This window comes from Pseudophryne corroboree, chromosome 8, assembly GCF_028390025.1.
Source record: "Pseudophryne corroboree isolate aPseCor3 chromosome 8, aPseCor3.hap2, whole genome shotgun sequence".
NCBI classification, from domain to species: domain Eukaryota; kingdom Metazoa; phylum Chordata; class Amphibia; order Anura; family Myobatrachidae; genus Pseudophryne; species Pseudophryne corroboree.
The window spans coordinates 386,213,698-386,265,300 of NC_086451.1; the positions used below are offsets into that span (position 1 = coordinate 386,213,698).

At 45.8% G+C, this 51,603-nt stretch overlaps 1 protein-coding gene across 1 annotated transcript; it reads right to left on the reverse strand.

Annotated features, from left to right (window-relative positions):
- Positions 1–208: 208 nt before the first annotated feature.
- Positions 209–50,244, reverse strand: CCNP (cyclin P). Its single transcript, XM_063935696.1, has 9 exons — positions 49,832–50,244; positions 39,387–39,509; positions 34,673–34,754; positions 33,384–33,490; positions 33,209–33,307; positions 19,646–19,801; positions 3,050–3,208; positions 1,114–1,286; positions 209–1,031 (listed from the first exon to the last, which is right to left on the reverse strand). The coding sequence occupies exons 2-9, from the start codon at positions 39,507–39,509 to the stop codon at positions 845–847; spliced, it is 1,086 nt and encodes a 361-aa protein (XP_063791766.1). The 5' UTR covers positions 49,832–50,244; the 3' UTR covers positions 209–844.
- Positions 50,245–51,603: the final 1,359 nt, after the last annotated feature.

Here is a 51,603-nt window from a genome sequence, read left to right on the forward strand (position 1 = left end):
CATGTTCTAATACACGTTTAGGCTTCTATGACAAAACAATCTCATGTTAAACACAAGCAAAAAAGAAAAAGAAAAGAAAAAAGCTTAAATTAATAATAAAATAGACAAGTAGTGTGCCTATAGGCTTCTAAAATGTAAATCAGATTCTGCCCATACTGTAAGCGCCCTGAATACTGATAGTATGGTAAAATGAGGAAATAAAATGAGATACATAAAATATTCACTTTATTAACCATGTTCTGTTTCCTTTTTTGACAATGTTTGGAAAAGCAAATTTCCTATTTTTTTTATACATACATTAATTAATAATGACAAGCATACAGAGTATAAAAATGCAGGCATACACAAGCATGTGACAGAATACATAGCCATCAATACACATATAAAAAAAACGATTGCTTTCACAAACTGGAAATCTATTTAAACTCTAGAAACAAAGGGGCAGAGCTTGGAGAGAGATAAAGTACCACTCAATCAGCTCCTGTTATTTTTAAACCATACGGCAGTTAGGAGAGGATTGTCTGGTACTTTATCTCTCTCCCCGAGCATTGCTAAATCTCCCCCTAACCTTTAAAAATAAATAAAAATAACAAAATTATATTTATATTACACATATATATGCCAAAACAGGAAATGCTCCAAATTATCATATTGAGAACAGTTAACGCATTAAAATATATATTTTTTGTTGTTGTTGGATTAATGTAGCTTTATTAGTTGCACATACAGTCATATTCATCGCCGCAGCGACCGGACTGTAGACGTTGTGATATTCATGACAGAGGTTACACAAATGACCACCTTTTTAATCAAACCAGTAATGAACTGTCTGACGTGGACAGAATTAGCCGGTATTAGGGCATAAGAAGCCCAAGCAGCGGGCAAGGTGCTTGGAGTTGGCCATGGCAGTGCCTGTGCTTACCCCAAGCTGCTGAGGGCGTGAATACTTTTGCCAGGTGGATTTGGAATCTGTGTTGGCGCGGAGGGCAGCTTTAGCCATAAGATATTGAGGGCTGGTTAGTTCCGTATCACTGAAATGAGAGGTGAACACAATACTAAATAAAGAGAAAAGATTGGAAGCAGTGACCTGGCAGGCAGTGATGTTACCCATACCTGTATGTATAAAGTGCCCCATGCCACATCTGATCAGGGCTCAGGGATCCAGACTCCAGGGAAACCTTCTGTGCCAACGTCAGTGCACCAGCAGCCAAGAGCGCTGGCTCAATCATTGCCCCATCAGCCTCAAGCAGAGTCAGCTCCATGAAGTACATGGCAAGATACTGAACCTGGAGATCCAAAGAGGAGAAAGGTGATATCATTTACCCTATATAGAAGTATACATTACTGCGGGGTATGATTACACGGGGTATAATTAGGGTTAGAGATATACATCCCTAATTATCCATCTACGTTGCAATATTGAATAATACTATCTATGAAGAATGTCATAACTCTGCCTTTCTGGTCTACTTACAGGGTATGAATAGGAGGCCATAGCATCTCTTAAAAGCTGTGACATGGGCTTCATTTCCTTCCTCTCTTTATATAAGGTTTTTTAGCTCATTTAGGTGTATTTTATTCCTCTCTATGTAACTTTATAGGTAATGATAGAGAAATCCTCAATGATTTTACATAATCTAGAACACTGGTTCTCAAACTCGGTCCTCAGGACCCCACACGGTGCATGTTTTGCAGGTCTCCTCACAGAATCACAAGTGACATAAATAGCTCCACCTGTGGACCTTTTAAAATGTGTCCGTGAGTAATTAATACACCTGTGCACTTGCTGGGTTACCTGCAAAACATGCACTGTGTGGGGTCCTGAGGAACGAGTTTGAGAACCACTGGTCTAGAATAATGTTATTCCGTAAGACAACGATCCACGCTGCCTTGAAGATTTTGGTTCAGTTATTGATGAGTGCAAAAAGGACTCACTTCACCAGTGAGTGTGGGACCAGGACAAAGCGATAGGGTGGGACCAACGGGAGGGAATGATAAGTTACCATTAAGCTCTGTGCTTCTCCTAGGGGTGTGAGTATACAGCAGAGGTTGTGGTTTACCTTATCCATCATCATTAGCTTTGGGGATGCCCAAAACAAATGTATGTATGAGCACAATGGCAGGAGGTTGGGTAGCTGATACAGTATGTCAGAGTGTGTAGATAAAGGTTGAAGTCCCATGTTCGTACATCTCTTACCCCAGAACAGTACAAAACGGTTGAGATCTTTAGAGAGTTAGCACACAGTGATGGATCGGAATATGTCCAGACTGGACCAGCTCAGAGCAGTCTTTAGGGTAAGTTTGTCGAGTTAATAAACCAACGGTCATGACAGTTATTAGGTAAAGCACTTGCTGATCAATGAACTAGAGACACAGAAGGAGGAATGTCTGTAACATGTATTGATCCAAGACTGGACAAACGAGAGTGTTTTCATGTGTCCGAAGACCAAGGTAATGGAAATATCAATGTTATAAATGTGAATAAGATGGCGCTACCGTGTCTATGGACTGAAGGAGAAAGACCCAAATGCATTTGGGTCTTTTTCCACTGACACGGTTGCGCCATCTTCACACCCTCTATACTTTACCATTTGCATTTTCTGGACCAAACTGGGATAGGTCCAACAGTAAATTGAAGAGGCAGCAACCAGAGCTAGTTAAGCACCCCAATATCTCCTAAACTCTTCCACACAATGTTATAAATGTAGATGCCAATATTTTATGAATAATTCAAAAAGTAGGTGGATTGAGGGGTCTGGGAGTGGAAATATTGCACTTCTTGCATACAGAGGAAGGGAAGGAAGGAAAGGCAAGAAACAGTGAAGGACATAGATACAAAACATTGTCAACAATTGTGTTTCCTCCTACAGTTACTGCTGGTTTGGAAATCGGAATCCTGCCAGCTAGTTAATATAAAGTCTACAAAATACACACACATTATATATATATATATATATATATATATATATATATATATATATACATACATACATACATACATACACACACACACACACACACACACTCACACACACATATGCACACAAACCTTTTCAAGACACTTCCCAGTGACAGAGAGTAGGCGCAGAAAGTGCAGGGGTTGGGTGTATTGCAGCTCAAATCTCAAGCCGCTGAGGACCTTCTTCTCCATTTTCATAAGCTCCTTTTTGCTGAAGGAGTCTTCCATCATGAAGCAAAGCTCTGCTGGCTGTGGGAGACACACAAACGGTCATCTGGACATCAGCGCTTTCAGATGACTTCTGCTCAATTGCTGAAATTGAGCCCCTACTAGTGGTAATAATAGCCAGGCGCTATCACCCTGGGAACGTTGGCAGCACCACATTAGCTGGAGGACATTAACAGACCCACAGAATCTATGCAAAACAAAGATCAATAGAAAAGTGCACAAGCAGTTTGCATATTGGGGGTAATTCTGAGTTGATCGCAGCAGGAATTTTGTTAGCAGTTGGGCAAAACCATATGCACTGCAGGGGAGGCAGATATAACATGTGCAGAGAGAGTTAGATTTGGGTGGGTTATTTTGGTTCTGTGCAGGGTAAATACTGGCTGCTTTATTTTTACACTGCAATTTAGATTTCAGATTGAACACACCCCACCCAAATCTATCTCTCTCTGCAAATGTTATATCTGCCTCCCCCCTGCAGTGCACATGGTTTTGCCCAACTGCTAACAAAGTTCCTGCTGCGATCAACTCAGAATTACCCCCACTGTTCCCTGAGCACTTCGTAGTGGTTCTGTAGCAGATCCGGCCTGACACAGGACTAGTGCCCTAGGGGCCTATGTACTAAGCTTTGGAGAGAGATAAAGTACCAGCCAATCAGCTCACGTTAGTTTTCAAACACAGCCTGTGACATGGCAGTTAGGAGCTGATTGGCTGCTACTTGATCTCTCTCCAGGGCTTAGCAGAGAGGACCCTTAGGGTCTGTTTGTTGACAGGGCCACTTTCCAAAATGGTTTGGCCTTGACCTGCCAGTAAGCCCCTGTCCTTTTCCACACCAAGGAAGTACAGGTTGAGTATCCCATATCCAAATATCCGAAATACGGAATATTCCGAAATACGGACTTTTTGGAGTGAGAGTGAGATAGTGAAACTTTTGTTTTTTGATGGCTCAATGTACACAAACTTTGTTTAATACACACAGTTATTAAAAATATTGTATTAAATGACCTTCAGACTGTGTATATAAGGTGTATATGAAACATAAATGAATTGTGTGAATGTAGACACACTTTGTTTAATGCACAAAGTTATAAAAAATATTGGCTAAAATGACCTTCAGGCTGTGTGTATAAGGTCTATATGAACCATAAATGCATTCTGTGCTTAGATTTAGGTCCCATCACCATGATATCTCATTATGGTATGCAATTATTCCAAAATACGGAAAAATCCCATATCCAAAATACCTCTGGTCCCAAGCATTTTGGATAAGGGATACTCAACCTGTATAATCTACTGCATTATATGTAGGACTCTCCTGTGAGTGCCATGCTTGCAAAGGATATTTAGCAATCTATGAAGATAAATGCCCCCATTATTTGCTTACACATAATACCCAGTTCCTGGAGTATAAGGGTGGCAGCAGCATCCACAAAGCTTATCAGCACTTGTGTGCCAGGATCGGGCATGGGCAGTGTGGAGATTCTCCAGCACTCATATCACTAGACTAGGGAGCTTACACATGATGGCATAGTGGATAAAGATGATGAAAACATTAAAAATCACAGCAGCCTTCTTACAACTGTGATAGTAACTTCATTCAAATTACTTCATATCAAATTATACAACCAAAACTGCAAGGAAAACTACTATTACAGCTATAGGGGGTAATTTAGACCTGATCGCAGCAGCAAATTTGTTAGCAGTTGGGCAAAACCATGTGCACTGCAGGGGGGCAGATATAACATGTGCAGAGAGAGTGCAGAGTCTGGGTGGGTTATATTGTTTCTGTGCAGGGTAAATACTGGCTGCTTTATTTTTACACTGTAATTTAGATTTCAGTTTGAACACACCCCACCCAAATCTAACTCTATCTGCCCCCTGCAGTGCACAAGGGGGGGGTCATTCTGACCCGATCGCACGCTGCAGTTTATCACAGCGGTGCGATAGGGTCAGAATTGCGTATGCCAGATGGCCGAAGGCAGTCGCTGGGCATAACGACGGCATTTGGCTGCCGTTTCGTGGGCGCGGTACGGCAAACGTAGGCATGGCCGGACCGTGTGGGGGTGGGCCACAGCAGCTGCGTGACGTCACACGCAGCCGCTGCGGGCCGGGGAGTGACAAGTAGCTCCCGGCCAGCACGCTAAAGCTGTGCTGGCCGTGAGCTACTCCTAAAGTGCAAAAGCATTGCAGCTGTGTGATGCTTTTGCACTTCTGCAGGGAAGGGGGGGGGGGGGCGGCACTGACATGCGGGGCGGGATAGTACTGTGCTGGGCGTCCCCCCGCATGTCTATGGTCATGCTCGTAGCCCTGCAAAATTTTGCAGGGCTACGATCAACTCGGAATCACCCCCATGGTTTTGCCCAACTGCTAACAAATTTGTTGCTGTGATCAACTCTGAATAAGGCCCATAGTTCACATCACGTATTCGTATTAGAACATCACAGATGTTTTGAATGAACAGTATATTTCAGTATATTTTGGCTCCCTCTAGTGGTCACAAATAGGCATCTGCTTATTTTTATTTTTTTTAACACCTTTCCACTGTAGTAACTATGGGATATTACTGTAGTTAGCTGATATTATTTAAGATTAGAAAATATAATTGATACCATCAAATGTATGATAATGATTATTAATTTGGCAATGTAGGCTCCTACCAAAGGCCAGCATATACCAAGGGGCAAAGATTAACCTATTTTTTTGGTGGATGAATGAGTGTGTAATCTAGTTATTTTTTTATTTATTTTACTTTTCAATAATTTTTATTTTTTTGAAACTTTTTTTTCCGCAACTGACACTGGTTACATGTGAACACTGTGGGGTATGGCTTGCAGAGTCAGTGCAGCACCACTGTGTGACAGAATAATTACACTAAGTGAACTGGATACAGCACAGCCACTTGTGGATGGACACAAGGACAGGTAGTGGATGTACAAAGCCAGGGGCATTTCTAGAGAAGGGTGTTTTGTTTGTATGTTTGTAAATCCAGTCATCAGGACACAGAGACATGTGAGTTCACTGCTGTGCTGTTTATTCCATCACCAAATCCAGAAACACTGCACACTGGACCACCCACTTCCCAGCATCCCCCTGGTCCTAGGGACCATCACTGAAGATTCAGGCTTACACATGTTAGTAAGGGAGTGTCTACAAATATTAAGCATTCTAATACACTAACATCACATCCTCTTTTCTTTAAAGATAAGCCCTATACGCTTCAATGCAACAATTAACAACGTCATATTAAGAACATCATCTAACACATTTCAATGAGTCTCTCAGGTCTGCGTATTTCCCTTTTGGGTCTTTCATACACAGTCTGTGTTTCATCGACCATGTTGGTCCTTTCGTGGTTGGTTCACCATTATGAGGATCATCATACATGTCAGATGAAGGGTATTCTTCAGTCATGTTGTCTTCATTATGGTTAGGTTGAGATCTTAAATCCACCCGATTTCTTCTTACTTCCGTTCCACGCTCTGTACGTATAGTACAAGATCTTGGTGCTACTTGTGCTTGCACAATACCTTTCTGCACCCAAATACCTTTCTCGTGATCTCTAAGAAGGACTTGGTCACCCGATTTTAGATCAGATAAGCTTTTTGCTCGCCTGTCATGGAACAGTTTCTGTTTCGCCTGTTGACGTTCCTTACTCAGTCTGATCAACGCTGAGTTGTGTGTATTAAGCAGTTCATCATGTATCGGGAGATTTGCTCTAATCCTCCTTCCCATCAGCATTTGTGCAGGAGACAGTCCATTCTGTAAAGGTGTACTGCGGTAGATTAAAAGACTTTTGTAGAAATCTTCTTCACCTTCCGGAGCTTTTTTCATGAGACTCTTTACAGTTTTTACTGAACTTTCCACCAACCCATTTGAGCGTGGATAGTGGGGACTTGACATAGTATGGACAAATTCCCACTCATCAGCAAATTGTCTAAATTCAGCACTGGAAAACGGAGGACCATTGTCAGTGAACACTTCCATAGGAACACCATGCCTTGCAAAGATTGACTTCATGCAATTGATTACAGCTATACTGGTAGTTGTATGTAGTGTCTTCACCTCAGGGTAGTTAGAGTAATAATCAGTCACGACAATGTACGTTTTCCCATTACAATCAAACAAATCTGCGCCACCTTTCTGGTACGGTCTCTCTGGCACTGCGTGAGGACTCAGTGGCTAGACTTGTTGTTTCGGTCTATATGCAAGACATAATTCACATGTAGTTGTAGTCTGTGTTATGTCTTGGTTCATTCTTGGCCAATACATAACTTCACGCGCTCTCCGCTTACATTTTTCATCAAAGTGGCCTTCATGTATCTTGCACAGCATAGTTTTTCTTAGTCGTGCAGGTATGACAAACCTATTGCCTTTGTAAATAATACCATCGACAACTGTAAGGTCACTGCGGTACATCCAATAATCATGGATAGACAGCGGGCACGCATGTTTTTCTGCTGGCCAACCTTTCAGAATGATATCTTTCAACACTTTCATTGTGTCATCTGTCTCAGTTTCTTTCCTAATCTGTTCTTGTCTTGCAAGAGACACTGATAGAGAAGCTATGATCAAATTAACATAGGCTTCTATCTCTTCATCCATCAGACTTTTGGAAACTTCACTTTTGTCCACAGCACAAGAAAGTGCATCAGCAATGTACATGTATTTGCCGGGACAGTACAGCAAGTGTACATCATATTTCTGTAGTCTGATAAGCATTCGTTGAATTCTCATGGGACAGTCATGTAATGATTTAGTCATGATAGCTACCAATGGCTTGTGGTCAGTTTCCACTGTAAATGTTTGACCATACACAAACTGATGAAATCGCTCACATGCATATGTGATCGCTAGAAGTTCTTCTTCTATCTGAGCATACCTTGTTTCAGCACGTGTCAGTGCTCTTGTTGCATAGATTACTGGTTGCCATGTATCCTCATGTTCTTGTAACAGCACTGAGCCTAGGCCAAATTGCGAAGCATCTGCTGAAATTCTTATTCTTTTCGCAGGATCAAAGAATTTTAGCACTGGTTGCTCTGTAATGATCTGTTTCAAGTTTTGCCAACTTTCTTCTTGTTCATGTGACCACATCCACTTGTTATCTTTGTCCAACAACCATCTAAGAGAGGCTGTTCGTTCAGAGAGTTGAGAAATAAACTTTCCTAAGTAAGTAATCATTCCTAGGAATCTTCTGACGTCGTCTTTGTTAGGACGTTCCATGTTCACTATGGCTGATATTTTCCTTGGGTCTGGTTTTACACCTTGATCCGAGACCACGTCGCCCATAAAGGTAAGTGTATTCACGCCAAATTCACATTTGTCCTTGTTTAGCTTTAGATTCACTTTCTTGACAAATTCCATTACTTGTCTCAATCTAGAATCATGTTCTTCCTTTGTAGATCCCCAGACAATAATGTCATCCATCATTGTTTCAACACCTGGAATATGTTCAAAAATCATGTGTATCTTTTTGTGATATACTTCTGGAGCAAACAATATTCCATATGGTAGTCGAAGAAATCTGTATCGACCTTCTGGTGTATTAAATGTACAAAGCTTTGAGCTGGCCTCATCTTGCTTCATTTGCCAGAATCCTGAAGATGCGTCCAATTTACTGAACCATTTTGCTCCAGCAAATTGCGACATGATTTCATCTCTGGTTGGTAGTTTGAAATGTTCTCGTTTAATAGCTTTGTTTAAATCTCTGGGGTCTAGACATATTCTGATTTGTCCATTTTTCTTTTCAACAATTACTAAGGAGCTTACCCATTCAAGTAGGCTTATCAACTTTCTGTATTACACCCAAGGCTTCCATGCGATTTAACTCTTGTTTCAGTTTTTCAATCAGCACAAAAGGCACTTTTCTACAGCGGTGTATTACTGAAGAAACTTGCGTGTCTATATTTATTTTATGCTCTCCAGGCAAACAACCTAGACCTTCAAACAAGTCTCTGTATTCTGTAAACATCGATTTGCAGTCATCTTCTACTTGTGATGTCACCATAAAAACTTTCTTTAGCAAGCTTAGTTTCTCACAGGAACTTAATCCTAGAATCTGTTGCACATTTTTATCCACAATCAGTAGCGATGTTTTAAACTGTTGTCCCTTATATTTCAGTGTCACTAAGCATGTACCTTTCACAGGAATTTCCTCCCCAGTGTACCCTGTAACTTTCACTTTGGCTGGATGAATTTTAGGTTTTACTCTGAAAGTCTTTTTTTTTTTTAAACATTAAATTTTTATTGAAGAGTTTACACACAGAAATGGGGAACAGAAAAAAAGAGGTAAGGGAAACACAGGGGAAGTCCAGAATGGTTACCATATGCAAAATATAAACAGCGCACAGTCGGATGAATATACAATTGGCTACATTAGGCGTTCAGATACATGAGAAGGAGAAAGCACTGAGAAAAGACATGGAAGAAGAAAAAAAGAACAATAAGGACTAAAATATATTAAACTTAGAAAATACCTGATAGCACAACATTCTTGTAAAGGTCAATCTAAGTGGGGTAAAGCACAGACATCAATTGGAGAGCTTTAAACGGTTAGCCTACCTTCTCTCTACTCCTATAGTCGGACCATCCCAACCATTTCAGGTGGATAGAGTTAGCCGAGGAAGAGTATTTAGCCTCCGCTGTTTCGAAAATGAAATGTTTGTGAATCTTATTTTGAATAAACGCTAAGGTAGGAATATTCTCAGACTTCCACAATTGTGCTATAGCAGCTTTAGTGGCTATCAAGATATGTCCCAAGACGTAGCGATCACATGCGGAGAGGCGATCAATGTATAAATGGAATAGCGCTAGAGCTGGGTCCATGGGGATGTTGAGCCCTAACACTATGCTAGCCATATTTAAAACTTCTCTCCAAAGTGGTTGTATATGAGGGCATGCCCAGAAGATATGAAAGATATCCCCCGTAGAGCCGCATTTCCCCCAACATGATTTAGATTGTGAAGGCCAGATCCTGTGTTGTTTTGCAGGGGTAAAGTAGGCCCTCTGTATAAGCTTGTAGAACATTTTTCGGAGTGGTTAACACATTTGGAGACTTTAAAACAAGATCTAAATATACTGTCCCAATCTGCATCAATAAAGGACCTATTCAAATCTCTTTCCCATAAAGTCTGAGCTTTTAATTTTGTCTGTGGGCCATTAGTCAATTGAAATTGGTACCACCACGTAATCCCATATTTATGCGAGGACGACTCCAATCGGCTTATAATATAAGCCGGAAGAGAAGGTTTGTGGAGATGTGAGGGAGTAAATGAGTGTAACCAACTTCTCACCTGCAGGTATTTGAAAAAATCTTGAGTCCGAATCCCAAATCTCTCTTGCAATTGAGAGAAGGACATCAAGACGTCGCCTACAAATAAATCGCCCACAGTGGAAAGCCCCTTCCGAATCCACTCCTCTAGGGAGACATTAGGAATCGATGACATAAGAGCAGATAACGACAGGCAGGGGGCAGGTAAATTAATCTCTTCAGAAGAGAGCACTAGTTTATGCCATGAATCTAGGGTCGTTTTAATAGACTTGCAGGATCCGGCCCTACTCCGAGCAGCAGACAGTGGTAACCAAAACAGATCAGGGAGAGAAACAGCGTCTAAGCATGAAGCTTCCAGGATAACCCAAGGTTTCGGACTCGAGGTGTCGAACCAGTCTCTAGACTGACTCATCAGACATGCAGCATGGTATTTTTCTATATCTGGGAAAGCTACCCCACCAGACAGTTTGGGCAGAATGAGAGGTTTTTTTGCAATTTTTGGTCTAGAGCCTCCCCACACATCTGATCAGGACCTGATTAAATTTATTATAGAAGAGTTTGGGAAGGGGCCTTGGTATGGCGCGAAACAGGTACATTAATTTTGGCAACAGGACCATTTTGGCAGCAGCAATCCTACCCAACCAAGACACTTCCTGTAGCATCCACTCCCCAGTCAGCTCCGTAAATGCTTTTAATAACGGGGCATAATTACACTCAATCAAATTATCTTCTCTGGTTAAATTAATTCCTAGATATCTCAAAGAGTAGGACTTCCAGGCATATTTGTACGAATCCTTCAACCTAGAGACCACAGTCAGAGTTATATTGAGTGGGAGGGCTTCAGTCTTATTTGTATTTAATTTATAAAGGAAACATCCGAATAACTTTGTAGGACGTCATGAAGAACTGGCAAGGAAGCCTCGGGGTCAGAGAGACATAGCAGAATATCATCCGCAAACAAGCTAATTTTGTGGGAAATGCCCCCTATAACCGGGCCTCTAATCGAGTCCCGGGATCTAATGCAGGCAGCCAAGGGTTCTATCGCCAATGCAAAAATAAAAGGAGAGATAGCGGACAGCCCTGTCGCGTGCCATTAGAAATATTGAAGGGTGAAGAAAGGCATCCGTTAACAAAGACCCGCGCACTGGGTGTGGAGTAGAGAGCCAGGATAGAGTCTAAGATCCTTCCAGAGAAGCCAAATTTGTCCAGAGTTAATCTCATAAAATCCCAGTTCAATCTATCGAACGCCTTTTCGGCGTCCAGAGACAAAACTAGGAGGGGTTCTCTTCTACAGGCAGTGTGTTCAATAACATCACCCTACGCGTATTATCCGGGGCCTGTCGGTTTAAGACGAAGCCCACTTGATCAGGGTTGATAAGGGAAGGGAGAAGGGGGCTGATACGGTTAGCAATTAATTTGGCATAAATTTTTAGATCCGTATTTAATAAAGCAATTGGTCTAAAATTTTGGACTGAGGTAGGTCTTTTTCCCGGTTTGGGAATGGTGATGATTTGAGCTTCCAGCATCTCTTTGGGGAAGTGGCCAGCCTCTGAGGCTTCATTAAACACTGACAAGAGCACCGGGGCCAAGTTCTCCCTAAAAGATTTATAGAATCCAGAAGGGTAACCATCGGGTCCCCGGGGCCCTATCCGCTGGAAGGGAGTCAATAGCCTTTTCGACTTCGGCTAAAGTCCAAGGCGCACTGAGTGAGCTACAAGACTCCGATGACAGCGAGGGGAGAGGAAAGTTACTCAGAAAATTCTGAACATCTATGCCTGTAGGTTGAAAAGTAGAAGAATCCCCCTTCAAGTTGTATAATTTAGAGTAATAGGATGCAAAGACATTTGCAATCTCATCAGGATCGTAGACTCTCTTACCCCTATCTGAGTGGACAATATGGATTTTTTCTTTTGCCTTCTTACCCCTCAGCTTCCTCGCCAGTAGTCTACCAGCTCTGTTGCCATAAACATAAATATTTTGGTTCAGTCTATGTAGGTTGCGTTGGACCTCCGCTAGATAGAAAACATTTACCGCCTCCCTTGCTTCTTTCAATAAACTTGAGGAGGGCTTTATCGTGTGGATGTGCCTTGTGAGAACCCTCCAGGGAAGCGACTGTGAGCTCAGCTTGTTCAAATTTCTTACGATATGCCCTTTTAAGCTTAGCCGCAGTTTGAATCGCCGTCCCTCGTGTTACTGCTTTGAGGGCGCACCAGAATGTGAAGATAGATGTCTCCTGAGGAGAGTTCTCAGAGAGATAATGATCCAAGGTGGTTTGGATCACCTGCGTGGTCTCTGGCTGAAGAAGACTGAGTTTACCTAAGCGCCAGGGGGCCGGGGTAACCTTTCTACTATTTATGTCCCATTCGATGTATGGTGGGGAGTGATCCGACCAGGACATGGGGAGAATGGAGATTTTACGGATGGACTGTAGAGTCCACTTGTCTGCTAATGCTAGATCTATTCTAGAATAGGATTCATGCACCGGGGAGAAAAACGTGTAATCTCTGTCCATTGGATGTTTAACGCGCCAGAGGTCTTAGAGATCATATTCCGCCAGTAGCTGGCTAAAGCCCTTTGCATTCCTATGGAGCTTACTGGAGAGCGAGGGCCGCTTGCTAGAGTTATCAACTAAAGGGTCCAGGGTCAAGTTAAAGTCCCCCATTAGGAGTAAAGCGCCCTTATCCAATTGTTGCACCTTAGCGCAAAGTTTCCTGCAAAATGCTAGTTGCTTGTTGTTGGGAGCGTAGCAAGAAACTGTCACCTCTTTATTTTCAAGAGTGCCAACCAAAATTAGAATTCTCCCCTCAGGGTCGCAGTATTGCGAGGTGAGGGAAAACGCGTAGTGCTGAGATATCAAGATTGCCACCCCCGCCTTCTTTGCTGCCCGTTGGCCAGATAGCAATGGGGAAATCTCCCATTAGTAAACCTTGGAGGGGATGATTTAATAAAGTGAGTCTCTTGGACGGCTATGATTTGAGCTTTAAGTTTATGGAAATAATTAAGTGCTAATCTCCTCTTGTGTGGGGAATTAAGACCCTTTGCATTTATAGAAACAATGTTAACCATATTGTAAAACTGTCGGGATTGCATAACTATCGACAACCAACTGGCAAGTAAAAAGTGTGTGTAACATTTCCGGACAAAAAGAGAGGGAAAGGGAAAGAAAGGACAAAAAAGATGAAGGATAACAGAAAGAAGAAACAGAACAATAACCCCTCTCGGGGGCACATGTGGACGCCTAACCATGGCGACTCAGAGTTAAACTGTGGGGGGTAGTGGTCAATTTGCCCGCACCCGAACCAAGATTTAACAAAATGTAGTTCCTCGACCCTCCATCTCTGGTCCCCCGACAGCCACCGGGATTAAAGGAAACTCAGGTAGAGTTCCCAGCCGACAAAGAAATGCGGGCGGCAGTCGGGGCAGCAGAGACAGGCAGCAAACAGTAAATCGGCAGAGAGAAGGCATCACTGAAATGCTAACAACACTCAGATATCACATAGACACCCTCATCAAACAATTGCCAAGGAACTGGTGCAACGTAGGAAATACGACACTACAAACCGATCAAATCAATTTAAGTGTAGTAAATCAAACAATACTCAAAGTTCTGCAGCCGAAGAGGCCCAGTCCCGCTGAAGGCCCCGCTCGGGAGAGGTGTGTGTAGAAGAGCTTGCAGAGTTCCATGATGCTAGGATCTTTTTACCCTCCTCGACATTCGTTATGACAACAGTAGAACCTTCTCGAGAAATAAGCAACTTAGTGGGATATCCCCATCTGTATAGAATGTTCTCTTTACGTAGCACTGATGTGATGGGGTAAAGAGCGCCGTTTCGCTAAAGTAGCAGGGGACAGGTCTCCGAAGATCTGAAGTGAGCCCAAAGCCTCCGATGCAGTATCCGAGGGTCTAGCAGCTTTCAAGATCGCCTCCTTCACGTGGAAATAGTGTAACCTCATAAGGACATCCCGGGGGACACCATCAGGAGCGTTCCTGGCTTTAGGGAGCCTATGGATACGGTCAAGTAGAAAGTCCACTGAGCGGAACGAAGGAAGGAGTTTGCTGAAGAGGTCAACTGCAAAATCTTTTAAAGCGCTATTAGCGACAGCTTCCGGGACACCACGTAGCTTTATGTTGTTACGTCTCGATCTGTCCTCAATATCCGAGAGTTTGTCCCTGAGCGCCGTGACCTCATTTTGGAGCAGATCATGAGAAGAGATCAGGTCGTTGTGCGACGACACCACCTCACCCATTTTCGTTTCTAGGTGATCGGTGCGGCCACCTATCTCGTCAATAGATCTGACATTCCTTCATAGTCGCTCTGAATTCTGCCACGACTTCATCCTTAAATTGTGTTAGGAGATGTTTCATAGCACCCACCGTAAGCGAGTCACCATCATTGATGGAGCTGGGGTGTGCTGTGGCAGGGGCGGACATGTCTCTAGATGGCGAGGGCACCGGGACAGCAGGTTTAGAGGCACCACCCCATGCATCCTTTGCTTTAGCGGCCTGACGAGAAGGTTTAAAGAACGCCACCTGGGAGACAGTTTTAGCGGCCTTATATTTCTTGGGAGGCATGGCAGCGCTGAATGACAAAGGTAGAGGAACGGGAGGCACAAGGCTTCTGAGGTATCAATCGAGGAGGGATCCACGCAAAAGTCAAGTTGTCATATCATGTCATAGGAGCATTCGGGTGTAGGCAGAGTTATCTCAGAGCGATCACTTCATAATATCTTGGTTATTCAACCATGAGGACATCGCGGCCGATCGTCTCGGCAGGTGCCGGGATATCTGCGGTCCTATGAATTCTGCAGAGCAATATGTATTTTATATCCAGCACACTGTATGTGAAATGTATGCTATTACATCCAGAGGCCACTAGATGGGGTAGTTGCAGTAGAAAATAATAGTGCCAAGTAAAAGGCTATTTCTCCCCACACAAGTGAATGCACAAATCCCTCAACAGGGGCCCCAGAGTAAGAGCAGGGTGAGAACAGTGCCAGAGGGCCACCAATCCTGGTGCAGCCCTAATCCAGATACCCCCACAGTTATACAGGCACACTGCTACCTCAGATCCAGCTCCTCCAGTAGGATTAAAGATGGCCACCGCGTCTCCCTGGGCTTCAGATCCACCGCTCTCCCCTGCTGCCAGACGTCTCCCCAACCTGCTGCCTCAGGGGGTATCCACCCTGGGGGTCAGGGGAAGGCTTCTGGATGGTCCGGCGCTCCTGTGTGGGGTCCGCGCCGCTTCCCGGCGCCGCGTCTCCGCCGTGGAGCTTGAATCGCGGGCGCCGGGAGTACGCGAGTCCCCGGCTTCCGGGAGTGTATAGGCCGCAACCTGCGAGAGCAGTGAAAACTGCTCCGCGGCTCTCACAACAGGGCTGAGGAGGCTTGCAGGGAGGGAAGGGGAGCCCCCACAGAGGGAATACAGGGGGTGAGCTCACAAAATATGGGGTTAAAGAACACTGGAGAGAGGCGGCCAGCAGAGACACGTCTGCTCTCTTCTCCAGTCAAGCCACGCCCCCTTACTCTGAAAGTCTTATAGTCTTGAAACGATATTAAATTCACCTGCGCGCCAGTATCAAGCTTAAAGGGAATGACCATCTCGTTCACAGTTAAAGGGACAATCCATTCTTTCTTATCTGCACTGCAAAGTTCAATGCAATCCACAAAAAATTCCTCTGTTTGTTTAACAGCATGCACATTGCTTGTTTCCCTTTTCATTTTACAGCATTTGGCAAAATGATTAAGTCTACCACATTTCATGCAGGTTTTACCATAAGCAGGGCACATTTTAGGATTGTGAGCATTTCCACATCTACTACACATCTCCTTATTAGATTGTGGCTTAGACTGCTTCATTCTTGGAGGTTTGCTTGGCTCTGTGTTCTGCACTACATGGACAGCAGCATCAACTTCCTTGTGTAACTTTTTTGGCTTGAAATCTAGTTATTTCTGCAGATCTGCACATAGTCATTGCCTTATCTAGTGTTAGGTCTTGCTCTCTCAGCAGTCTCTCTCGGAGTCCATTATCAGGTATTTCACAGACAATACGATCTCTAATCAGTGAATCCTTTAAATCACCAAACTCACAGGTTTTACTGAGTCATTGCAGCTCTGTAACATACTGATCAAATCCATCTACAGACTTCTGATCACATGTGAAAAACATATCTTTCATATGTCACATTTTTCCTTGGCACAAAGTAATCTTCAAACTTTTGCATTATAGAAGATAGCACCATATTCTGCCCCTTATCAAACTGAAAACTATTATAAATGTCCAGCACATCCTCTCCTATCACATGGAGGAAAATGGATGCCTTCGTTTTGTCAGCCTCTGTATCAGCTCCACATGCAGCAAGATATATATTAAACCTTTGCTTAAATCTTTTCCAGTTTTCAGACAAGTTACCAGACATCAGCATGCTGGTTGGAGGAGCTAGTTTATCCATGGTTACTCACTGAAGAGAGGAGCACACGGCAGGCTTTGCAGACACCGAGTATCTCAGCCTTACAGACTTCTGCAGGATTCTTTCACACTCTGAGAGCACTAGCAGTCCAAGTTAAACTTCTTCTGACACCATGTTTTGTTTGTATGTTTGTAAATCCAGCCATCAGGACACAGAGACATGCAAGTTCACTGCTGTGCTGTTTATTCCATCACCAACTCCAGACACACTGCGCACTGGACCACCCACTTCCCAGCATCCCCCTGGTCCCAGGGACCATCACTGAAGATTCAGGCTTACACATGTTAGTAAGGGAGTGTCTACAAATATTAAGCATTCTAATACACTAACATCACAAAGGGGAGGCCCGTGTGCAGGCTCCATCTGGGCCCCTTCCTCTCTAGCCCACAGCACTTAGCACTGTCCCAGAGTCTACACAGTGCGTGCACAGATCTCCAGGAAAATGGCGCTGCTAAATTTTTCCCAGTGATTTCTGCAGTGCTTTCGCTGCGCCGTGGGACTCTGGAGGGTATTAAAAATAATGGGTGCAGGGTGTGCTGTGTGGGCCCCCCTTGACCCCAGGGCCCTTGTGCACCGCAAACACTGCACCCATGATAAATACGCCAGTGGACACAGCACAGCCACAGCAGCATGACTGGAGTCAAATGGCACTGGAATCACCGTGGGAGGGCTTTATAAAGAATGCAAAACCCACAAGAATCTAGCTGCAGCTCTAATAATTAACAATATTTGTTATCCTTGTGGTAGTCTATATGAGGGATGAGCTTTCCATTACCACCCTCTGTGAGCCAAATGGTCAGACACACTGCAGCCTGATCCCACATTCTCCGGTATCTAAAAGGGGACGGGATGCCAGCGGTCAGGTGACCGACCCCAGAATCTTGACACCGGTCACAAGAATGGTGCCAGAACCCCTAACAGCCGACATCCCACCAGAAAGTATCGAGGTGGGTTTTAGGGCTTGGCATGATAGGGGGGTTAGGGGGTGGTTACTTGTAGCCACCCCCTTACCCCCCAGTTTAGCCATAGCAGCCAGTCCCCTAGATTTAGCCCTATCCGCCACCAAGAGATGGTTATGGTAGGGGAGCGGGGAGGTCAGGATAAAACCAACAAAACAGTCGGCATTATAATGTTCGGGATGGGTCATGTGACCGCAGGGAACATGCATCACACCCTCTCAAAGTGTACTGTAGGTTTCAAGGAGTATCATCTGCAGGCAGTGCTGGGGGTGGTTAGCATGCTGAGGATACCGGCAGACAGAAGAATGGTGCCGGAATGCCGACACGAGTCAGAATACAGATGCCGGAATCCCAATAGCCAACATCCCGAACATAAGTATCAGGGAGGTTAGGGTTAGGCTTACGTTCTTTACGAAGCACTGATTCTCACAGTTGGGATGCTGGTGTTGATATTCTGACCACCAGGATCCCGTATCACACCCTGAATGGCAATTTGGATTATGTAGACTGTTCTCTAGTATCAGTTGCTGCCTAAATGTTGCTCATGTTTGACCAAAGCGGTAGGAGGTAAGTGCTATGGTAACTGCATTTAATTACTTATCTAGAACACCGACATAAAAATGTAAATAAATTAACTGGGATATAACAAAGAACCACAATGTGGAACGTGGGTACATTACATACTTTGTCCAAAATCTGGTACAATACTCAATAGTTATTGTATTACATTCATTGTTGGATTAACAATAGAGCAGTCAGGGCGGTTACCCAGGGGGCCCAAAATATAGCTACACCACCTCTATCTGACCTGCGGGAGTGCAGGCCGCAACAAATGGGGACATTGTCAATGCATAATGTGAACTGGGGTCACCGTGTGACATAATGTTAACTAGAGCATTACAGCCTGATTAACACATATGTAGTGCTAGGTGTATTTGTACATTATACTTTTTAATATCACCACCAATATATCATTTTAACAATTTTATTAGTAGGGTCCCCCATAACTTGGTTGCCATGGAGCCTCCACAAGCCTTAATCAGGGCCAGATTAGATCTATGTACAAAGGTGGTTCACTAAGGTAACAAGACCACTCATGTGTGTGATATTCTGTTGTATTCTAATTTCCTACCAAGCCAGAGCAAGCAGACCATACTGTCCCTACATCAGCTGTAAGATGGCTCGTGGTCACACATGGAGGTGCATAGTGTGGTCAGACTTCTGCATCTAAAGGTACATCAGCTGCTGAGATTCATCACCAACTTGTCAAGGTGTACGGTGATAACTTCAGGTCATGGAAACAGGATTGGTGCACTGACTTTGATAACAGCAGGACAGATGTTCAAAATGAGCACATGGACCATCCTCCCTACAGCCCTAACTTGGCACCGAGTAATTGCCATCTCTTTGGACCATTGAAGAAGCACCTGTGTGGAAGGCAATTCGCAATTTACGGGGAAGTTCAGCAAGCTGTCATGTCCTGGCTTCACACTGATCTCTTCTATGCCGGGATAGATGCCTTGGTGTACCACTGGAACAAATGCTTAGACAAGTATGAGGACTATATGGAAAAATAATCTGTACCAGGGCCATACTACTGATTATATGTATACTGTGTGTACAAGTTGAATACATTTAGGCAATGAGAGGTCTTGCTACCTTATTTTTTGCCCCAACCTTGTATAAAGCTCAGAAACAGCACTATTATTATTCCTCTACATATTTTCTGCATTGGATGAACAGATCAGCATTCCTACATTGTCTGACCTCAGGGATAAGAGTTTCCTCCATCTTGCAGGCGATGAAGAGGCAGCTGGCAGCGAGGAGCTGAAGCAGGTATGTGCGGATACTGTGAGCCTTCATGTAGGAATTCATTAGGTAGACAGCAAGATAAAGGGTCTCCTCCTGCAAGCCCAGATATTCCTGGCCCAAGACACAATGAGAAGAGTCACATGGAGAGGTCTGCTGAGACTTATTGATCAGTAATTCCCTAACCTGGAAATCCTTTATAACAGTTTGTTTAAACTTTGAGAGGAGCCTCTAATTCATACTCTGCGCAACTCTTCCAGATTATGGCTCCTTGCTTGATCCACGCCCGCTCCCACATTGTATACAGCTTTGCCTTCATTTACACACTCATAAGCAGACAAGTCACTGCCTACCCACAACAATACCACACTCATCTCCTGAAATCCTCTGCTGCTGTGAACAATTGTATGATCTGATTGGCTACAGATTTATTTCTATCCCAACTTAATTCGGCTGGGGAACAAGCGATGAAAAGTACAAAAATATGCTTAGATTTTAGTCAAAAGGCACCTTAAGTCAGCCAGGACTCTCCATCATTTGCCAGATGTCAGAGAGTTTAAAACCGCCAGAAGAAAATAACCGAATAGCATTTTTGTACTCCTGGTATAGACTTTACTCTGAGTCCTGTGAAGGACAATGCAGAAACTGAGGTATACAATACTTGAGGACTTTAAAATTTACTTGCACGGATTAAAAGATCCTCAGCCTCTATACCCCGACTGACTACAGCAGTGGCAAAGTAGTGAGGGGCCCAAGTGCAAAAATGTGTGTATGTGTCCCAAACACAAGACAACTAAATGGTCCTTCCACACCTGCTGCTCTTTAAAATGCATCAAATAATTTTTTTGCTTCTGTATACAGTGTCGGCATCTGCAGAATGTTGACAAGCTCACAGTGTCGACATGTGAAATGTTGACATTCTGCAGGCACCGGAGAGTTAGGCTGCAGCAGCAGAAGGTTAGGTTGCAGGATAGGAGGTGAGAGTTAGGCACTAGGAAGAAGTTTAGTCTACGGGAGGGGAGGTTATGGTTTGGCATTATGGAGGGGAGGTGGTTAGGGATAGGCACTAGGGGAGGGACAGGGACACTACCACCAGTGACGCCGAGGGGGGGGGGGGGCTATATAACCCGGGCCCAGGCCTGATGGAGTGGCCCCAGGTCAAACCCCCCCTTCTTAGCCGCCGGCAGCAGCTGCAGCTCTTCTCCTCTGCCACAAGCTGCTATGTGCTGAGCTGCAGTGTGGCCAAGGAGGTGCTGAAAGTACTATTTTTTTTTCTAAGGGTGCATGGCCACGCCTCCTGTGATTAGGTCACACCCCCTGAAAAAGTACCTGGGCCCAGCCAGGCCCTCTACTGCCTTGCTGATGGCTGGAACCATCGTACCAGGTAAGTCACAACTGGACCACCGGAAACGTTTTGTTGCCATTTTAATTAGGTTGACATTTGATTAGTGTTGACAAGATGAATGACAAGGTGGGCAATGCAGATATGCCAAGCAGGTCGACATTACGACTGGAAATAGACATATTCCATACACAGATGGAAACAAGGCTTGGTGAATGCTCCTTTTGTGCAAATCAATAAAGCTACACATACCATATTTAAACCAGCACAGACTTGGAAGCGAGGCTTCTAGGAAACTTCACCAGAGGCAAGGTGCTAAGAGTAAGCCACCGTTAAAGGCCAGCTGCCATCCAAAGGAAAGCCTCCTTAATCACCCTTGGTCTTCTATGGGGTGGCTGCGACAGGTAGCGTAGCCCCCACTAGCAGGGCCGGTGCAAGGTTTCTCGGCACCCTAGGCAAAACTTCTGCCTACTGCCCCTTCCCCCTACCTGATCTTCAGGAGAAAGGCATACTGCTGCTCTCCCCCACCCCGTCTGTTGTATGGCTGCTCTCTACTCCCCATCTCTCCAGTCTGTGTGGTCTCCTGCTGCCCCCCCAACCCCATTCTTTTAAATGTCTTCTGTTCTATCCCCTCCACCATCTGTGTGCATGTCAGCTGCTGATCTCCGCCCCCCCCGACTGCTGCTCTCCCCCTCTTTTCTTATTAAATGCAGAGAGTGCACTGTGCAGCCACCTTACCTGCAGGCTGCGATGAGGAGTTGGGACTGAGTAGTCTGTGAAAGGGGTTCACTACGGCTGGCCGGCGGTCGGGCTCCCGGCGACCAGCATACCGGCGCCGGGAGGCCGACCGCCGGCTTACCGACAGTGTGGCGAGCGCAAATGAACCCCTTGCGGGCTCGCTGCGCTCGCCACGCTACGGGCACCGTGGTGCGCTACGCGCGCCACACTATTTTATTCTCCCTATATGGGGGTCGTGGACCCCCACGAGGGAAAATAAGTGTCGGTATGCCGGCTGTCGGGCTCCCGGCGCCGGTATACTGAGCGCCGGGAGCCCGACCGCCGGCATACAGAAGACTACCCTGTGAAAGAGCCTGGAATGAAGAGCAGCATCGCATGTCACCCCCGGCAAAGACTTCAGGAGCTGTCAAAGTTACTGCCTGTGCCAGGTGGATGCTGCAGTACAGGAGCTTGGCAGTCGCGGCTACTGTAGGTACGAGTGCCAGGGAGATACCTTTTTCATGCAGCTGTAGCAGACCGCCCCTTCAGGTCCCGGTGCCCCTAGGCAGCTGCCTAAAGCTGCCTAGTGGAAGCTCCGGCCCTGCCCACTAGGGGTGGCCATTAAAGAGTTCACTATCAATGGTGTCCATTGACACTTTGTTTCCTTCCCTCAATGTAATCGACAGAAAACCATTAATGGTTTGAACCACTGAGGGGCATCACAACTGTGGGTGGGGCTAAGCGATGCCTGGAAAAAGAAAAAGTAGAATGAAAGTAAAGAGCCTGAGAAATGTAAAGGACCCAAGTTCATTGTACCGCTCGCAATGACAGAGGAAAAAAATAATTCTGCTGGTGATTTCAAACACGCTGCTGTTGGACAGATGAGACTATGTTGTAAGCTTTAGCTACGCAGGGTATGACATCCAACCCCCCACCAAGAGAACTGCCTTCGGCTGCAGGTAACGTCACATGCATGGGTAACATATTTTACAGAGGTTACTGTTAGAGTGTATTTGCCAGAATTCTATATTCTATCACCGAGGTTTATGTCTGCTTACTTCAAGTTTATGTTTCTCTTACGTCCTAGAGGATGCTGGGGTCCACATTAGTACCATGGGGGTATAGACGGATCCACCAGGAGCCATTGGCACTTTAAGAGTTTGAGAGTGTGGGCTGACTCCTCCTTCTATGCCCCTCCTACCAGAAAATGTGCCCGGAGGAATTGGTCACAGCTAGGGGAGCTCTACAGAGCTTCTTTAGAAAAATATATTTTTTTGTAGAGTTTATCATTTTACAGAAAGGCTGCTGGCAACAGCCTCCCTGCTTCGTGGGACTAAGGGGGGGGGGGGAGTAGTGTCCGCCCTGCGGGGTCTGAGCCACTATCTCCGCTGACAGGACAGTGAGCTCCTGAGGGGATCGATCGTTCCCCGCCACAGGGGATCACTCACCCCAGCAGCATGCCACCACCCCCTTACAGAGCCAGAAGATTGGTGGCGAGTGAGTCACCGACCCCCCTAGTACGCGGGGGGCCGGTGTGAAGATGGCAACAGGGTATGGAGCGCAGTACTAACTGCGCTCCGGGCTCAGCGTTACATAGTGTGGCGCTGTGAGGGGCGCCCTAAGGCAGCGCCTACACCCTAAACTTGTCACACAGCCTGTCAGGGTCCCGGGATCCCTGACAGCATAATTACTCAGGCCAGTATAATCCTATGAAGAGCAGGAAGACAGCGCCATTTTGGGGGCGGAGCTTCTCCTCAGAGCGGACCCAGCAGCATTCAGTGCCATTTTCCTGCCTGCACAATGCTGTCAGTGAAGAGCAAGTCCCTCCAGAACAACTCCAGCTATCTCTCACGGCACCAGGGGGTTGTAGAAGAGGGGGGGGGGGGGGGGGGAGGCTGTATAACCTATTAAGGTGCACAGTCAGCGCTGGTTGGGGGTCTCCCTTCAACTAAAAAGCGCTGTGTGTGGGTTGGCTCCAATCTCTGTTTCTCTCTTGCCATTCTTAGGGGTAAAAGTGTGTGTGTGTGTGTGTGTGTGTGTGTGTGTGTGTGTGTGTGTGTGTGTGTGTGGTCCCCATTAGGCTATGTCCAGGGACTCTGTGTCATATGCTGCAGAGGATATGTCCTCTCAGGATGATCCCATTCCATGTAATCAGGATTGCACTGTTTTAGCACAGATACTAGCAAGGGAGCCCGAGTGGTTATCCTCTATCAAATCTATGATTTCTCTGATTTCTACTAGGGTTGCACAGAATTAGTCTGCAACTCAGGCTTTACAGAGCTCTATGGAAGTCTGGCCTAGTTCTGTTACCTTAGGGCCCCCCACTGTATATTCCCAAAAACGTGCTCTTGCACAGATTATGCCAGATGACACGGATACCGATTCTGACACTGAGGACAGTGATGGGGATGTGTTGAGGGGGGCAGCATCTCTTGCAAAAGGGGTGCAGTTGATGATAGAGGCCATTAGGGATGTGTTGAATATTACTGATACAACACCTGAGCAGGTTGAGGAGGCTTACTTCACTGACAATAAGAAAGCCTCGCTAAACTTCCTTGCGTCAAAAGAATTAAATGCTATTTTTGAAAAAGCTTGGGAAAACCCTGAGAAAAAATTCCAGATCTCTAAAAGGGTCCTGGTGGCATTTTCTTTCCCTGTGGAGGATAGGAAAAAATGGGAAGACCCGCCCATTGTTGACACGTCTGTATCCAGACTCTCAAAAAAGGTGGTTTTACCTGTTCCAGGATCCACTGCCTTGAAAGAGCCGGCTGATCGTAAAATTGATAATACGCTCAAATCCATGTACACGGCTTCAGGGGCTATACTACGTCCCACTATTGCCAGTGCTTGGATTGCCAAAGCTATAGTAAAGTGGTCAGGCACGTTACTTGAAGATTTGGATACTATGGATAAATCTGATTGTTGAATTGTTTTTGCGTAACATTCAGGATTTAGCAGGATTTCTGGTAGAATCCATGACAGACCTGGGTTCCATGGCTGCAGGGATTTCTTCCATGTCTGTCTCAGCTCGTCGAGGACTGTGGCTGCGACAGTGGTCTGCCGACGCGGAATCCAGGAGAAGTGTGGAGACCCTACCCTACACAGGTCAGGCTCTCTTTGGGGAAGCATTAGATGCGTGGATTGGCACCAAACGATCACAAGCTTTCAGGCCTCCCAGGATGCAACGGGCCCGTCCATATATACACGCCCACTGGCTCAGGCAAATCAGTTGTATTCCAAAGCACAAGGCAGGAGCATCATGTAGAGCCCTAATCAGGCGAGAACACACATGCACACCCTTCCGTGCAAGAAGGAAGAGGTTAGTGAGTAGAAGGATCCTCAAATCAGGTGCGTCAGGGTGGGATCCCTGTGGAACCTTAGGACTTAGGAGAAATACCATAATCAACAGTAAGTTCTTACCATAACGTATATTTCTCCAGCAGGGTCCACAGGTTATCCACAGGATAACAATGGGATTTCCCAAAGCATTTTAGTGGTGGGGACGCTCCTGATTGGACAGGAGAACCTTACGCCCGAATTTAGCGTCATGAGAGGCAAAAGTATCCAAGGCATAATGTCTAATGAATGTGTTAATGGAAGACCATGTGGCTGCCTTACATATCTGTTCTGCTGAAGCACCATGTTGTGCTGCCCATGAAGGACCTACCTTATGAGTAGAGTGAGCAGAGACATTAGCCGGAACAGGGAGATCAGCTTGAGAGTATGCTTCTGAAATCGTCATTCAAAGCCATCTTGCCAGCGTCTGTTTAGTAGCAGGCCATCCTCTCTTGTGAAATCCGTAGAGAATGAAGAGAGAGAATCTGTCTTTCTGATGGCACTGGTACGATCCACGTAGATCCTTAATGCACGGACCACGTCCAGCGACGCATCTCATGCAGATAGTCCCAATACCTGAAAAGCCGGGACTACAATTTCTTCATTAAGGTGGAATTTAGACACCACCTTAGGAAGATACCTAGTTCTAAGAACTGCTTTATCTGGATACAAAATCAGAAAAGGGGAACGACATGACAGCGCTCCTAAATCTGACACTCTTCTAGCTGTAAACCATTTAAGATACACTTTATTAAGTGGTTCAAACGGAGCAACTTGCAGAGCTTTGAGGACTAGACTTAAGTCCCAAGATGCTGTAGGAGGAACAAAAGGAGAATGAATGCGCAGCATTCCCTGGAAAAAAAGTATGCACATCCTGTAAATTGGCAATTTTCTTTTGGAACCATACAATCAATGCTGATACTTGAACTCTCAAGGAAGCCACCTTAAAACCTTTATCCATTCCTGCCTGAAGGAAAGCCAAGACCCTGGAAACTCTGAAAGATTTCGGGTCCATACTTCTCTCACTGCACTAATGAATATAGGCCTGCCATATTCTGTGATAAATACGAGCTGAGGAGGGTTTCCTTGCTCTGAGCATTGTTTGAATTATCTGTTGTGAGAATCCTCTTGACTTCAGGATAGAGGTTTCAAAGACAGCCGATCCAGTGTCTGTGATAACAAGGACCCTGCATAAGTAGATCTGGACGTTGAGGGAGCAGAAGTGGAGCATCCATCGACATTCTCTGCAGATCTGTATACCAATGCCTTCTGGGCCAAGTCGGAGCTATTAGAATCACGGCACCCTTTGCTTGCTTTATTTTCCTCACCACCCTGGGCAACAGGGTGATCGGAGGAAACAGATACGCCAGATGAAAGTCCCATTTCACTGACAAGGCGTCCACAAAGATCGCTTTGGGATCCTTTGTTCTTGACCTGTATGCGGGCACTTTGTTGTTCAGACGGGACGCCATGAGATCTATCTCTGGCAATCCCCACTTGTCTACTAGAGTCTGAAAGACCTCTGGGTGTAGAGCCCATTCGCTTGCCTGAATGGTGTGTCGACTGAGAAAGTCCGCTTCCCAGTTTAGGACTTCCGGAACAAATACTGCGGACAAGGCTGGGAGATGGAGTCCTGCCCACTTTAGAATGTGACTTACCTCCTTCATTGCTGTTTGGCTGCGGGTTCCTCCCTGATGGTTGAGGTATGCTACTGTCGTTGCATTGTTCGAGCGGATCTGGACTGGTTTTCCTTGAAGAGTGTCCTTTGCCTGAATCAGTGCCATGTATATGGCCCGAAGTTCTAACAGGTTTATTGGCAGACAACTATCTTCTGTGGTCCATTGTCCCTGGAACCATAATTTTCTGGACACTGCTCCCCAGCCCTGAAGACTGTGCCAATCTGATATCCAAAAAGGTCTCCCTTTGTCTAGATGGGATGTTTGTAGCCACCAGGCTAATGACTTCCTCACCTTTAGTGGAAGTACCATCGTCTGTTTCTTTATTGTCTGATGTACTCCATTCCATCTGGCCAGAATCAGATGCTGCAGAGGCCTCAAGTGGAATTACGGATACTCTACCATGTCGAATGTTGACACCATCAAACCCATCACTCGCACTGCTGCGTGAATTCATACTGTTCGACTGTGTAACTCCTCCTGAAACCTTGACTGTACCTTGGATATCTTGTTCCGAGGTAAAAATACTTTCTGCATACTTGAATCCAGTACAGCCCCCAAGTGAGTCATACGTTGTGACGGAAGTGGAACCAGAGAATACTTTGCCCAATTTATGAGCCACCCATGCCTCTGCAGACATGTTATTGTCTGTTGGAGATGGCACAGGAGCAATTCCTGTGATTGTGCCAGGATTAAAAGGTCGTTGAGGTATGGAAAAATTCTTATCCCCTGCTTGCGGAGATAAGCTGCCATAACCAACATGATCTTGGTAAAAACTCTGGGGGCTGTTGCTAACCCAAAGGGTAGGGCCTGGAACTGAAAATGCTGCTGGAGGATGGCAAACCTGAGATAACACTGATGGGACAGTGCTATAGGAACATGTAGGTATGCATCATGAATATCCATGGATACCATATAATCCCCTGGTTCCAAGGCCAAAACTATGGAGCGTAACAACTCCATGTGAAACCGTGGTACCCAAATGTATTTGTTTAGCATTTTGAGATTGAGAATGGGACCCATTTGGCTTCTGAACCAAAAACAGGTTGGAGTAAAAGCTCTGTTCCCGTTGTGCAGGGGGTACTGGAATGACTACTGCTGACTGAAGCAATTTCTGAACTGCTTCTTGCAAGGCCCTTTTCTTCGCCTCCACCCGAGACGGGCTGGTGCAGAAGAACCTTCGAGGAGGATGCTTCTTGAAGGGGAAAACATAACCTAGAGATACCGCTTCTTGCACCCAGGCATCTGTTGTAGACTGCTGCCAGATCTGTGCAAACTGAAGAAGCCAGCCCCCTACCCTGGAGTCCCGCACCATCAGGCTGATGGCTTATCTTCTGATTTGGAAGCTGGCCCTCTGGTAGCCCAATGCTTCTTTGACTTACCCAACTTATTGTATTGGGGCTGCTTACGATCACTTTTTCCCTTCGCTTTTCCTTGCGACCGAAAGGGCCGAAAAACTGGACCCTTCGGTTTAGGATTATATGTGGAAGGAAACTTGACCTTCTTGGAGTCTGCTTCTGACTCCAGAATATCTGTCAATTCTTTACCAAAAAAAGAATATTTCCAGCAAAGGCAAAGATTCCAAAACCTTTTTAGATTCTGAATCAGCTTTCCACGTACGTAACCAAAGTGCTCTGCGAGCAGCTATTGTTGAGGCTGATGCCCTAGAACAAGCATGTCCAAACTGTGGCCCTCCAGCTGTTGTAAAACTACATATCCCAGCATGCCTTGACACAGTTTTGCGGTCAGAGAATGCTAAAGCTGTGTCAGGGCATGCAGGGATGTGTAGTTTCACAACAGCTGGAGGGCCACAGTTTGGACATGCCTGCCCTAGAAGCAATAGTACCCATATCTATTGTCGCTTCTTCCAAGAATACTGCAGCCTGTTTAATATGAGCTACTGTATATAGGATTTTTGTTCTGTAGAAACTGAGAAACCATCCTCTTCCAGTGCATCAGCCAAGGCAGCCACTGCCTTTGCCATCCAGGCTGAAGCCATGGCTGGCCTAATGACTGCCCCAGACAGAGAAAATATGGTTTTTAGAAAACCATCCACTCTCCTACCCGTGACATCATTTAATGTTGACGGTAAAGGCAATATAGATTTTTGCAGTAATCGAATTACATGCGTATCTACTTTATGAGCCACCTCCCTTTTTAAACAGTCCCCTACTGGAAAAGGATCATTGGAATCCCATTTTTGGGGAATTCTATATTTTTTATTGGGTGTAGCCCAAGCCTCTTCCATGATTTCCGTCAGCTGGTCTGACCCTGAAAACTCAGTCTTAACTGTTTTGGGACGTTTAAATACAGGTGCCTTGGTTTTTAACACAGGCTCTGCTGAATCCTCTAAGAAAAGAATGGCCTTCATAGCTCTAATTAATTCAGCTATATCCACTGAGCCGAGACCCTCTTCCTCCTCTTCGTATGCCGAAGTAGAGTAAATTGAATTTTCATCTTCCGATGAATCATCTTGTGTAGCCTGTGAAGGTGAAGGTTTACTTACCATCAGTTTATCAGCTTGTTTCATATGAGAAGCTGCTGTGGGAAATTATATACCGTAGGTAGGGAGCTGCATGTATGGGTTAATAGTGTACCCCATTCCTGGTAAAGAAGCTGTAGGAATTACCCGTTCAGCTATACTGGACAAGGTCTGTGCAAACATAGCCCAAGGTGGATCCATCTGTACCTAACGTTGCACAGGGATCTGCCTTGTATTTTGCCGAAAAGCAAAACAATTTGCACATAAACCATCCTGAACCAGATCCTGAGAGGATAATACAGTTTTGCAAGACAAACATGATATGAGTGTTGGTGTTACTGTAAGTGTACCTTCGTCACTTTTGCCGCTCTTAGACATGATAACTAATCAGCAGTTTCACAGTGTACTACACAATTTGTGACTGTAAGCACTTTAACCTTCTAAAGTGATATCAATCTGACCCTACCCATGCACCGGCATTGAGGATCAGAAGAAACAACTGACAAACATATATTAAAGTCAGCGATCACACTAGCAGTCGGTCACATGTTATATATTAGTCACATGAGCACATCATCAACTACACATACATTTTAAAGTATGTAGGAGTACATATTACTGAATCCTGTTTAACACAGATCTAACGTATTCAGACGCATTGCAAAGAAAACCACAGTAAATGTACACAGACTCATATGCAATAGGCACTTAACTATTCATACTGAACAAGTAGATATAAATTTAGTGCTGTATAGCCCATACTCAGTAGAGTGGGATACAGGGAGACTCACCTCGCTTCCAGAATCGATCAATACGTTAGTGAACGCCGAGTGGATCCAGACGCTACTAGTGTACACACTGTCGCTCTGGGAACCTATAGTGAACACAGACGAACCGGTCACACAGCCCAACGCTGCGACCGGGTCTCCTTGTGGTAGCGTCTGGGATGGAAGCGAGGAAACAGTTCATGGCGGGATACTCGTCGGAAACTGGTCATGAACCGGGGAGGAGGGGGGACCAGGAGAGCGTCTAACTCCCCCTGCTGACATCAACCCTAGGGATCGCGGCCTCATACTATTCCTGGTGCCTAAGATCCCTGAGGCCTAGCGCTGGTCCACCTGCGGTGGCAGCCGCGTCAGCTACGGTTTGGTAGTCTCCTCCCAATACAGTGCGGCAGTGTCCGTATTCCATCTACTAAGCGGAATCGATGCCTTACCTTCTCTCCATGCTCCGGCCACAGCCTGGTAACATCTGCTGGACCTGCTAGTATATCCGACACAGACGCCTGCTTAAACTGCACTGTACTTGTGGGTAAGTGTTGTCGCGGCCCGGCGGAAAGTTGTTGGAGCGAGTCTTTCTAAGCGTATAAGACGCTGTTTAGAAAAGATCACAAAAAATTAGTAAGACTAAAAAAATAACATAAGAAAGCTTAGGGCTGCTAAAAGGAACAGCAGCCCTCTGACCATGGTCCGGCTCCTGCCGCACCAAACGAAAAAAACTGATTTGCCTGAGCCAGTGGGCGGGATATATGGATGTGCCCGTTGGATCCTGGGAGGCCTGAAAGCTTTTGATCGTTTGCCAATCCGCTATCGCTCCATCATATCCCATTGTTATCCTGTGGATAACCTGTGGACCCTGCCGGAGAAACACGCGTTGGCGCTGTCAGCAATCCTCATTCTGGGAGTAGACAACTGGGAAGTGGACTTGCTCAGCAGACACGATCTCTATCCAGGGGAGTGGGGTCTCCATCCGGAGGTGTTCAAGGAGGTAACAGATCTTTGTAGTGTACCCCAAATTGACATGATGGCCTCTCGTCTCAACAAGAAGCTTTGTCGGTATTGTTCCAGGTCGAGGGACCCGCAAGCAGTGGAAGTGGACGCCCTAGTGACTCCGTGGGTGTTCCAGTCTGTGTAAGCGTTTCCTCCACTTCCACTCATTCCAAGAGTTCCCAAACTCATAAGGAGAACAAGAGTTCAGGCAATCCTCATTGCTCCGGACTGGCCAAGAAGGGCTTGGTATGCGGATCTTCTGGATCTAATGCTAGAAGAGCCGAGGCCTCTTCCTCTTCGGGAGGACCTGCTGCAGCAGGGGCCGTTCGACTATCAAGACTTACCACGGTTATGTTTGACGGCATGGAGGTTAAACGCCAGATACTAGCTCGGAAGGGCATTCCGAACAAGGTTATTCCTACCCTGATACAGGCTAGGAAAGGAGTGACGTCAAAACATTACCATTGTATTTGGAAAAAAATATGTATCTTGGTGTGAGTCCAAGAAGTTTCCTGCGGTGGAGTTTCAACTGGGACGTTTTCTCCTCTTCCTGCAAACAGGTGTGTATATGGGCCTGAGGTTAGGATCCATAAAGGTCCAAAATTTGGCCCTATCCATTTTCTTCCAGAAACAGTTGGCTGCCCTCCCTGAGGTTCAGACTTTTTTGAAGGGAGTTCTGCACATCCAACCTCCCTTTGTACCTCCTACGGCGCCTTGGGATCTTAACGTGGTGTTGCAGTTCCTCCAGTCGGTCTGGTTTGAGCCTCTACAGGAGGTTGAGGTCAAGTTTCTCACGTGGAAGGCTATCACTTTGTTGGCCTTAGCTTCTGCTAGACGTGTGTCAGAGTTGGGAGCTTTGTCATGTAAAAGCCCATACTTGATCTTCCATGAAGACAGAGCTGAGATCCGGACACGTCAGCAGTTTCTTCCGAAGGTTGTGTCGGCATTTCATATCAACCAACCTATTGTGGTGCCAGTTGCGACTAACTCCTCAATTCCAATTCAAAGTCCTTAGATGTTGTAAGGGCTCTAAAAATCTATGTGAAGAGGACTGCTCGTGACAGAAAATCAGACTCTCTGTCCTGTATGATCCCAAGAAAATTGGGTGTCCTGCTTCTAAGCAGACGATCTCTCGCTGGATCAGGTTAACTATCCAGCATGCGTATTGTACGGCAGGACTGGCGTGTCCTACATCTGTTAAGGCCCACTCTGCTCGTAAGGTGGGTTCTTCCTGGGCGACTGCCTGGGGTGTCTTGGCTTTACTGCTTTGCAGAGCGGCTACTTGGTCTGGGTCGAACACGTTTGCAAAGTTCTACAAGTTCAATACTTAGGCTTCTGAGGACCTGAAGTTTGGTCAATCAGTTCTGCAGGAACCTCCGTGCTCTCTCCCCCATTCTGGTAGCTTTTGTACATCCCCATGGTACTAATGTGGACCCCAGCATCCTCTAGGACGTAAGAGAAAATAGTATTTTGGTTACCTACCGGTAAATCGTTTGCTCGTAGTCCGTAGAGGATGCTGGGCGCCCGCCCAGCGCTTCGTTTTCCTGCTATCGTTATTTGGTTCAGTACAACTTCGTTTTAGTTGAGTACTGCATTGTTACTTGGTAAGTAATGTTTCAGCGGTTGCTGAGTTTCAAGCTAGTTAGCTTGATGTGCCTTGTATGTGTGAGCTGGTGTGAATCTCTCCACTATCTGTGTAAAATCCTTCTCTCGAAAATGTCCGTCTCCTCGGGCACAGTTTCTAGACCGAGTCTGGTAGGAGGGGCATAGATGGAGGAGCCAGCCCACACTCTCAAACTCTTAAATTGCCAATGGCTCCTCTATACCCCAGCATCCTCTACGGACTACAAGAAAAGGATTTACCGGTAGGTAACCAAAATCCTATTTTCTCATATTTCCTCCTAACATTCTCCACTTTATACACTCCAGACCTGTGATTCCCACCCTCAACCCTATGTTTTCCCAGTAGGTCATGTTTTGAGGATCTCTGGGGAAGCAGGTAGGGTAATTACTGACCCAGCAAAATAGATTAACTCATCTGTGCATGATAACCGAAATCCACAAAACATGAGCCGTTAATGGTGCCTGAGGATTTGATATACTGCAGACCATTAGGACAGACAGAAGGTAAGCCTGGACATTCAGACTAAGAACATATTATAACAAGAAAAAGGAAAATGGCCTTGATAGGATACGCACGTGAACTTGGACCAACCAATCTACCAGCATGGACCGCATTTCTGTGGTCACAGACTTCGGAATGTCATCTACACGAAACACGTACTTCCACTGGTTCTTCTATGGGGTTCAAACAGAGACTGTTAGACGAGAGGTAGAGAGTGTTTCATCTGGCCTCTCTGGGTGTTTCTCTCACCATCATACATTTGAAGATATCAATGGCGTATTCTTGCTCAACATGCATTTCTAGCTCCAAGATGGATTGAGCCAAGTCCTCCTCCCAGGATTCAAGTATGAATGGTCCTGAAGAAGAGACAGCCACTTAAATCTGACTTTCTGGAATGTCTGGAGCTACTAGAGAGACATACGTCCATGTGTCATGAAAGGTCATGGTATGGAAGCCCAGTCATTGTGTATTAGATATATGGAGCAGCTGTACTAAGCCTTTAAGAGAGATAAAGTACCAACCAATCAACTTCTAAAGCCGGGTACATGCTAGGCGATCAACTGGACGACATATTCTTAGCCGCGTTGGAACGATATCTCAGCCACATCGCTCAGTGTGTACTTGCAATCATTCGCTTCCATGGGTCGCTCCCTGGGTTGTCTTGTTGGGCCTGCTGCATGCCCAATGGAACGACCCAGGGAACGAAGGCATGCATTGTTGGGCAAAACCATGTGCACTGCAGGAGGGGCAGATATAACATTTGCAGGGACAGTTAGATTTGGGTGTGTTATTTTGTTTCTGTGTAGGGTAAATACTGGCTGCATTATTTTTACACTGCAATTTAGATTTCAGATTGAAATCAGCCCACCCAAATCTAACTCTTTCTGCACATGTTATATCTGCCCCCACCCCCTGCAGTGCACATGGTTTTGCCCAACTGCTAACAAATTTGCTGCTGCGATCAGATCTGAATTAGGCCCTCTCTCTCTCCAAGGCTTAGTACATCTGCCCCAGAGAAACCCAACCTGACCCCATCCTTATAGTAATGACCAGTCAGGATATTGCTCTATATTATACCCCTTTCAGACTGCCAGCAATAACCAGGGTTATTGCATGTGAACGTGTAGCAATCCGGCTTGCGGTGCAGTCTGAAAGGGACCAGTTGAAATAACCCGGGTGTAGTGAATCAGTATTTCAACCCAGTATGAATGGGTAAGCTGGATTGATGCAACCCGGCACCTGTTCACTGAATAAGAAGAGGCGGTGCTCGGAGATCTTCTCATCACCAAGCACCGCCTTGGGACACCTCAGTGGTGATGTCACCAACCCGGCAATAAGACGGGGCGGGCCGCCAGTCTTAAAACGGTTCTTAGCTTGGGTCGCACCTGGGAAGGACCAGTGTACAAAATCCGGGTGCGACCCGGAAATGCGGTCTGAAAGGGGTATCAGATACAGAGACCCAGCGCTGTCTGATCCTGTCCGGATAATAATAATGTCTTGTCCAGAGGTCTTTGCATAAACCAGAAATCTCTTCTCACCTTTTCGGGATATGGAGTTGATCACTGAAGTCACAACTTTGTCGGTCACAGAGGGTTTGGAACATAGAAAAAGACTTTTCTTCTATTGGAGAACAGAACATACAGGACATGATAGGTCAGGTTTGTGATTTTTAATCTGTTAAATGTGTTTCCTACTAGCAGTCCAAAAGGAGGACATCCCATTAAAATGAGGCATTACAATCTAATATAATAAAATCTGTAATAAATATTGAGCACATTGATAAGAAACCACTATTTCTGTTTACAAATATTTAATAGTTTCACAATTACACATTTTTACTTTAAAACTCTATTCTTACCTATGTGCCTCATAGTCCTCAGGTTTGTAGTGACCTCGTGATGCCACTCGTATGATCAAATGGACGTAGCAATGTGTCTTATGCTGCTGATAAGTGCATCAAGCATAACACTGAGGACTCTCATACCCCTTTCACATCGCAACAATAACCCGGTATCGACCTGGCATTTTGCTGGGTCGACATGGGTCAGTTTGCGATGTGAAAGGGCCCCATGAGAATTCCCGGGTCGCCTGACCCGGTAATTCAACCTGGGTAATAAGGGTTATTCCCGGGTCGAATACCGGGTCAGTGGCAGTGTAGACCCGGGACCCGTTTACTACATTGGGAGAAGCGGTGCGGGATGAGCTCATCTCCCAGCACCGCCTCCACCCCCAGTTCCGCCCCCCACCGCTATGGCAACCAACCCGGCATATTGCCAAGTCGGAAAGCCAGCGCAGAGTCTCCAATGCCGGATCCCACCCGGGAAGGACCCGTTTCCAATTCCCGGGTGGGGTTCTGAAAGGGGTATTAGAGGTAGCTGTGGCTTCAGGACATGTTTGGCCAGTGAGCTAGGTGACAGTCTTTCATAAATGTTTTGGAAACCTGGAGCAGTTCTTTTGTTTCCTTTGCCCGTTAGGACCTTTGTTCAGTCTCTCCTCTTGCAGACAGCTTACATGCACACCTAAGGTATAGGACTTTGCACTCACTTTTCCTACCTCTAATATGGTGCCCATAATTGGGCACTGTGGAACCCTTGTGGTGCCACATAAATAAAGGATAATAATAATAATAGCAATCCAAGGCATGTTCAGATTTATGCATCACTGACAGGGAGTAATATAAGCCAGTTGTGTTTTCAAACATTTTACCTTCAAATCATAGAATTCCCAGTCAGAGAGTCTGAGATCTACCATAGCAGTACATATGTTACAACTCTCTGGAATTTGTGGTCTGTTTTGAATTGGGAAATTTGGAAAGTTGACAGCTTGTATGCTTCGCTCAAATCAGTGGATGAGACAGCTGCACTGACTTAGCAGGCTCAAACGCCGCAATACCTCCCCGCTACACAGGTGCAAAATGACTTCATGCACAATCGGAAGGTACGGTCAAGTTTCATTCAGCCAAGTGCAGTTTATAGCCAAAGATAAAAAAAAAAAAAAAAAAAAGTGTACTTGACAAAATGTCTTGAGTACAACGTATCCATATAGGGAGATAAAGGCTATCCACAGCCTCCGATTTACACTAATCTAGTAGAAAGTAGCCAGAATCAAGATTTATGCAAATCAATACAGAACATCATATCATATGAACAGGCTACACATCATATAAAAGGTTCTAATATTATAACAATGTGTCCTTGAGATATGATAGCACTCACGTTAGACATTTTAGAAATATGTAGCCAGTTTAAAATGATCACCTCAATTTTATAAAATTTACAGGTTTAATTTTTGACATTTTCACAATTTCGGATCAGGTGGGTACAACGGTTAACTGGTCTATAGCAGTGCTGGGCAACAGGTGGCCCTCCAGGACTTCACCAATGGTTGCCCAGCTCCTTCCTGCCCTGCATTTATTTAACCTGAAAGCTCCATTGGATTATTATTTTTATTTTTAAACAAATAAGATATTGAATCTGAAACATTTTTTCACATATACTACGAAGTCAATTCATCTACCCCGAATTGTAAGTCGTTATTTTTTTTTTCTCCTTAATAAATTTATATTGAAGCACACAAAAAAGTATAGGTATTACACAAAATATATGCAGCAATAATGCCGCAGTAATAAAATATGAAGAATGGAAATTCAAGAACCCAGGCGGGAATGCAGAAGACTTTAGCAAGGCTTTTGACACAAATTTTAGTCTACATTTCTCATATTTAATGGGGCAGATGTATTAAGCCTGGAGAAGTAATAAAGCAGTGATAAGTGGAATGTGATAATGTACCAGCCAATCAGCTCCTAACTGTCAAATTACATATTGGAGCTGATTGGCTGGTGCGTTATCACCTTGCACTTATCACTGCTTTATCACTTCTTCAGGCTTAGTACATTGATTATTAGCACAGAGGGATAACAGCTGAATAACAGATAGGTAGAAGTAAGCTCACACTGGGCTGAATGAAGCGATTCTGACTGTTGTATTTCAAAATGGGATGTAAAGGATATACTATATCCTCATGGGACAGCCATGGAGGTGTGTGTGCGTGCGTGCGTGTGGATATAGATAGATAAATGGGTCATCAAGGTGCTCTGAGTTACCCTTTTCCACTAGCTCAAAAAACACGGGTAAATGCACCGAGGTGCGCATTTACCCATGTTTTTTGCAAGTGGAAAAGGGTCCCCCCCGCAAAAACCCGGATCAAGTGACCCGTGAATCCTACCCGGGTAAATACCTGGGTAGGACACGGGAATGATCCGGGTAGGGTTGTAGTGTAAACGGGAGCAGGGTCGATGAGACACGGCTCCCGTTTACACTGTATGGAAGGGCGGCGCTGGGAGATCATGTGATCTCCCAGTGCCGCCCCTACGCGTCACCAGAGCGTCACCAACCCGGCAATATGCCGGGATGGTGACTGCTGATGGGAAAGGGGGCTGAGCATGGGCCGCAGCCGGGTAGCACCCGTGTCAGGCTCCCGGCTGCGACCCGTGCTCATAGATGGAAAAGGGGTATAAGATAAAGCAAAGGATGTCTAAGATGATTGCAGCATGTCTTCAAAGCGGGTTCAGTACGATCTGCCGGCGGCCGGCCTCCCGGCGACCAGCATACCGGCGCCGGGAGGCCGGCCGCCGGCTTACCGACAGTGTGGCGAGCGCAAATGAGCCCCTTGCGGGCTCGCTACGCGCGCCACACTATTTTATTCTCCATCCAGGGGGGTCGTGGACCCCCACGAGGGAGAATAAGTGTCGGTATGCCAGCTGTCGGGCTCCCGGCGCCGGTATGCTGGTCGCCGGGAGCCCGACCGCCGGCATACTGAAGACCACCCCTTCAAAGCTATTAGTAAAGACATACTGCCAACATGACACCAGCATTGTTACAATGTAAGCTATTTCATTGGGAAATAGAGGAGGTCACTGCTCGGTAAAAAGGGCTACTTCTATGTTTAATTTGATACTATAATTCCAAAAGTATTTAATGACCGAGGAAATCAGTTACATACTATAATGTGTAACATGTCCAGATCATTTGCTGCAATTATGTAAGTTTTGATTTTTGCTGCTTTGTTTTTGATTAATCAAGGCACATCCTAGTTGCCGACTTTCTGTCTGCCCCGTCCCAGAGGGTGCAGCTAGGTCGTCGCAGCGTAAGGCGGGTCTGAGAAGTGTTACAAAACATAGGGGGGCGGGGTGGGGGTGTGACATGCTGTAGGAGGTGCTTACAGAGGCCATCATAGCCACCCCCCGCTATACACTGACGAGATTACAGGTATGATGATGCAATTCAGCTTACATCACGCCATCAGCTGCACAGACTACCCACTTCACTTGGTAAGTGGGTGGCATGTGCAGCTGCCACCGGGAGACTTGCTCATTTTTCCAGGTGGTCAGGAGCGCCATCTTATTTTCAGGAGCCTCACGGCCGTTCCGAGGGAATTAGGCAAGCGTGATGCACATGGATTGCCTTTTTCCCCCCCTATGTAGCGGGATAGATTATATAAATCTTGTCAGCACTTTCCAGAAAAAAATAAAATAAAATGTAGGAACTCATACACAGGCTGCTCAGGCTGCCTGACAAAAGTGCTGATAGCTGAATCACTGTCCAATTTTCTTAGACAAATGAAAAGATAGGATCACTTTGGAACAATTGATTCCGCCATTTTGAATATAGTTTAAGCATACAACATGGCTGCCTCCGCTGTATTTATGTGACAGAAGCACTTTACAGACGTGATTAATAGGGCTATTTCAGATGAGAGGTGGATGGGTTTTCTACATTATATCAGCGTTTCTGTATCTGCATTCTATATAGTATATTCATAAGTCAGCACATAGCAGAAATAATGGGTCTCTCTCTATACAGAGGGGAGGGGCGACTGTGTGGATACAAAATACCCATGCTTGCCCTGGGCTGCTGAGATGGTGCAGCGTTCAGCAGGTAAAGAGGGCCCAGTATTCCCACTCAGGTTAGACCTCACCCCCACACGCTTGTCCAATTCCCTAGTACCCGGGCCTGATAGATCTCCCAATGGCTTGGTCTCTATATGTACTACATAAGAAAAAAAATGGGAGTCCAAGTAGCTCAAATAACAAATTACAGATTATATGCAACAAGCAGAAAAAAAGACAAAATAATAAAATAGTGATCTGTAGTCAAATAGGTCACAAAGTATGTAGCTCTTCAATGGCGGCACAAAGACTAATTCCATCCTGTATGCTTTGTACCGTATTTTTCCCGCATTGCAATCACTGACCTTCTTGTCTTCTCGCTTGTAACCGGTCTCTTCTGTCTCACACTCACATAACTTCTTGTCTTCTCTTTTGCACAGAATTTGGTTGTTGTCTTTAGTCTTGAAAGGCTCTCTTTTTCCGTCCATCTGAGACAACACAACACAACACAACACAACACAACACATGGACACCGAGAGGGGTTTAAATTAGGGATTCATAGAATCTAAGGTTGTAGTTATTATTGCCGAGTGACATTTATACTAAAACTGCACAGATTGCTACTTCCTTAAGGGGGGTACACACCTAGAGATGTGTGCTAGGCGATCTATCACAGACCGCTCAGCACACATCTCTCCCCCCATTCAGCGCGATATATGGGGGAGGGGGGGGGGGGGAATGCTCACTTCACACAGGCTCAATCTAGCACCGGCGATAGCGACTATCGCTGTGAAGCATACAGACGAGAGATCCGTGATTAACTTCTAAGCAATCTAGTCAGATTGCTTAGATTTTAAGCACGCATCTCTCCGTGTGTACCCCCCTTTACCCTTACATTTAGCTAGATGGGTGAACTGAAAATGGGATTTTCATTTTAATTGTCTAAAGCCAATAACAGAAATAGATATATTGGTCTATGGGCCCAATTCAGCATGGATTGCAAAAGCAAACTCTTTCTCTAATGGGCACTGCATGTGGGGCAAATGTAACATGTGCAGAGAGTTATATTTGGGTAGGTTATTTTGTTTCTGTGCAGGGTAAATACTGGCTGGTTTATTTTTACACTGCAATTTAGATTTCAGTTTGAACACACCCCACCCAAATCTAACACTCTCTGCACTTTATATCTGCCTCCCCTGCAGTGCACATGGTTTTGCCCATTAGAGAAAGATTTTGCTTTTGCGATCCATGCTGAATTAGGCCCTATGTACTTAGCCTTGGAAAGGTGAATAAAGTGGACGGAAATAAAGTAACAGCATGTAACATGGCAGCTAGGAGCTGATTAGTTGATACTTTATCTCTCTAAGCTTAGTACATAGACCCCATAGTGTAACACTGATATCTACTGTACATTAGATATATAATGAAGAGAGGTCTTCCAGAATAGACAAGGTGTTCCATACCACGGGCGAGATGCAGGAAGCTAAAAATAGGATTTTAATTACCTACCGGTAAATCCTTTTCTCGCAGTCCGTAGAGGATACTGGGATTCCATTTAGTACCATGGGGTATAGACGGGTTCACTAGGAGCCATGGGCACTTTAAGAATATGATAGTGTGGGCTTGCTCCTCCCTCTATGCTCCTCCTTCCAGACTCAGTCTAGGAAACTGTCCCGAGGAGACGGACATACTTTGAGAGAAGGATAGATAAAGATAGTGATGAGATTCCGAACCAGCACACACAAAACAGAGGCAAGCTATGCTAACCTACCTTTAAAACAGGAACAGCAACAGCTGAACCAACAATACTTAACCAAGTAACAGTGCAGGAAGAACGAAGCACCGGGCGGGCGCCCAATATCCTCTACGGACTACGAGAAAAAGGACTTACCGGTAAGTAATTAAAATCCTATATTCTCTCACATCCTAGAGGATATTGGGGTTCCATTTAGTACCATGGGGATGTACCAAAGCTCCCAAACTGTGTGGGAGAGTGCAGAGGTTCCTGCAGAACTGATTGGCCTCTGAGGACCTTCAGTTTGGTCAAAGTATTGAACTTGTAGAACTTAGCAAACATGATCGAACCAGACCAAGCAGCGCTCGGCAGAGCTGTAAAGTCGAGACATCCCGGCCAGCCGCCCAGGAATAACCCACCGACCTAGTAGAGTGGGCCTGTACAGATTTTGGAACCGGCAAACCTGCCGTGGAATAAGCATGCTGGATAGTCAGACTGATCCAGCGTGCAATTGTCTGCTTTGAAGCAGGACACCCAATTTATTGGGATCATATAGAACGAACAGCTAGTCAGATTTCCTGTGACGAGCTGTCCTCTTTACGTATACCTTCAAAGCCCTCACAACATCCAAAGACCTTGAAGTAGTGGAAGTGTCGGTGATAACGGGAACCACATTAGGCTGGTATATGTGAAACGCAGACACCACTTTCAAAAGAAATTGCTGACGAGTTCAGCTCTGTCCTCATGGAAAATTAAATAGGGGCTCTTGTGAGACAAAGCCCCCAGCTCCGACACATGTCCTGCTGAAGCCAAGGCCAACAGTGTGACGGTCTTCCACGTAAGATATTTTATGTACACCTCCTGTAATGCTTCAAACCAGTCCGATTGGAGGAACTGCAGCACCAAATTAAGATCCCAAGGTGCCGTGGGAGGTACAAAGGGAGGTTATATACGCAGAACACCTTTCAAAAATGTCTGGACCTCAGGGAGAGAAGCCAATTGTTTCTGAAAGAAAATGGACAAGGACGAAATCTGGACTTTTATGGAGCCCAGACATAGGCCCACATCCACACCTGCCTGCAGAAAAAGCAGGAAACGTCCCAGGTGAAATTCCACCGCAGAATAAATTCTGCTCGCGCACCAAGAGACATATTTCTTCCAAATACGGTGGTAATGTTTAGACGTTACCCCCTTCCTGGCTTGTATCATAGTCAGGATAACTTGGTTAGTGATCCCTCTTCTGGCTAGAATCAGCCGTCAAACATAGCTGCGGTAAGTCCTGATAAATGAACGGGCCCTGTTGTAGAAGATCCTTGCCATGAGGTAGAGGCCACAGATCTTCGAGGAGCATCTCCAGAAGGTCCGCGTACCAAGACCTTCTTAGCCAGTCCGGCGCAATGAGTATTTCTTGAACCTTTTCCCTTTTTATTCTTTTGAGAATTCTTGGGATCAGTGGAGGAAACATGTACACGATCTGATAGACTCATGGAGTCATCACGGCATCCACCACCACTGCCTGTGGGTCTCTCGACCTGGAACAATACCGCTTGAGCTTCTTGTTGAGACGAGAGGCCATCATGTCGATCTGTGAATATCCCCATCGATGTGTCAAGCACCTGAACGCTTCCGGGTGAAGGCCCCACTCCCCCGGGTGCAGGTCGTGTCTGCTTCTCAGTTGTTTACTCCTGGAATTAAGACCGCTGACAATGCCACAGCGTTTTTTCTGCCCAGAAGAGAATTCTTGACACCTCTGACATTGCTGCTCTGCTTTTCGTTCCGCCCTGTCGGTTTATGTACGCCAGTGCTGTTACATTGTACGACTGGACTTGAATGGCCCGATCCTGAAGATAAGAGGCCTGCAGAAGGGCATTGTATATGGCCCAGAGTTCCAGAATGTTGATTGGAAGGACAATTTCCTGACTTGACCATCTTCCTTGAAACTGCACCCCCTGGGTGACTGCTCCCCAACCTCTGAGGCTTGCGTCCATGGTTAACAGGATTCATTCCTGAATTCCGAACCGCCAACCCTTGACGAGGTCTGTCGCCAAAAGCCAGGAACTTCCTTCTATGGTGGCTACAGACGAATCCTCTGGTGCATGTGAAGATTCGATCCGGACCATTTGTCCAACAGATCGAGCTGGAAGGGTCTGGTGTGAAACCTTCCGTATTGAAGCGTCTCGTAAGAGGTCACCATTTTCCGCAGAAGGCGAATGCATCGATGCACCGATATCCGGGTTGGCTTCAGGACATCCCGAACCATCGACTGGATTACCAATGCCTTTTCCAATGGAAGGAACACTTTCTGCGACTCCATGTCCAGTATCATTCCCAGGAATGGGAGCCTCTGTGTTGGCTGTAGGTAAGATTTCGGAAGGTTCAGAATCCACCCGTGATCTTGAAGAAGTTTGGTTGAGAGACCAATGCAGTCCAGCAACCTCTCCCTGGACGGCGCCTTTATCAGAATATCGCTGAGGTATGGAATAATGTTCACTCCCTGTTTGTAGAGTAGAAACATCATCTCTGCTATCACTTTGGTGAGCACCCTCAGTGCCGTGGAGAGACCAAATGGCAGGGCCTGGAACCAGTAGTGACAGTCCTGTAGTGCAAACCGTAGAAAAGCCTGATGAGGCGGCCAGATCGGAATATGATATTCAGAGACACATGGAAATTCCCTTCCTCCAGACCTGAGATCACCGCTCTCAGAGACTCCATCTTGAACTTGAACACTCTTAAGAACGGGTTCAAAGACTTGAGGTTCAGAATTGGTCGTACCGGACCGTCCGGTTTCGGTACTACAAACAAGTTGGAATAGTACCCCTTGTTGTGTAGATGCGGTGGAACTGGAACAATGACTTGAGTCTGTACCAGTTTTTGGATGGCCTGCTGTAAAGTTATACTTGCCTCTTGTGAAGATGGTAAGCCTGATTTGAAAAATCTGTGAGGTGGAGCTCTTGGAACTCCAGTCTGTAGCCCTGGGAAATAAGATCTATTAACCAGGGATCCTGGCACGAACTTGACCAGATGTGACTGAAGAATTGTAGTCTGGCTCCCACCTAGCAGACCTCCAGGCCTCGCGGTCCACAGTCATGCTGAAGGCTTTGAGAAAGCAGAGCCTGAACTCTGTTCCTGAACACCTGCAGTTGCTGGTTTGCGTGGTTTACCTCTTGCGCCTCTGGAGGCCGTAGAAGCACCCCTGGATTTTCCCTTAAACTTGGCTGTCCGACAGGACTGTAAATTTGAAGCTGAATAAGCTTTCCTGGCTGGGGGAGCTGCGGAAGGAAGATACATAGACTTACCCACAGTAGCTTTGGAGATCCATTTGTCTAGTTCGTCTCCAAACAAGGCCTCTCCTGTGAATGTTAGGCCTTCCACGCCTTTGCTGGAGTCCGCATCAGCAGTCCACTGGCGTAGCCACAAGCCCCTGCGTGCTGACACTGCCATAGCAGTGGTGCGCGCATTAAGCAAACCAATCTCTTTTATGGCTTCCACCATAAAGTTCGCAGAGTCCTGTATATACTGCAGGAGTAAAACATACCCCCTAGACAAGGAATCTCACCCCTCAATTAGGTTACCTGACCATTTAGCAAAGGCTTTAGTGATCTACGCACATGCAATAGTGGGTCTTTGGGCCACCACAGCAGCTGTGTACAATGATTTGCGTGTATTCTCAATTTTACGATCAGCCATATCTTTTAGGGAGGCTGCACCAGGAACAGGCAATACAATTTTACGTGACAGCCTAGAGACTGATGCGTCCACTATCGGTGGATTTTCCCATTTTTTTCTATCCTCCAAAGGAAAGGATGAGAGCAACCTTTTAGGGATTTGAAATTTCTTATCAGGATTAACCCACGGTTCTTCAAACAGGGTATTCAATTCAAATGACAAAAGTTGTACAAGACATGCACTTGCTATAACTAATCAGACTGTATTATACATGGGACTGAGTTGAGGTTTCAGGGAGGAACAGGAGGATAACAAAACAAACATGTCCGCTTATCCTTGAATAAAGACTAACTTCTGTTATGGAATCTAATGCATTCTGTAAAAGAAAGATCATTAGCAGACCCTTGTTCCATTACACAGTTGCCTACCCTCCCGCATTCTGCAGGTGACTGCCTGAAACAGTAGCAATCTCCCTGACTCCCTGAATAGACCAGCAATCTCCCTGATTACACATTATCACCATTATGCAGCTGTTACATTACTGGGGGAAACAAAGAGATACATACATTCAAATGGACTCATCAGTACCATTTCCCTGCATTGGTTATAAGGCACAATGATCCCTGTCGCTACATGCATTTGAAAGAAGGTTTCTTGTGGCCAGGGCCGTAACTAGGTGTGGGCGGATGGTGCATTGCATACAGCACATTTGTGTTGTGGGCACACCATCAACATCCTCCCCGTTTGGCCGCCGCAAGCAGCAATGCTGAGCACTACATAATATCATAGCAGCGTCGTGCTCAGCTCCTTCTCTGCTGGACGCAGCGCTGCTGATATACAGTACTTACAGGCAGCAGCAGCGACCCCCTCCCTTGACTCCAGCAGCGCGCTGAACACAGTCACACAGAGCCAGGACGCGCCTCCGGCTCCTCCTGGTGGGGAGCAGTGCAGAGGATGGTAGAGCTTTAAATAGCGGGCCATAGCAGCCCCATACCACGTTACCCGCATGGAGACATCCCCCACCGCTACCATGTTCGCCTGCACTCCGAAGAAGAGCAGCTCAGACCGTCGATGGGTGAGTGCTCTGAAGCAAGTCCTGAGGGGAGGGGGAGTTTAGTGGTGGCGGTTGCTGGGTGGGGGGTGGGGTGTTTACAGCGGCAGCCAGACCTGGGAGGAGGGGATACTTGCGGTGGCAGGTCGGGATATTGTAGCTGGCCAGGGAGTAACTGTCTTCACTCACTCTGTGCGTCTCTCACATGCCTGGGGTGCTGATGGGGGGGGGGGGTCACAGGCAAGTATAATTCTTTCACTTTCTCTCTCGGACTCTGCCTGACATAATGTGCAAAAAATGGGGACTCTGCCTGACATAATGTGCAAAAAATGGGGACTCTGCCTGACAATGTGCAAAAAATGGGGACTCTGCCTGACAATGTGCAAAAAATGGGGACTCTGCCTGACAATGTGCAAAAAATGGGGACTCTGCCTGACAATGTGCAAAAAATGGGGACTCTGCCTGACAATGTGCAAAAAATGGGGACTCTGCCTGACAATGTGCAAAAAATGGGGACTCTGCCTGACAATGTGCAAAAAATGGGGACTCTGCCTGACATAATGTGCAAAAAATGGGGACTCTGCCTGACATAATGTGCAAAAAATGGGGACTCTGCCTGACATAATGTGCAAAAAATGGGGACTCTGCCTGACATAATGTGTAAAAGGGGTACTCTGCCTGCCTAGTGTGTAAAAGGGGTACTCTGCCTGTAGCCAGGGTCAGACTGGCCCACAGGGGTACCAGGGAAACCACCGGTAGGCCCCACTGCCAGAGGGCCCACTCCTTCCTCTAGGGATCAGCTTCCAGACTGTGCACTTTTACTATACATGGTAGATATGTTGCATTATACTACACTGAACTATTGTGTATTTCAAGCCTCGGTGGAGGCTGGCCACACCCCTAAGTATGGCCCCCTATAACTGCATTCCCCAGTGGGCCCTTCATGCCCCAGTCCGACACTGCCTGTAGCACGGTGTAAAAGGGGGACTCTGCCTGTAGCACTGTGTAAAAGGGAGCTCTGCCTGCCATAATGTGTAAAATGTATATGTATATGACATAATGTATATGACATAATGTGTATGTGGCTACTCCCCTTCCCCATGAAGCCACACACCCATATTTTTGGTGTGCGGGGGCGTTGATGCGGTTTCTTGCACACAGCGCTAAAAATGTCTAGTTACGGCACTGCTTGTGGCCACTTACATTATATGGAACCTCTGGTAAAACACAATACACAAACAAATCCTGAAAAATATCAGTGTATTTTCTTCAATAAGTAAATCTTACTAACTTTGGGGCTCCTTTACATTTGGATGTAAGTTATTTTTATGACACGCCTCTCAGATGTAGCAGTACACGTCTGCGCTGATAGGTGTTACTTTCACAATCTCCCTGAAATGCTTTTTTGAAAGTAGGCAAGTATGTTCCATACACTGCTGCAAAACATAAACAAGTGGAAAAAGCCCACTCCTCAAAAAAAGTCCATAGGTCAGTCCCGAGTCTGCCTACAGCCATAATGAGGATAGGTTATGTAGAAGACTAATGTGCATCATGGATGCAATCTACATTAATAAACACGTCTTTACAGCAAATAATGACTTCAAATGTCAGGCCAGTTTGGTGCCAGAGGAATGACATGGTCCCCAAACAGAGGGAGTAATTCAAGTCTCATCGCCAGGGCCGTCTTTTCGTATGGGCTCAATGGGCTCTTGCCGAAGGGCTCCAGGAGTGTAAGGACCCTAGGCTGATAGCTGAGCATCCCCTCTTTCCAGGGGTTCCAGATTTTTGAAAATGGGCCCTGGGGAACCAGAGATATCCGACTTCAAAGCAGTGGTCCCCATCCAAGCCTGTTAATTGCTCTTCCCAGCCAGATCTCTCAGGTTCTGTCTAACTTAGAGTGTTTCTGATGGTATACTGCAAAAGTTGGGGCTCTCCTCTTTCAGTGGACACAGGCAGCTTGTCTCTGCTATGCCCAGAACCAGAGATATCAGCCATCAAGCAGGTGGTCCCTGCTCCAGATCCACACACCTGGAATGCAGTTTTATATTTTTATTGGTGGATTGCTCTGGCTCCTGAACTCTGATTCCCAAGTCCCCAGTACCTCCTCTATAGTTTTTTTTTTTTTTTATTCCATTCAAAGCTACGAAATAAATTTCCAGGAATTTGAGATATCTGCAGTCCAGCAAGCTGCCCTCCCACCAGAAAATGATAAATATTAAGCCCACTCCACTAGCCACCCCTACCATACGTATATTAAACACCCCCTAGCACCCTGCAAGTCATGTACCAGGGCCCCTTCATTCAGCCCAATGTCCCATTTTACTGTTTAGTGTTCTCCCTCCCGCCCCATCTGTGTAGTAAAGGAGTAATTAGCAGAAATTACTGCTCCTGGTCTTACATGCTGAGCGGAAGATAGAACACCCTCTACCGCCCGCGGGACATCAAAGCTGTCGCTGATAGCACCCCCCTCCACCCCTACCGCTGGAGGATGGGTAGAGGGCCCAGTGCATTGCTGTGCCCAGGGGCCTACACTACTGTTAAGACGGCCCTGCTCATCGCAGCATCAAATTTGTTAGCAGTTGGGCAAAACCATGTGCACTTCAGGGGGGGGGGGGGGGTAGAGAGGCAGATATAACATTTGCAGAGAGCGTTAGATTTGGGTGGGTTATATGGTTACTGTGCAGAGTAAATACTGGCTGCTTTATTTTTACACTGCAATTTAGATTTCAGTGTGAACACCCCCCACCCAAATCTAACTCTCTCTGCAAATGTAATGTATGCCCCATCTGCAGTGCACATGGTATTGCCCAACTGCTAACAAATTTACTGCTGCGATCAGATGTGAATTACCCCCTAAGCCTGGTATACCCTTTGGATAAAGAGAAGGGTATGGTCTGCAAAAACATGAGTCATGTGAAGTCAAATGGGAGGGGGGAAAAAAAAAAAAAAAAAAAGGAGATCTTCTCCATTTGAGGTCCAAACAGTACATCTTCACAGAGACAGGCATATCAAGAACCCCACTGACCGCAGTTACAGCCATCAAGTATGCAGGACAAGATGACAATGGGAGAAGTTTTAACTCAGGGTACTTAAGTCTAAAAACACACAATATTCCTCATTTAACATCGCTGTTAGCTGGATAATGCCAGCAAGGTGTCAGACGTCCTGCAGATCAGCAATGCCTGGGCTTATAAACCTATTTTGTAGATTATCCACCAAACTAAAGGGCCCTACACATTCGGCTGCCCGGCGGCCGATACGGCAGACGGGCGACCCGGTGATGGGGCAGTGAATTTTCTTCACTCCCTCAGTCACCCGTCTCCATAGCACTGCATGCATATATGGACGAGATTGTCCATATTGGCTTGCATGAATTAGCGACCCGGCACCAACGATGAACGAGCGCGGGGCCGCGCATCGTTCATCCCCCACGCTCGATCATCGTTGGTGCCTACACACTGAAAGATATGAACGAGTTCTCGTTCATATCGTTCAGTTATATTGCCTAATGTGTAGGGCCTATAAGACTAACAAATACTAACCAGGCAGCCAAATCCTACTGCATGCAGGTATGTACTGTATATTACACGATGGGAGTAATGGTCTGCAGCACATCAGATGGGAGGATGCAACCACAAAATTCATCAAATGATGTTGTATGTATGTACACACTACATAATAGCTGTGCAGAGTGGTCACAGGTGCCACGAAAAATTGCGTAGTGTGTACCCTGCATAAATTTGCTAATACACTGGGAATTATCACAAATGCTCTGGATTGTGTCTAATTATGTGTTTTAGTGGCTCTCTTAATAAATACACAGGTGTTCGATTATTTGAAAGAAAAACCATGCCTGAAGATATATCAATCAATTGATATAAAGACCCCAAGACTATACGTATGTCACTGAGGTAAAATACATATTTTCTATTAGCCTTGATCTAACGCTCATCTCTGATCTGATTATCAGTGACACATGTAGCCTACAAACAATTAGCCTAAAAGCCACAGATAGGGGCAATCAACAAAGCACCTTTTATAATATTACATTACAAAAAAGAAAGAAAGTAAAAAACATTTTACATAAAGCCATATATTTCTATAATTCAGGTACGAGAACTTCAAAAGTTAACCATACCACTGTATAATAATTTCCTAAACAACGTTACTATTGCTATACATGCGATGTAACTAGTGATATCACACAGTACAGAAAATGTATCTTTCTATGCTGTGGTCATATGAAAGCATTGCTTAAGAAAGTTAGGGGCAGATGTATTAAGCCAGGATAGCCAAAACACATTAGCAATATTAATAACACACACACAAAGCATCTTCCTGTAGCCACCCTCTCTTACCTGTGCTGTGAGGAGTGACTGAGTTGGCTGCCAATGCAGGGGATTCTGGGTAATTTTTTAGCACTGTCCAGGGTGAAACGTGGAATGGATTACACAGTAAGGTTACCTGCCTGAACCACGAAAATGCATTTTTGTAAGGTCAACCATTTAAATTAAAACAGGTTGCATAGCTACATTGCAAAGATGTGTACACATGGGTGTTGCCACATATTATTTTGGATTTTTATTGTATGCATTGAAGAAAAAAAAAAATGGCCTATGAAGAAGAAGTATGGATGTCCATCCTTGGAAATGCTTCTTATGTTTGACAGAGAAAGCTGCCAGCCTTACTGATAGAGCTTCCATGTCATTAGAATGAGCTGCCAGCCTAGAGGGGAATCAGCCTTTTTCATAATTCCATTCCAGGTTACCAGAGGGCAGATATTCCCAAACTCAGTCCTCAAACCACCCTAACAGTTAAGGTTTTATGAAAGCCATGCTTGTGCACAGGTGACTTAATTAGTACTTCAGTCTATTGCAGAGGTTCTCAAACTCGGTCCTCAGGAGCCCACACAGTGCATGTTTTGCAGGTAACCCAGCAGGTGCACAGGTGTATTAATTACTCACTGACACATTTTAAAAGGTCCACAGGTGGAGCTAATTATTTCACTTGCGATTCTGTGAGGAGACCTGCAAAACATGCACTGTGTGGGACCCCGAGGACCGAGTTTGAGAACCTCTGGTCTATTGTATTTACTCATCTGTGCTCAAGCATGGATATCCTTAAAACATGGACTGTTAGGGTGCCTTGAGGACCGAGTTTGGGAACCTATGCCAGAAGGAAATATCTTCAGGTCTAGCGCAGAGTCACAGAAAAAGTCCAGGTTAAGTCCAAAACCATTCCAGATGTTTGCTGAATATCCTGTTCCATTCCAATTGCTCCAGGTGTTTGTAGTTACTCCTGCTGCTACATTACAGCCTATAATAGAGAGCCACTGGCAATCAATTCATGCCTTTGATCCATGTTTCAAGAGCCCTCCAGGCATACTTGCCTGCCTGACCCTCTCCATGAGGGAGAAAATGCTCTGTTCCGGGACTTTCCTGGTAATGTATGATTGCCATCACCTGTGGTGAAACACCTTTCTTATCAATTAACTAGCTCACCAATCATACATTACCAAGAGAGTCCAGGAACAGAGCATTTTCTCCCTCATGGAGAGGGTCAGGTAGGCAAGTATGCCTCCAGGTCTCCATAAATGGTCAGCATGGCAAGTAACCGGCTATATTCTGGATAGCACGTTGCTTTGAGCCATTGGCGCAGGGCCGGCTCCAGGCATACTAGCACCCTGAGCGAGAAAATGTAAAAGCGCCCCCCAACCCCTATGCGTGCGCCGAAGGCGCGCGCGCTTCGGGAAAAGTGGGCGTGGCCTACTGGGAAAGTGGGTGTGGCCTCGTAACTTCATATTATTAAACTATAAATAAATATATTTTTTCACACCCCCTCTATGCACACAATTAGCAGCCTTATGCAGAACAGCCACAGTAGTGTTCCTTACACACAATGCCTCCAGTGTAGTGCCAGCTACACATGACATGCCCCGCAGCAGTGCCAGCAACACATGACATGCCCCGCAGCAGTGCCAGCTACACATGACATGCCCCGCAGCAGTGCCAGCTACACACAATAGACCCCCAGCAGTGCCAGCTACACATGATAGTGTTCACGTTTTAGGGCAGGGTGCTGATCACAAGGAGGGCACATTTTTAAGTAAGGAGGGCAAAATGATGTACAT

Bases quoted from the DNA above. Each gene is read 5' to 3' on its own strand.
- CCNP (XM_063935696.1), bottom strand. From the start codon at position 39,509: ATGGACGGAAAAAGAGAGCCTTTCAAGACTAAAGACAACAACCAAATT. The intron at 34,755-39,386 runs GTCAGTGATTGC...GTTCTCCAATAG, and splicing joins ACAAGCGAGAAGACAAGAAG to AAGAAAAGTCTTTTTCTATG. The intron at 3,209-19,645 runs GTCAGACAATGT...TGTCTCCCACAG, and splicing joins AGGAAACTCTTATCCCTGAG to CCAGCAGAGCTTTGCTTCAT.